This window comes from Scomber japonicus, chromosome 13 (genome assembly GCF_027409825.1).
Source record: "Scomber japonicus isolate fScoJap1 chromosome 13, fScoJap1.pri, whole genome shotgun sequence".
NCBI classification, from domain to species: Eukaryota; Metazoa; Chordata; class Actinopteri; order Scombriformes; family Scombridae; genus Scomber; species Scomber japonicus.
Genome location: NC_070590.1, coordinates 18749069 through 18821157, shown reverse-complemented (window position 1 = coordinate 18821157; position 72089 = coordinate 18749069). Strand labels below are relative to the sequence as shown.

General features: G+C 37.9%; 3 protein-coding genes across 4 annotated transcripts; 1 reads left to right on the top strand and 2 right to left on the bottom strand.

Moving 5' to 3' along the window:
* The first annotated feature begins 6585 nt into the window (after positions 1-6585).
* Positions 6586-9209, top strand: ugt5d1 (UDP glucuronosyltransferase 5 family, polypeptide D1). Its single transcript, XM_053331635.1, has 4 exons — positions 6586-6701; positions 6889-7187; positions 7279-7992; positions 8309-9209. Exons 1-4 carry the CDS (start codon positions 6698-6700, stop codon positions 8891-8893), a joined length of 1602 nt encoding a protein of 533 aa, XP_053187610.1. The 5' UTR covers positions 6586-6697; the 3' UTR covers positions 8894-9209.
* A 7514-nt stretch (positions 9210-16723) lies between these two features.
* Positions 16724-36007, bottom strand: LOC128371300 (periostin-like). 2 transcript variants are annotated; one of them, XM_053331581.1, is made up of 23 exons: positions 35798-36007; positions 34908-35006; positions 29844-29908; positions 29523-29680; positions 29286-29450; positions 29024-29170; positions 28612-28753; positions 27433-27645; positions 27207-27341; positions 26804-26952; positions 26219-26355; positions 25269-25399; positions 24976-25106; positions 23399-23501; positions 23228-23295; positions 23066-23111; positions 22944-22979; positions 20491-20805; positions 20372-20395; positions 18036-18080; positions 17728-17814; positions 17589-17624; positions 16724-17310 (listed from the first exon to the last, which is right to left on the bottom strand). In XM_053331581.1, the coding sequence occupies exons 1-23, from the start codon at positions 35914-35916 to the stop codon at positions 17252-17254; spliced, it is 2610 nt and encodes an 869-aa protein (XP_053187556.1). In that variant the 5' UTR covers positions 35917-36007; the 3' UTR covers positions 16724-17251. The 2 variants fall into 2 exon arrangements, with proteins under 2 accessions (XP_053187556.1, XP_053187557.1); XM_053331582.1 differs by lacking the exon at positions 18036-18080.
* An 8797-nt stretch (positions 36008-44804) lies between these two features.
* trpc4a (transient receptor potential cation channel, subfamily C, member 4a) lies at positions 44805-62284 on the bottom strand. The gene is made up of 14 exons (XM_053331104.1): positions 62111-62284; positions 61357-61575; positions 57393-57533; positions 56640-56816; positions 55670-55870; positions 49061-49406; positions 48489-48628; positions 48201-48401; positions 47960-48081; positions 47531-47726; positions 47240-47434; positions 46514-46555; positions 45974-46063; positions 44805-45497 (listed from the first exon to the last, which is right to left on the bottom strand). The coding sequence occupies exons 1-14, from the start codon at positions 62267-62269 to the stop codon at positions 44805-44807; spliced, it is 2922 nt and encodes a 973-aa protein (XP_053187079.1). The 5' UTR covers positions 62270-62284.
* Between the last annotated feature and the right edge of the window lie 9805 nt (positions 62285-72089).

Sequence of the window (72089 nt, the reverse complement as noted above, 5' to 3'; positions counted from 1 at the left end):
GTCCAATGATGAAGATGGTGGAAATAGAATGAACCCTTGAGGACTTCTTTTTTAAATCTCTCCCAGAAGACTGAATTGACCCCACAGTGCAGAGGTTTATGACATTAAAGGTCCTTGTTGGGAATAGAGGGAATATTATGTATTTGTAGTTAATGCTACTATACTGCTTATATTGGTTTAGTTTTAGTTTTATTTTTTTTTGCATTTCCATTGACATGCAATAGAACTACATACATTTTAGACTCATCGGACAAATATGCTGGGAAAATCTATCTATGAGCCAAAAGCAACACAGGATCAATTTAACACTGCTTGTCATCAGTAACTTTACAGACTGTAAATGATGCAACAGGTTCCATTACTATGTGGGGTCTTTATTTGAACAGTCCAAAAGTCCATACTGTTTACATTTGTTTATGTGAGCGTCTTCTTGATGGATTGCAGCATAGACATTTGACTGGATGAGACAAGCTCGCTTTTATGCTTTACCTCAGTCACTGTTCAGTTGATGGACATGAGAGGAAGTCTGAGTTACTGGTAGCAATTTGTGAGACAAAGTGGAGGAGGAGGGCGGGTAAACAGCTGGACTTTGGTTCATTATTTGGCTACATCATTATAACAATGGTCAAGATGAAGATATCATGCTATGTCATGCATTTCCCGTTTCCTTTAATGGATCCATATTTTCTTATCAGGTCATTTGTTCAGGATACATAATAAAAAATAAAGCTTAATGAGAACGTTTTCTGGCAAGGCATTTAGGAAATATAGGAAATAATAAAGATGATTAAAGTTTTTTTAAAGTACATCTTGTGATCAAAAAAGCTAGACACTAGAAAACTGATTAAAGAGTGATGCCGATGGTCATCTAATTCACACAATAATACAATAATCTAGTAATAAGACAATAATTTACTGCAGACCATTTGCCAAAGCATTCAATAGATTTTTATATTTTATTTACTTAGTTGTTTTAAATGTGTTTTTTAAGGTACATCAAAGGTTTTAAATGTTTTCCCTGTCAGTATTACTAAGTTCCTGCAGGAAGTCCAGACATCTGAAATGTGAGAGACAGCTGCCATGAATACATGATGTGACCAATTTTACTTTACTGTTTTTATGATGTCCATGTTTGCTTCATTTATATCTACTGCATTTGATTACTGGCACATCCTATTGGAAGTGTTTTGACATGCTGTTACCATGAAACAAAGGCAGTGAACCAAAGATAAGTATGTGCAATTTACTAAAACTCCCCTTTATATCTAAATAAAAAAACTCTTCCGCATTCAAGCATGAACTGATTCAAGTGATCAATCAAAAACATTCAGTATTTTCTGTATATCTAATTGTTCAACTAATTCATGTCCACTTGACATTCTTGTCAAATATTTTGTTTATGTACACATTGACATATGTCTATACATTTTTTGTGTGACTCCATAATAAAACAGGCAAAAGAAAGGCATATTTGGCATAAGCACCTGAAACAAAAAGAGGACAAATCAAAGGCAGAATACTAAGATGGAGTCTGTAATCATCTTCATATTTACTCTCTGGGAGCTCATCCGTCCTTTAATTCAGGCTGTGTATATAAAGCTAGAAAAATTTAAGATTTGTTTGCTTTTTGTGCTTTTATATATAATCTAAGGCCTCCTGCAACCACACAAAAGTCCATCATTACTTCTACAGAGAGTTTTTGTTCACAAAGGACAACAAATTTGACATTTTTCCTAAAAAGCTATCCATCACTGAAACACTGAGCTTCCATGTGCAGTACATTTCTTCCCAGAACAGGTTGGCACATGAGAGAGAAATGGTATCTTACAGTTATGTTTACTTTTTAAGGTCTTCATCTGTCAGCTACAAGATCCTGCTTCAACACACTGAGATCATCATCAACCCCCCTCCCCGAGGAAACTTGAACAAATCACACACACAAAATGTCGCCATAATGGGAGAGTCATTTGGCAAGTGTATACTTGCTCTCTGTCAATCTAAATATGGAAAAAGAAGAAAAGAGGAATGTGTAAGTGCACTATAACAGAGGTAACATTGACCAAGGTTACACTTGTCTGGCCAGATTGATGTGTCCATATTGGGTACTTTAAACGGGCACCAAGTTATTTCCCAACAAAGTTTCTTCATACCTTTTCCTTGCCCAGAAAGGCAACCAATGGAAGAGTACAATGCTGATTAATTCAGTTGTTACAGTTAAAAATGTGTAAGTCAGCTCATGATCTTTCCAAAATGAGTAACATCACTGTGAATCCAAAGACCTTTGTTCATCTTCAGGATGTCCCCTCTTGAAAAGGTCAAACCGGCATTCAGCATCATTTTGTGCTGCCAGTGTTTCTTCAGTTTTGTCATCTTGTATCTTTTTCATTCATTATAGTCAATGTTTCAGACTCTCCAGTTATGTCAGCCAGTAAGGTATAACAAAGATGTCATTTCTTAACCCAATCAAGTAGCACGCAGTGTAGAAAAGGTACATCTTTGACCTGACCTGCAATCTGGTGTCACGCTACCTGCAGCAATTGTAACATCAGCTCACACATTTGACCTTAAACAGAGGAGGTCCTTACATTTTGACTGTTCACCTTTGTTATTTTTTCTTCATTTAAAAAACATTATTCACATGACTGCTTTCAAACTTTGTATAAATACTCATTGATTTGGCTGACGTTTTTGGCGAGGTGTTGCATTGTGCCATGTGTTGATGTTGCCTAGAGCAGTGAGATTTGACAAATGTGCAGTGTTAATTGTTTAGTAAAAATCACAGCTTAATGTTTGTTAAAGTTGCACATATTTTCCACTTCATGTTGCCAATAAGTTTCCTCACTCTTGAGCTTTTGGAATCAGGAACACTTATGTGCACATTTACTGTTCTTAGATTGAGGTTTCAAAAAATTAAAGTCGGTCCCGCTGTTTAAGTTCACAATTCACTGACTATCACACCAACATTTTGTAGATTGGTTGTTTTTTTTTAATGTATTTTACTTCCTTTTCATACTTCACTCACTTCCTAATGCTCACACCTGAAAAGATATGAAACTTATTTGAGCTATAGTTCTGAATATCTTTTTTTCAATCAAAGCCTCTATAGGTTAATATAATATCTATCCCTTGATATCAAGACCCTGCCTCACTTTTTGTAATTACACCAATTGTAATTACAAATACAGTCTGTAGTCTGGTCAGCAAGATTTTACATATTATTAACTTAATGATTAATCAATGAATAAACTCATTCTACACAAGTCACACATCTAGTTTCATAGTTTTGATAAACTAATGAGCAGCATTTGCCAGCATAGCAAATCTGACACCTTTAACTGATCTCACATACAGGGTGAATGATTAGAGGTGAGAGAGTCACTGTATAAACAAACTGCAGGTGAGAAACTTCTCCTCATTGTTTTGACCATCTGCTCTAATAATTGGAGGGCTCCGTGGTTTCAAGCTCTTTTCTCATTTGTCATGTGCAGGGCTGCAGAGACCCCTTACTAATGCATGAGTCAGAGATCCCTGTGTTTCCACAGTCATTATTCCACCCGAGGCCCTGCAGAAAAATGGGAATTGCTTGTACAGACTGTAGCAAAAATAACTCTGGTTATACTGTAATGGCAACTTTTATTTATTCAGACTTAAGCTGTTACATAACATGTATAACATAGCACACGTAAGGGCAAGGCAGGCTAGGTTTGTGCTCAAAGTCTGTTTTAATTGTTTACATTTCTCTATTAATCATTTTAAATATGTTATTTCATGTGAACTATTTGACAGCTGATTATGAACAAAGTCTATCTGGAGTGCTGTACAGCAGTCTTGTTTGTAGCTGCAGAGAGAATCACTTACCAGAAACCAGGGAAACACCTGGAAAAATATGGAACAAAAACTATAAAAGCTGGGGAACAGTTTCCTGTTGTAGTTAATGTCTGGTAAGTGCACTAGGGGGTAAATTAAACATTACTTTACACAAAGTCATTCTGAGCTATCTTTGTGATTTTATAAAGCATATCATTTCTAATGGCAGAGATGTAAAGTTGCCTCATATTTTAGTGTTCAAACATAATGAATCCTTGAATCAGCTCAAGTAAAAGCAATAAATGTTATCATAATATATTGCTGTCTTAGTCACAGCGTCTTAAAAGCCACAGCATCTAACTTTAGCTCTTGCTGCATAGGGGATCTTGGAGTGCTGCCTGAGACAGTGTCTTCTCCATCAACAAACCACCAGATGATGGAATTTGTCATGGAAGAAATTGTCATGGGATTTCATCCTCCTCCAGCTGACGAGCAAGAACTTTCATTTTATCATACACGGGGAAAGCCTTTATTTTTAGTAAGCCGTATGCTGAAATTGATTTTCTGTGGTCGCATGAAAAAGCCTGATGTAACTGGAACGAGAGGGCATGAGAAATTAGAATTTCCATATTTCACTTCTCTCCTCTCGGCAGTGAGTATTAATATAAATGCTGTTTACACAGACAAGTTGTATCAGACTGTTCTCATCCCACCACTTTGGCTGTGAGCTACACTTTCAGTGAGGAAATGTGGATGTTTAGGTTATCAAAAAAAAACTTCCCAGCCAGGGCAAGAAATCATTATAAGATGTGTACAGGTGTGCTGAAACATTGATAGATGTCAGTGAATACTGCATGAGACTGCCATGTGGACATCTTCTCATCTCACTCATGTGAAGATGTGTATAGGAATGTTGTAAAAGAAAAATAATATTTATCCACCAAATTGCCACAGACTAAACAGTCATCTCCTGCTCCAATTGATCCATGTGGTGAGTGATACTTGTCTTGTCTTTTTGTAAAACTGTAGATTGGAAGATTGTAAAATGGCACCACAAGAAAACAAAATAAACAAAAGCAAAATACGTCAAAACTATTTTGATTTGTGGTTACATATTTTTGAATAAAGTCCACAATAACCCCTGAAAGAGGCAGGCAATAGGACCCAGCAGTGACTGCACAATGTGTGCCTGTTGTTCCAGATTTGTGAGGAAAAACAGGGTGATTGTTTTTCTCCTCAGGGTGTTTAGGTGAAACCAGTGAAATCAGAGAAGCCAAGTGGACTCAAGAAGAGAGAAGAATGGTACTATGAAAAGGTTATCTTTAAAATATATCTGTGCAGTGAGACACTTTGTGTTACCTGAACACAGGCATGATCTGCACTACTAGTTGTGAAAATGTGGTGTTGAAGTGATTCCTCATTTTGCCTTGTTAGACACCAGAAAAGGACATGAGTGAGTCTCCTGAGTCTCCACTCAGGACCAGCAGCTAATTTCCCCCAATTGGTGAAGATTTGAGAGTTTTCTTCATCTTAATTCCATTATCGTCAAATCCCTTTAGAGAGAAACATTTCCCAAAAATTTCCAAAGAGGAAGCTATGCACAGTCAGGTAAGAAACATTCGCCGCATTAATCAATTACTTAGTGATCATCCCTTTTCACTCAAAATTTGGGATTTTTCATCCACATATTCGATTTTATTTTCCCATGATCTATCAACTAATGAATACACTTTAATCATTATGATCTTTTTCATATTTGATTGATAATTTAGCCTTTGCTTCATCATTGCTTAAGCACATTACGTTTCACCAGACATGCTATATTTCACAGACTGTAAATAGAGACTTCTTTGTCTACATGAAGCAGCATATCACAAACACAACTGCAGGAGCTGCAGTCCTCCGCTTACACTGGATCCATTCGGCTGGATTACTGCTGTGCAGAAGCATTTTACAGCCCACTTATACAAACATGAATTTACAGGTGTGGGGCACAGGCCTGTAGACAGAGAGAGGAATTGTTTCTGCACCCTTTGTTATTCATTGGTTACTCATTTTAGTTTTACAGGTGATGCTGCTGCTGTATGTCTCCATAAAAGTTTAACTTTTTTACATCTTAAATCCTATAAAATCCTAAAAGGGGAACATAAATCATGAGCACATTGTCCTGAACAAAATATTGGACCATGTTTAATTGAACTCAAACCATTTGAGACAGTAAACTACATGCTTACAATTTAATAAAAGTCATTCCCTTGGTGGTCTTCTTTGGTTAAAATAAGACTTTAACTAGATTGTTGTGCAAGGACATGCCTTAGATCAGCTGAGTTCAGTTGGTTCTGAGACCTGCAACCTACTGTTTATTCCAAAGGCAGATATATTTGGCACACAGGGAGTTGTAGTAAAAAAAAAAAAAAAATCTTAAAATAAATGTGAGACATCCTAAAAGCATGCCATATATACTGGAGCAACACTTGTAACATGATAAATGTGGAACTTGTGTGGGACATCATTATATAAATCACTCTAATAACCTTATGAAAGAGGTCACAGGTTCATATGATGCAAGCATTGTCCTTGTGACAGAGAGAAACACATTCATAAAAGCACACACAATATACGGTATATTACCAGTAGTACCAGGATAAATTAATATGAAAATAAAATTATGATCATATAACAAAGAAGAAATATTTAATGTGATTGCGGTTGTGGTTGTCATTCGCAGAACATTTATGGCAGCAACATAAATACATGTGACACGTGTTACATGTAACTCATTTACCTGTGTTACAACTGATCATCTGGAGTTTGAACTCAAATATCTGAGGAATCCATAGATAGGCTGTCATTCTGCAGACAAGTTGAATAACTGCTGCCAGGCCTGAGCATGGGTAAGTTCATTTTTATACATGCTGAATGATATTAATGATATTTTCTTATCAGTGTGTGTACATACAAAATGTAAAATCATTTGTAGACGCATGTTTGGTTAGAAAAAACTTTATTTCTCATGGATGATTAGTTGAAGCTGAAGATCAATATGCAAAATGTTATTAATTTCTCTCCCTGGCATTTTAGGGACCATGCCATTGCATCGCTTGTGTGGAATATTTGTATTCCTTAGCATATGTGTGGTTTCCTTCACACCACCTTGTGATGGAGGAAATGTTCTAGTATTTCCTGTAGACGGCAGCCACTGGATCAACATGAAAATTCTGCTAGAGGAACTTCATGCCAGGGGCCACAACATCACTGTTATAAGGGCCTCCACCAGCTGGTACATCCCAGAGAAGTCCTCTCTCTACACCTCCATCACACTTGAAATGGACACAGGGATAGAGAACTTTTTTGATGAGTACCTACAGGAGCATATGAGGGTATGTTATCATGGGTTGGGCCCCACATGATTCATTCAGTTCATTCAAATATCAAGATACTCATGATGTTTTCTATGGGGTTGTTTTTCAGGCCCAGAGAGAGGGGGCTTCAGCACTTACATTCTTCAAACTCACAAAAGATTTCCTTTCTATGATCGCTGAGGCCCATTCACTATGGACTGACGCCATCGTTCAAATCTTTGATAATAAAAATCTGGTCAAAAGCTTAATGGATTCCAAGTATGATCTTGTTCTCACTGACCCAGCAATAGCACCAGGGGTTGTGCTAGCCAAGTATCTCAAACTGCCCATTGTGCTTAATGTTCGCTGGATCACCAGTGGAGACGGCCAGTTTGCGATAGCCCCCTCACCACTCTCTTATATCCCAGTGCCAGGATCGGGCTTAACGGACAAAATGGATTTCCTTCAGAGGGTCAAGAACATGCTTTTCTACAGTATCATTGTGTTCCAGCAGAAATTTCTGGTGGGGCCGAACTATGATACCATCTGTGACAAATATATTGAGGGCGGATGTAATATCATCTCGCTTCTTCAGGAGGCAGACATCTGGCTGTTCAGGTCAGATTTTGTGTTTGACTTCCCTCGGCCCACAATGCCAAATGTCATCTACATAGGAGGGTTCCAGTGCAAACCGGCTCAACCTCTGCCAGAAGACCTGGAGGAGTTTGTTCAGCGTGCTGGGGAGCATGGAGTGATCATCATGACACTGGGAACTTTGGTTAATGCTTTGCCCAGAGAGGTTGCGGATGAAATTGCCAGCGTCTTTGCCAAGATGCCTCAGAAGGTAACAGATGCTCATTGCTTTACTTGGTCAATGATGTGAAAATGTTGAATAGTTTTACTTGGAGACACTAAGAAGCAATTTTAATTCAGAAGTAGAGAAATATATAGAAGGTTACAAATTAAGATATCAATCCTCCAATAATCAAATTAAAAAGGGATCTCTAGACCAGTTATATGCTGTAAACCTAAAAATCGATTCAATGATTCTTAGACAAATTGTACATAGATTATTACCTAATATTAGGACAGTTTAAATCAATACTTATCACTGCACAGATACATAGTGAATTCATAATGACTCTTTCTTTTCTGATTAGGTGATATGGAGACACAAAGGGGAACATCCCACGACTCTGGGCAACAACACCCTGATAGTGGACTGGATGCCACAGAAGGACCTTCTTGGCCATCCGCAGACTAAAGTGTTTGTGGCTCATGGAGGTACTAATGGAGTCCAGGAAGCCATTTATCACGGTGTCCCTGTGCTCGGCATACCCTTATTCTTTGACCAGTATGACAACCTTCTACGTTTGCAGGAGAGAGGAGCTGGAAAGATCATTGAGCTAGGTAACGTTAACGGTCACAGTTTTGGACAAGGTCTGAAGGAAGTGCTCCATCAAGACAGATATAGACAGAATATGCAGAGACTGTCACGTTTGCACAGAGATCAGCCAATGGCACCCATGGATCAGGCCATCTTCTGGGTAGAATATGTGATGCGCCACAAAGGGGCCGCTCACCTGCGTACAGATGCCTATAACATGCCCTGGTACTCATATTACTGTTTAGATGTATTGCTGCTGTTGCTGACTGCAGTGACTATACTGCTGCTCTCTACTTTGGCAGTTTTTAGGTTCCTGTGCTGTAGAAGTAGAAGAAAAACCAAAAGCAAACAGCATTGACTGAGGTCAAATTTGTTTAAGAATATAACTTAAGTTCTCTAAAGCACTGTATTTAGATTAAAAAACTAACAAAGTATACATCTTAAGGTATCTTGTATGTACCTCATTATTTTTTATGATGCTGGATGACAAGTCAAGGAAATTTAACCCTGATCTTCTGTTTTTTGTGTGTTTTTTGTTGGATTAGTTTTGGCTAAAATCAGTTCAAATCTGATAATATGAATTAAGTCTAGATAATCAACAATTAAAAAAAGTTGTCCAACATATTTGTCCCCATTCCAATTTTGAATAAAGTAAAGAATAATAAATACATACTTAAAAGGAAATGCTTTTGTCTGTTATCCTTTCGGTAGAGACTGTACTGCACAAAAACTTTGACAACTTCAAAGTGAAATCAGATGCGGTAGCAAACTTCTAACATAAACACCCTTCTCTAACTGTGCTGTGTTAATTTTACAGATGCCTTGGTCTCACATGCCCACATACCAGTAGAACTCCCTCGTCCAAATCCCTTACTTGTAAAACCAATGCCCACACTAGATATGCAGAAAGCTACAATCTCACAGTTAACATTTTAAGGTTGTGAGGCCAAATTTCCACTGAATCAGAGAGCAAAACTTAGTTCATTATCTTTGCAGGAAAATTGAATTATGTTAAGAAACGTATGAGCTTGTTGAAGAGATAAAAGCTCAGACAAACCTGAAAAGGCAATACAATGATTTCTTTTAGATGCCCTTGGTATATTACAATGTGAGTAATAACAGAGTTAATCACGATATCAAGAACATATGTAAAGTATTTCTTGCATCCAGTTTTTATGGAAAACATAGAGATCGATTATGTCCTGCTTGTTATTTTTATATTCAATCCATATGAATTATATCATCCTCTAAACTAATTCCATTGAAAAGACAAACCTAAATAAATGACAGTGGAAAATCCTATAATTTCAGAAAATAGATGGAATTAAAACCATTTCCCTTGCTTAAACAGTCCTTGAAACAATCAGAGGCTGGAAAAGAAAGTTCTCTTTGATATAGCATAAGCTCATATGGTTTTGATTTATAAGATGGCTGAGGATGTGTTGGTAAACTATGAGCTAAATTACATTTCACTTATCATTTGGTGTTAACACAGCTTGAGACTCCTGAGTGTACTGATGAAGGAAGCAAATCTTTGAAAATGTTCCAAAGTATGAAGGCAGTGAGGTGATTTAATGGGGTCTGGAACAACACTGAGTACTCAAACATTAAGAAGAAAGAAAAAACAGAGGAGACAAAAATTGTGTGTGTGTGTGTGTGTGTGTGTGTGTGTGTGTGTATGTGTGTGTGTAGTAATGGATGAAACTTGTTGTTGTGTGATGGCATGTGTGTAATGTCCTCATATGCCAAAAAAATGAAATCTGCAAATATAACTTTTGTAAATCAGAACAAATGGGAGAAAGTCAAATATAGTGTAGTTTTGTGATCTTAAGTTACATTTGTATTTAAAGAATGCTGATTCAGTACATTTGATTTAGCCCAGATTGTTCCAGTCTGATCAGATTTGATTCACTGTGACATACACAGCCTGCGAGTAAGAATGCAGTCACTACTCAGAGCTGAAAAAACGACTGCCATCACTTCTGCATATTTTGTGGGTAAAAGAAAACATTTACGTCTGTGTCTACATTTTTATTGAGCGTCAGTCGTCTCCTAAAAACACTTGAATTAACCACCAACAAAATATAAGTCAGTTATAGCCCTGTGGTCTTTGTATTAAAGATGGAAACATATGCAACATTATTAAACATCTAAAGAAAACTAAACTTTATTTTTAAATGTGTAAATGTTTGTGTATTAATAATGCACAACTTTACATAGCATTTTGTTTTTTCATTATACATGAAAACCATACTATTCACTGATATGAATAAATAGGGTTAGACACTCTGACTTTATTGTTAGAGTGGGTGGGGACCACTGCTGTTTTTTATCTGTCTCTCTAATTTCCTTTTTAACAGCCACCTTCCAAGCCTACAGGGGGTGAGTGTTTTATAATTACAGGACCTACAACATGCTTTAAAAAACAGTGAATGGGTTAAAATAAAATAGAGAATGGAAGAAAATATGGAAGCAATGATGGAATTGTTTCTTGAGTGTAAATCACGTTTTAATGACATTGTGAAACAGGCCAAACCGATAATTGTAAATAATTCTGTTTTATGTAAACAGAAAAAAGTCTAATTTGATTGGTGCAACAACATACTCAAATCTACATTACCAGCTCTGCTGAAATGCAATTGCTGGATGCTGTTATTGTGTTGTGGATACATAGTCTTCCTTTTCATCAGATACAGCAGTTCCAAACTCAACCTGATTGTCTCCTTTCTCAGAATATATGTGCTCACAAGGTCAAAGACAAAACTTTAATTCAGCTTTTAACTGTTCAAAAAAATACTGCATGTGTGGAAATAGATGTGATTCTCAGTTGCTGATCACTTCACAACTTTTACGTGGAGTACGCCTCATAATCTTTCGCCCTGAGGGACGTCTCCACTAGTCCAGACACAGGGTCAGAGACCCTAACATCTGCTGTAGAGACCGCCTTCATGTATACATAAAACAGGTGCGCTGCATGTCTCTGTCTCGTCACCGGTATCTGCAACTGTGACAGTGAGCACATCGCCTTCCTCTCTTTGTGTCTTCACATCCCTTCAACTCTGGCTCTTTTCCTGTCCTTCTCCCCCCCCCCCTCTCTGATTTTGAACCCCCCCTTTTCTTGGAAAATCTTTCATTTGCTCATGGCAAGTATTGAATGATGTCACTGTGCATGTTCTATGTTAGAGAATAGTCAAGGCTTGGATAAGAATACAGGGAAAGCAGATGCCTTCATATGATTAACTAAATACAGCTTATGTATGGTACCTTCACCACTGATCACATTCTACACAATCAAGACAAAATAAAAAACTAGACAACTGCTAAATAACTTTGAGTTAGCTATGTCATGATTTTCAATGTAAGAACCCACCTGGGCCACATTCATTTATTGACCTTACTGTAATGAGATGGAATGAAAATGATTTTGACCAGGATATTGAGAAGCCTCTATTATTTGACTAGGAGGCATGTGTTACTACAAAACTATAGATTGCTTGTGCATTATATTCTCTGAAAGAAAAAGGATGGAAAGGTTTTCATAAATAAGCAGATTCTGAAGTCCTAGACTTAAGGGTTATAATATGGCAAAATCAAGTCAGTATTTTTGTCTTTTGTATGCGTGTGTGTATGTGTTTGTGTGCGTATGTAGTAGCTTTGTGAAAGAAGTACCCTTTCTCATCACTCAACACAAACACACACACACACACACACACACACACACACACACACACACACACATGTACACGCACACATTTGATCTCTTTGGCTTGTGCTCCCAAAGGGCATCTGCAAGGCGTGACATCATTCTCTCCACAGGCACACAGTTCACATTCATTGTTCTCTCTATAGAGGAACTACTGGCCAGAAGCACACATGGATCCACTGATCTGAACAGACCTTATTTGGTTGGACATTTGCAGGTGTTGGTGTCTGTTGATTCTTGGAAATCACAGTGAAATTCTCTTGAACAGACCACATAATCCATTCCCCAGAATTTGTTCAACCTTATGCTGATCATTTCACTGCAAACATGGTGGATGTTCAATTTCCTGAAACTACGCTTGCCTTCACTTTTTTCCATCTCAGTGTTTTTGTCATTAAAGAATTACAGATGTATTTTTGTCATTGGCAGCTAATTTGTAACAGTGAAATATTCATGTGGAAAACTTCTTGTAATATAAAGACAACAATAGCAGAAGATGCATTGTTTTCTAACATGAAAGATGAAGGCAAAGATAAGCTCTTACAAGCTTTATATAAGCTTTATATAAGCTCTAGACATTTATGTAAATCAAATAAATAATAGAGTAATAATTTTAAGATAATTATGTACATTTTGACATGACAGTTTGGCACAAATATTTTCAAAGACAGCACACAAAAATATAAATCTTTACTCTGTTACTGTGCTTATATTTCAGTCTATGAAATATATGAACGTTATATCAGCACTTCACCTTTAATTTATATATGCAAATCTATCAGAGCTGACAGTAGATGTGAGACAGTATTATAATGGAAACCTTTTCATTTTACTCTACTACAATTAGTTCCTCCGCTGTCCTGTACCATTCTGACTTTAAAATATATATATATTTTAGCTACTCATCTGATCTGCAGGAATAATGATATATAATGAAAAATATACAAAACTTTAAGAGTATACATTATAGTTTACAACTGCACACCTTTCCCTTTGCCTAATCCATTACAACACAAAACTATTAAACACACTGTTTGAGATCAGTGCACATTTGGAAATGTTTCTTTGTCACAGTACATCTATCGTAATCGTAGTCTCACTACAGAATGAACATTTGGGCTTTTATTGAGTGGTTAATTGTTAAAATAATTTGAAAGGTAATGGCAGCATTGGTTTAATGATCTAACAAATATGGACTTTATATAAAAAACTCATATTCAGCTACAAGGACACATTACTACAGCCAGAGAAGGATGTGATTATTTCTTAGTAGCAATTTATCTACTAACATTCACAGACCTTTTCATGGGCTGATTTCTGTTTAGCTATTATATTCTTTCATTATTGGATGATTCTTTAGAGGGCTGTGAGTTCATACTTGGCCAAAACGTTTTCTGGAAAATGATGATATGATCTAAATCATATCCATGATTCTGGATCGAATGTGTCTTTTTGGTAGTCATTCAACCATTTTCTTTTTTCAATAGTCTGGTAATCATGGCAGAGTGAGACAATAGACCTTTTCTATTATTACTGTACCCACAGAGAGCCATTGATTTCACATGGGCTCCTGGCACAGGACAACTGACAAGTTACTGTTCTTGTGAAGTCAGTACATCACTCACAAATAGTTATGTTATTTCTGTAAACATCCACACATGAAATTTTCCACATATTTCAGATGTGAAAAAATCAAGAGTGAAAGTTAAATACCACCACTTTAGATTCTTCATATCTCAAGACAGCTGGAGTCAAGACACTAAAGGCTTGGCCAGTCTGACACCTGGTCAAACCTTGAGGCCTCAAATGTGCCGGCAACCAGGTGTTTTTCTGACCTTACTGTGTCACTCATTGTGTTGCATCCTTGTTACCAACAGTGGACAAAAATGTAATACATAGAATAATGACAGTTAATGTATACTAAAACAGTAATACAGAAATAAAACATATACAGTATGTCTGCAGGTAATTGATAAAAAATCTATTATGACAACTACATTCAGGATGTCTATACCTTTTGGGTAGCAGACACTAGGAAAAAAATGCTTTTCTTTGCAAAACATGTTGTGTTCATTCTTTTGAGAGAAATGGTGATAGTTAACACATCACATTCACTTACATATGGACTCAGAAATCCCCCTTTCTCTGTCAGAGTACATTGAGTTTTTCTTACTATGACTAAACTATGACTATTACATCAAAATGGTTTCCAATAATAGAGTTCTAAGCATGAGCATGTTGAACTCAATGAGCAAATTGAATGCCTATAATAGCTAAGATAACACTGTTGGAATGTAGGTGTTTAAACTTTTATTTTTTGAATAAATGGTGATTGAGCACTGCAGATGAATTGTGTTACAGAGCTTTTTCTGTGTCGGTTTGTGTTTATTTTTTGATTAACTTTTTGAAGTGAAATACAGAAACCGTGAATATATGGTGATTTGTTATGCTGAATGTCAGATTTACTGCCACATTGTTGGTGTGTGGTGGAGGATTGTTATTGTAACATAATATGTTTTAGGTTGATCTCCACTCTACAGCAGATTAAGAGACATTTATCAAACAGTTTGAAGTAGTAGATGATTAACTTCTTTTTTGTTATTTATTTTGCGATACATGTCTTTAATCATACTCATACTATGTTCATTCTGCAATTTTTCAAGAACTAATTTATCAACTGTCAAAGAAATCCTGTCTCACATTGTCATTTGTGGTTCATGCCAAGAGGTCTGGAGAAGTGAAAAGTTTATTGATTGATTCACAGTCTTGAGTTTTATTTCACTTGGTGCTCGTTTAATGTCACATCTTTCAGTTTACTGGCTAACGAACAGCAAGTACAAACATTTGCTGATGAAAAATGACATGGTGAAATCAGCATCATCATTAAAAACCAAACTAAAACCATTTAAACTGTGGTTGTCAAAACCTCAACAAGGAAACCTGTGAAGGCTTCATTTCATCATGTTCCCCTTATCAAACCTGAGTGCAGGCAAGGAGAAGCAAACCTTTTGCCTCTTTTTCATACATACAGCACATGCTTCTATCAGTGGTGAAGTCTAAAAGCTAACATGCATTGACTAAAATGACAAATGAGTATTGCTTTCATTGTATTTATATATAAAAAAATACTCATGCTTCAATACTGCATGGTGGTTTAAATCATGGATTGCAGACCACATTCTGTATAAACAGACAGACAATCACAATAGTATACTATTGGATATGTGATTCTGATGTACAACATGTCTCTTTGCCAAAACTAATGATCCACATACTGTAATTGTGAGCCAGTAGCCCAGGGAAGCAGCCTCTGCTTCGTCATGCATGTATCTGTGTGTGCATTTGAAATAATACTTCTGTACCCCTGTGATGCATGAATACTAGTAAGCTAACATTGCTATCAAGACCTGTTTTTGTCACCTTGTTATCAGCATTCGGTGATGTTAAGCCTGTGGTCTCTGTGTAAACTTTAACTCCCTTCTGCTGCTGCTGCCCTGGACGGGTTGCCATGTTTCATGTTGCAACAGAGCAACACTTACGCATCTCATAATTGGAAGCCCATTGACCCATGTTAGCTTACTTCTCAGGGGATACGTATATTCCAGGAAAACGATGAGTAAAACACATTCACACTTGTGTAATATCACTTGTGCATGTGATAGAGAGAAAACAGTGCATTGCACAATCGTCAGTTTTTTGTTTTTTGATGACATATTGTCATCATGTAGATAGCTTTTAGTCAGTCAATGCAAAAAACAAATCAGTACAAAATTAAATCACTTTAAAATTTTGTCAGATGACATTCATAAGATCCAAATTGCAGCTCAGCTACAATTCATTCATCAGGTCCCTTCTGTTGGCTGTCCAAAGCCAATGACAGATTTGCGAGGCTAAATAGACAATTTGTGTTGTTTATCACATTTTAGGGAATGATTAAGAAAGAGATGCAAACACAAATGTAGGTGTGTGCATGTTCTCCTGCCCCTCTCCACTAATGGTAAACTGTGCCTAGTACCCGTGACTTAACATTATGCCAACACCTTAGATAATGTGAGAGAATAATGTATTTTAAAAGATGAAGAATGTTATAAAACGGGAAATTAAACTATTCATCTCTCACTTGGGACTCTTTTTAAAGGCACAAAAACAAATCAGAGAAAAATACTGTATATCGTCAAACACCTAAAGCATCTAAATAAATTGCAGACTCTCAAAGTATTGTATTCAGTATTCTCTGTAAACCGGATTGTGTTCTGAATTGAGCTTTGATTTACAGTAGGATTCATATGAATTAAAACTTTGAGGTTTCAGAAACATACTGGTAAATTACATAGACTTGAGATAAACTAAAAGAGTCTCTCATGTTTATCTTTACTGTTAGCACTTTAAGTGATAACTTGAGTAACTAACTGAGTTGTTGATTTCATGTAAATACAGCAAAGAATTCATGGAAGTTATAAAGAATGACTGAAAACTGAATAAAAATTCATTGTATTTTTAATTACCATGTGATAATTTACAGAGGTACAGTACAGCATCTAATGGTAGCAAAACACTGTTTCTTCTATCTTTCATATTCATTAATATGCATCTGTTGTACAGAATGCGAGCACCATAAAAAGCATACAAAAATCTTCCCAAGCCATCTGTTTACAAAGTCACATAATTAAAAAAAAGCAAACCATTAAAAAAATGTCAGTGGTAGAATATAACCTCACCTTTTACCCCATCTATCCCGCATCAAATATTCATATTTCCCTTGCTTACTTACATTACTTACATGAAGGGTAGTCTAATTTCATGGTCACATCATGCTATTACACATCATGCCTATCACATACATTTCCAGATGGAATAGTAAACAATCTTTTTTCTTGCTGGTTTGGACAAAAAAAAGTTACATTTGAACCCTATTGGTGCACAGTTTGTTCAATCGTCCAGCACTCGACCAGGAGCACTGGAGAAGCATTCAGTCTCTGCGGTGAGCCCAAAGGAGGTTTCTCTCTGTTGGATTCACTGCTTCGGCTTGACGAAGTGACGCCTGACATGCCTTGGCCTCTTCCTTATTCCAGCTGTAAAAAGGGGAGACAGATTCAATGAGGAGAATCAGAGGCGTGAGTGTGTGCAAAAACAAAAGAAAAATGTCAGGGAGGAAAGATTGGAGGCATGTGAATAATTGGTGGATGCACTCACATGTAGATAATGGAAATAAAAAAAATGCAAAAGGGAAATCAAACAATGGATTTGTGGTTAGACTGTGATTCCAGCAGCGATTGTGTTGTTTTTGGGAAATGCTTAGTCTAGTTCAACATTGGTGTTGATATGTGTCATGCAGTATCTGTGCTCTTACCTGGACCTTTCCTGGCAGCAGCAAATTTACCTCCCTCTGTGAAATAAAGAGAGGACACAGTAAATCACTGCACTTGAGCACACACCCCTATGCAAGTACAACACAACATCCATGCAAATCTGCAGTTAAGTGTATTCACCTTGAATGATTTTGGTAATTCTCTGTGATTCCTCATCGATCAAGTTTGGGTTGCCGTGGATGGTGGTGATCTTTGAGAAGTCTGGGCCTGAATATTCAAGACAAAACCATTTAGATCCACAACCCAAAACAATTTGTCCCTCACATACAATATTATGTATGGAGTTAATAATTCTCTTTTACACCTTGAACTGAACACTTATCTTGCATGATGATTATATATTGGCAAATGTGATCATTTAAAGGAGGAAAAGACACTAACATTTGAAAGACACCTGTTTTGTGGAAAAAAAAGTTCATGCACCCTACCCTCAATGATATGAGGCTCGTTCGCCGTGGTGAATCTGGCTCCACCTTCAGACGGGCAGCGGAGAAGGGTGTTGAAAGTCATGTTATGACTTAGCAACTGTACTGACTGACAGATGGACAGACTGACAGGTACAAACACCTCCTCCTCCGCCACCGCCACCGCCAACACCAAGTTAAGCACAGATTTGTGGTATTTATGAATACACACTCACACACAAAGGCACAGGGTGTGAAGTATAGGTGTGCATGGGGGCACTCAGCTCAGAAAGAGAGAGCATATTCTTTTTCTCAGCCCGCAGACTAAGCTGCAAGACACCAGTGAAGCACACTGTTTGCACACTGCTGACACATACACACTAGAGCCCGACCGATATATTGCTCGGCTGATATTACTGGCCGATATTGGCCTATCACAGATATGGTGTTATCGGCATATATTTTGTCCCATACGTGCTGATATTTATGTTATTTTTTAAAGTTATACAGTTATATGGCACTTCATGTATATTTTATCCTTGATAAAGTTTAATATATGCATACATGTGTTTTTTGGCATTTTTTTGTTCTGTGTTTTTTTTGGTTACTTAAATTACTAAATCATTGAAGTTTACTGTTTTAGTGCACTGATACGATACAATTAAGTTTATTGTTACACTGTAAAATATCATGCCATTATATATCTTTTTCAAAAGTGTTTTGCAACCACATTTGAAAGGTTGTTGCAATGGGCATTTATATTATGTATATATAAGATTATCAGCTGATACATTGATATTGGATTTTTTTAAATTCCAAAACTCCAGTATCGGTCGGGCCCCAATACACAACACAACTAAATTAGACACAGTAATGAGTAGTGATGGGATTCTTGACTAAGAGAAAAGAGCAAGATGGATAAGTAGAGAGATGGACAGCCATTCAAATCATGGTGCACCATGGGCTGTTGAAGAACCTGTGCGAGCTTCTGTTAAGTAGTTGTGTGTGCCTAACCATAAGAAAGACTGGAAAAATCAAACTCCCTCCTCTGTAGTGCAATTTCAAAGCCTATACAAACACCATAAACCAGAATGAGCTTGGGATATTTTGAATGGAGACAATCCAAAGCATTGCATATTATACTGACTTCCAAAGCAACAGTGTTCGACAGTGTTGTCTGTGTAAAACATATCTTGCTCTCCATTATTGCTGCATGTTATTAAAGATGATTTGCCATTCCTCCACAAACATATTGTAACTGCTCCAACTGTTTTTATGGGCTCTGTTTTTCTGTTCTTGGCCCTCTCCATCAGCCTGACTATGATGAGAATATAGATAATATAGGAAAGTAGATAATAATAATAATAATAATAATAATAATAATAATAATAATAATAATAATAATAATAATAATAATAATAATAATAAGCCTTGCTAATAGTGAAACTTCTCAGAGAACGACTCCATAAAAACAAACCAGTTTGATGTAACTAATTTTCTGTGTTGATTTTGCCAAATCAGATAAAGATGCTTCATTTTACGAGTCAAAACTGATGAAGAAGAAAGCAAACTGAAAAGCTCAGGCAGCTACAGACTTACAACTTGCTATATGACTGCATGATACAGCACAGGTAATATACCCCACCTGGGTTTTTGTTTTCTCTTTGAACGCTCAATATCAAGCAAATCTTAAAGATAAAGAAATAGCTGAAAACCATCAGTGGAAGCCAAAGAGACCAATCACCAACCACTATGCGAGTGACTTTAACATTGTTTAACATGAGTGCTTATATCCTTATGTAGCAACAAAAGCTTCTGACACTTCTGTCAACACAAACAAGGAACTGACTAGTTGTGTTTTGTAATGGTTACCAAAATACGGTACTGTGAAAATGCAAAAATGAAAACCCTTTTCAAAATAGCTAATACAAAATTTAGCAGGTTCCTGTAAAATAACATGATAATAATGCAAAATATAATTATTGACGATGGACATGATAACTTGATTTCACTTTCAGCAGATTTTGCAGTTGCAAAATTGCATTGTTATAACTGCTGATTAATATATTGTGTGGATAGTTACTGAAATGTCTAATGTTATCAAATCTGAAATTTTGATGTACAATTTAAGATTTCAAATCCACAAACAATTATAGATGACATGAAAATGGTGCACACCATGAAAATGATGCGTATGAAAAATATCACCAAGAAAGAAATTCTCATTAGATAGCAATGCTCAGTTAACTGTGGTCAACAAGAGCATGGATGCATTTGTTAAAAGGGCTGTTAGAGGATGCACCAAAGCTCTAGTAACTATCATGCCCTTCAAGGGAGCAAATGTGGGAAGAGAAACTGACCTGAAATCTTCTGTTCATCTCCACCTGCATTAAATAGAAGATGTCATGTTAAATTTCATTATCTAACTGATCATTTACACTAAATGATATAAATGTTCTAGGAGTGTTCAGGCACTTACCCTCAATAAGTCTTGTAACTTTGGTTATGGAAGGCTGGCCTTCAATAACTCCCTCGATGACCCTGGTTACCTTGGGGACTGAAGCATCTCCCTCGATGACCCTGGTTACTTTGGTGACTGAAGCATCTCCCTCGATGACCCTGGTTACTTTGGTGACTGAAGCATCTCCCTTGATGACTCTGGTTACCTCGGTGATCACCGGCTCCCCCTCGACAACCACCTCAGTGATTATTGGTTCTGTTTTGATGACCCTGGTAACCTTGGTGACGGATGGTTCTTCTTCAATGACTTTGATCACCTTTGTTAGATCAGGGACTTTGGAGAGGGAGAGGTAACATGAGCATTCCCTTAGGAAACATATTAGGAAAGTTTCTTTTAAGCCACATATTCTCTGAAAAGGAGGCTTGAGGTACAGTGTGTGAAATTATCAAAGCATACAGGACAAACAGGTCTGATGCATTTAGGATATTATATTGCATAACTGAAACTAGGGAGGCTTTAATAACTGTTGCTGTGGTCCAGTAAGCTGCTCTCTATGGACATATTACATTTTCTCCTTCTGATTTTGAAGCATCACATTACTCCCTGACATGTTTATAAAACATTTGATAATGATATCAAAGGAGGAAATGCTACATTTTACCTTTACATGATCCATCTCTCTAGACTAGAGGATTGGAACAATCAATAAATTCCCATCTGGGGTGGAGAACTCAAAGATACAGTATCTCCATGAAACCTTACAAATTCTCTTTTGAATCAGCTTCAACAGAAACTTTAGCCAGGGACATTCTTCAATCTTTTATATTTCATGCTTCTGAGCGATTCCTTTTTTTGTGTGTGACAGTATTAATATGAGCTTTAAAAAGATCAAAGCTGACAGATGTGTATTTGTATCAGAGTGCTTCTAATATTTGGCCTGAGGTCCCTTGGTACGTGGCCTGGTCCTTTAATCAGAGCCAGACTCACATCTGTCTTTCAAAGCCTGTAAAGTAAATGAGAGATTTTCAATGTGTAATTTATGCTTAGTACCCTCACTTCTTTGCTTTTTAAGAATATGCTACAACAAGGAAATTAATGATCTTTATGATAAATCATTACAACATGATATAAATGATTAAGATAATGTATTTTATATTTATGCATTTGTGTGTGTGTGTGTGTGCGCGTATATGTAAAAAGTGAAAATGTGTTTTCTGTCATGGTTTTATGACTGCATGTGTAATTTATAATTCATTTCCAGGTTTTTTTGTTCTACAAATCAACTTTTGCAATTTAGTGCTATTTTCATTTAAGACATTTTTATTTTTATTTTTACTATATTCGGGAAAGTTAAACTCATCAATCATGTCCTGGGAGCTGCACGGTGCAGGTTGCCATATCATTCATCAAAACACAGTTTGAACTTTGAACTTCTAGTTACTCAACTCAACTCAACTCAACTCAACTTTATTTATATAGCACTTTAAAACAACCACAGCTGAAACTAAGTGCTGTACATAAATAGATAAAACAACACAGGAACGTTAAAACAATTAACAGGAAATAAATACTAAAATAATTGTTTATTGTTTTTAAAACAAATTAAAAACAATAAAACAATAATTAAAAACAAACAAACCAACCATAAAACACTAAAACAGGAGCAGAGTCTCATGCTGGGTTGAAAGCCAAGGAATAAAAATGGGTTTTAAGACGAGTTTTAAATCACATGAAAAATTGTGTTATAAATGGTGCACTAAACATGTACTACTACCTTTTTCTCCCTTTTTTGTCTTTAAAAAAAGACAGATTCTCCTGAGCAGTAGTAAATGTTTTGGCTTGTGAGCCCATAAAACAAAGTGATGCTTATGAGTGGCATCATAAATGACTATAACAAATATTCTCACCCTCTTTTTACGCATACATTCTTTCATCTGAGGAAATGAAGAAGGCAGGGAAACTATAAACTATTTACAAAATGCCAAAAATTGTATGAAATAGAAATCTTAATAGCTTTATCAGGTATGACAGTTGTATTTTCATCAAATTTTAGCATAAGGTTGCAACGCCTAGAGGTCCTCCTATGTTACCCAATACATCTAGGCATGCTGTGAAAGTACATTGGACAGAACCTAGATGAATGATCAACATCCAAGAGCCCTCTATGGTTTGACAGACTAATTACCTCATCCCTCAAGGTCATGATTAAATATGCCAAGAGCTCCAAGTGGACTTAATTAACAGTAAGAGTGGATAATCAGAGGAACAAAGGAGAAGAACCATGGGAGAAGCCTGACAGGAGTGATGATATGTGAGTGGCTGCTGGTTGGATTTCACTGAAAGAGCACTGCCTTAATTATGTTTAGTTAGTTTTAGAGCCAGTCATGCCATCACTGTAAATAATAACTCCATTCTATGACCAAAACAAATTTAAAAACTTTTTATCAAGTTGTTAGCGATAGTGGTCTTACCTGTTTCAAAATAATGTGTAGTTGTGATGGTCCTCTCTGTGAAGCAACATAATTAGTTTTAAGTTGTTGTAGATGTAGATTAATACAACTCATACAGCAATAGTGACATTATGGAAACTTACTGATGAAGGTGAGTGGGATCTCGGTGTAAGTAAATCCAGAAACAAACTACAGAATAAAAACACATACCAGAATAGGAGGTTTATATGATTCAAAAGACACACAAGACATATTGTCTTTGATCTGCACGTATTCATACATATGAGTGTTTTCTCTCTCCATACCTTTATCTGAATGTACTTAATCAGCTTCTGCAGGATGAACAGGAGGTCCTGACTACCCACAGGAAGGTCTGTAAGTAATATGCATATCAAAGGAAATGGAATGGGAATAGGAATGTATCCCAACATAGAGTGTGCATTGCATGAATGTATAATAATGTATGCAGCTCTTACCCCCAGGATAGAGAACATTCTTCACCACATGGATCACGCCATTTTTTGCCATCAGGTCACTGTCTGGCACATCCACAGAGTTGACATGAATAGAGTTGTTTACCTGGGAAAAACAGAAAGAAACACTGAATGTATATTGACTTTACAAGTCTACCAGTACAATGTTATTTTGTGAGTAACAGTATGTCAAAACAACAACAGTGAGCTAAGAAAATTATTGCAATTATTACTCTACCTCAGACATTTGAATTTACACTTTTTTAAAATGGTTCGCCATGACTGGGTTTTAGGAAAGGTGAGCTTTTTTGAGTAATCTCAGGCAGAGTGCTCCATTGTTGGAAGTGAGATTTGGAAATTCCATTCATGATTAGTTTCCTGCAATTAAATTGTCTCAGTGGAGGTGACTGGAGGCAGACTTACTGGGTAAGAATATGGGATTGGTTTCCCTTCTGTCTCAACCTTTCACCCACCAAACTGAACCACATCACAGTCCAGATTTTAAAAATCTAACCACACCTTTCAATGAATCACCATCCCTTCATTTTTGTAACATATTGAAGCCTGAATAGCCTGCTCTTCTGTGGGTGGATTATTTCAAACAAGCTTGTCTGTTAAGGAAATCCTGTAGGCCTGATGCGAGACATTGACTGATAACCTGATAGTACAATAGTAGAGAGCAGGTAGGCAAATTAAAGTAATGGGAAAAGGGTAAAATTGATGATAAATCCAATATGAAGACTGATGAGCAAGTAAGACAGAAAAAAATGTCTTGGAAGTTAATGACAGAGGGGCATCGGGATAGGGGGTGGCAGACTGGGCGTTGATGGAAATGACAGAGAGCCAGATCTTATTACTTATGGCATTTCTCCAGAGATAGCCAGCTTTGAAGTAATAGATTAGCAGTGGCTCTTTGATTCTATTGTTTAAAGGAGAATGTGAGGAAAGACTGGGGTTAACGTCTTACAATGGAGGCTCTTAGAAAAGGATACTGAGTTCATTTTAAGTCCAGATAAAACAGCATTTTGAGAGAATTGAACTTCCATATCGGGATGTATTTCTGAGTGAAACAGGATAGACAGGTTAGACACAACACTGAGAGAAACTTGATTTGAATGTTGAAAAGTGGACATGTCATAATGAATCTCAGCTCAATGAGTTGGAGATTGACTGATGGGTCATGATATTGTTGGCTGGAAATGGTTGGCTCAAGCCTACAAAAGCATGTCATATTTTGTTTTACAGGAAGAAAACATAGTTGGAGTTTGATGTAAGGATTCAAAGAAATTGATTTTTTTGTATTTTTTGGCAGATATTGTTGAATAGATGCACCATATAGCCAGGGATGTAATTTAAAAGGATTAAAAAGTACACGCCCGAACATTTTCTCTAAATAGTTCCTCTTATTGTAACTGCAAAATGTGATAGAATCCTTGAATCATGATCAGTTATGTCTTTTTGCTTTTTAAGACACACTAGTACACACACACACACACACACACACACACACACACACACACACACACACACACACACACACACACACACACACACACACACACACAGCCTGTTGTACATACAGACAAAACTTGCAGGTTGTTGCCCTGGAGTGTCTTTAATAAATTGGTAACTCCTCCTTCTAGTCCTCCGTTGATGAAGACACCGTTACTGATGTGGTACAGTAGAATGGTCCTCAAAGCATTCAGATCACCTGTCCATGAAAATACAAAAATATGATTCACATAGTATACATGAGATGATGTTTGTCTCTCCTCACCTTGGCATTATATCACTTTAACAAATGAACTTGGAAATGATCACAAATCAAAAAGGAGACACATGAAAGAATGAGGATATGTTCTTTTTTACTAACTTTTGAGCAGAATCAAATCCTCTTTACTAAGGCCACTGAAGGCATCATCTGTTGGGGCAAAGATTGTGTAGGAGCCCTCCTGCTTCAGCAGATCAGTCAGACCTGCAGTCTCCATCAAAGACAGGAAAATCCTGCATTCATCAGAGAGTAGTGTGTCAGTAGGTCATTTTGTATTATTATTATTATCATTATTATTGTTATTGTTATTAGTATTATTGTTATTGTTATTGTTATTGTTATTATTATTTACCAGTTTCATTGTTTTAAGTATTTATTGTTTAGTCTTCAAACAGCAGTCTGTACAGACATCAAGCCAACACGAAACAGGAAAATACCAGTGTGTGGTGAGGAGACCAGACTATGTCTCACATTTGAACCAAAAACCAGTCGTATGTGTTGCTCATTTTAGATGGGATTATGGTTTTGCCATATGATATGATATGAATTCAGGTTGGGATTAGTGTAGGACTCATGCACTTGTGTGGTCACACTGATTTGCACATCTGCTTCCTCAGTTATTCATCAGTAGCCTCTAGAAGCCTGCAGCAAAATAACCAGAATATATGAAATGGATATGACAAGGCAATACCACTTGACATTTGCATGTCACCTCTGGTTCTTCTTACACCACAACTCTGCAATTCTTTGGTCTCTTAAATGTGTGAGAACATATTTTTGACTTTGTTGGTGTCGACTCTAGCTGAGTGTCTTCATCATTGCCGTACTTAAACCTTGCACGGACCCTTTCCCTAATTTTCCACACATCAGATATGTATACAATATGATCATATAATGTAGATAATCACGTAATAATATGCAGAAAGGCTAATGCTACAAAGTGTTTCTGGAATGCAAATATAAATATTAAAAACAATAAACAATAAGTAAAATCACTTGTAATTAATAAGGGCTACAGCAGAAAAACATAAGAGGGTGTCAGTATGTCTTACTTGAAGCGTTTCTCAGCAATCAGGAGCTCGTAGATTGTTTTCTCGGGTGGTTTGATGAAGGATCTCATAACATGGAAGGCCCCGTTACGTCCCTCCTTACTGCCGCGCACCATACATGCATTTTCTATGCATGCAGCCTAAAACATTCAGGGAGTAGGGTTACCGATCTAAAAATCACAAATCTGGTAACTATTTGGCTGTTGGAGGGGGGGGGGGTTGGGGGGGGGGGGGGGGGCTACCACACTGTCCTGTTTGATTGCAATCTATCAGACAGAACAAAACAAAGTTTTTGTGAGGAAATTAAACCCAGCTCATTGTAATATCGCAACCACCAGAGCAGATATACACTTCTGCCAAAAGCTGGACTAATTAGCTGTTTTATTGCATTTGTATACAGTTGAAAGAGAGTAAAATCATGTAAACACTTGGTAAGGGGTCCAGTAATGACTTTCAGATTTCCAAAATGGGAGCCAAAGTTCCCCATTGTCTTTCCATTATTTCTTCCTTAGCTTTTATTTCTATTCCTTCTTGACTGTTTCATTGTCTAATATACAACACACACAAACACACACATATTGTTCTCACATTGCGGTAAATGAAGACTCTGAGCAGTTTGCCAGCCAGTGTTTCCAGCTGCTGTCCATTGTAGAGCTCACTCAGCGTTATTTTCAGCTTCAAGATGTGGTTCTCTAAAATGAGTCTCAGCAGGCTCTGGTCTTTTGACATCACCTCATCTGACAAGCACAGAGGAAAGATAAAATATATATAGAAAAATATTAGATCATTCTGATAAAATGACCTATTTTCTTTTTCAGTGCCTTAGAAAAAAGCCTTGTGTCCTTAGAATGGTATGAAATGAGTTACAATAGCACATTTTTGAAGTTTCTTTCACATCCTGCAAAGCATTTCAGTGTCTTAATCAAGGTCACTTAACTAAATCCCTGCACTATTCTGCTGTCTATCAACACCTGTTTGGAGATCAACTTACTATTGAAGGCAGCGTTGACAGGAGCAAGTAGTGTGTACTCTGTCTTTGGACCCAGGGCAGCCGCTAAGCCCAATTCAGATATCATGTCGTTGAAAGTGCTCTGGCCATTTCCCACCAGCTCCATAACTTCCTTGGCTGATATGAATCACATAAACATGACATGGTAGTGAGCACAGAAAAATTATGTGGCCTAATGATTTTAGCTGTGCTACTGGACAACTTTTACCTGAGTCAGGGATGAGAACCTGGTCGATGAGGTGGATGACACCATTGGTGGTAACAATATCCTTCTTCAGCACCATCTTGATGCCTTTGACTGTCAGAGTGTCTCCATCACAGCCTATCTCTATGGTGCTGCCCTCTGCGGTCTCATACACTGACCCTGCCATGATTGCTTCTGAACACTGGACACTGTTCAACAAGTGGTACTTCACAAGGGCTGAGTAGTATGCGCAAGAGAGAGAGAGAGAGAGAGAGAGAGAGAGAGAGAGAGAGAGAGAGAGAGAGAGAGAGAGAGAGAGAGAGAGAGAGAGAGAGGGAGTGAGACATAGAAATAAAGAATTTACTTTGTGGGTTGCTTGTGGTTATTTTTGTAATATGCTAACACTATCTGAGGTTTACAGTTCTGATCATTACTCAGCACATACACACACACGCACAAACACACATGCGCGCACACACCTATACACACACACAGACACACACACACACACACAAACACACAAACACATTCTTTCAGCTCTGCCAACATTTAGATGTGGGATTACACCTCTGTATGAGTCCAACTGTCAAACTAAGCAAAACTAGCAGAAGCAAAGCCAAACAGATTTAATTACTGTACAACATGAAACATCCTTCCAAAGCCACAAATATTCAAATGTAATCAGTGCTGCAATGCAAGCCAAATTACTCTGTGGCCCAAATCTTCCCTGTTAGAAACAGGGCACAGGACTCCATACCATCTTTACTTTGGAGGCTGTACTAACATATTTGGTCAGCAAAGCCTGTATGCCAAGTGTCTGAGAATTTATCTGCGGTTATATTGTGTTCCCAGAGGAGGCCACTCACTGAATACACCGCAAACTGGCTTCATTTTAATAGACCTTCCTGGCCGGCCCATGACTCAGTGAATAAGCAGATAAAGTGCCATTGCGGAGACATAAATTTCTCACATTCATTGTGTGGTTTGTGGGCATGTGTGTGTGTGTGTGTGTGTCACTGTTGAATTTGCAGAACAGGGCTGGAAGATGGTTTCAGTAATTTAGTTTTCATTTGACCTAAATCTATCAACCGGATTTCACTTCAGGTCAGGTTATATAAACAAAACATCAAACATATCTGAGTGAATCAACCAGATGCTGGTAATGCTTGTAATGTATATCATTACATGTGTATCACACTGTACCTCCAATAACATCCTTGTCTTCCAAGATTTGCTCCAGGTAGCCTTGGCCCAGTCTGTCAAAGGCTTCATTAGTGGGAGCAAACAGAGTATACTGGCCAGGCTCGTCCAGCTTGTCCATCAAACCAGATGCCAATACTGCAGTCTGGTAAACGAGACAGGATAGTGTGTCTCACATGCAACATACAGTCATAAATACCCACAATATTTGCTAGAGGTCGAGGTTAACATTAAGGTTTCGATACTTTATGAGAGTTCAAAGCAACCTATAGTAACCATATAGTAACTATAATGCCACAGTATACTAATTCATTTTAAAACTTTCTACTGCAACACTAGTCAGCCATAATGTTGGATATGTAGGCCTAACTGATGTTTTCAGATATCTGCTCAGAGCTCTGTCCATGTTACATACATTGAATTGGGAGAGCTCATCTCTGGCATCTAGAACATTCTTGATGGTGGTGGCAACAGCACTGATGACCCGGTCAATGACATGCACCACCCCATTTGTGGCCACCTGGTTACCGTGGATGATCCTGGCACAATTCACTGTCACAATCTTCACAGGGAGGACATTTGTCATTAAATCAAGATAATCAAAAATCATTTACATTTTTCAATCAGTTTTCATATTTGTGCAATCCTGTGTATTTTTACACTGTGCATTAACTGACCCCATTTGAGTAGTGGTTAATGTAGAGCCCCAGGTCATTGTACATGGAAGTGGCTGTCATGCCATTCTTCATGTCTTTGGTCAGAAGACGGTGGTTCACCATGTGGAAGTGAAGAGCATTGTAAAGCTCGATGTTCACATTGCTCTCCAGCGCATTCCTTACAGCCTGGAGAAATCACAGCATTAGTTAAAGAGCAGTAACTCTCTGTGAGTAATTGTCTACCTTTTGTCTACTCACAGGGTCCAGCTGATTCCAGGCATCATTGCTAGGTGCAAACATGGTGTAGGAGCCTTTGCCTTCAATTTCCTCTCTCAGCTTTGACATATCAGAGTAGTGCTGTGTGGTCGTAGCCTTTACAAGCCCCAGTGTGCCATATACATGGTCAATAGGAGCCACTAGGAGATAAAAACAGAGGAATTGTTCATGCTCAGAAACAGACTAGTTTATAGTACCAATGAATTTAAATTTTGAATTGATTTTGTATTAATCTTGCACGTAGTAGTTACTACAAATATTATATATTATTAGTCCAGATGGGGACTGTGGTGTGCGCCATACCTGCAGGACATCCTTTCATGCCCTCCAGCTTCATGTACCCAGGACAGCACTCATATACAACCATGCTGCCATAAAAAACAAACAAACAAAAACATAGATTATTTATATCCAGGTTTAAAAAAGAATATGTATGTGTGTTTGTGGAGGACATACAGGCAGAGAGATGTACGTTAATGATTTTCTGTTTTTGCAACAGCAAAGGAAAAAACAGTGCAAGATGCAATGTGTAATGTAAGATGAGAAAAAAAGACTAAACTAAACACAAATGACAGCTGAGAGGACAAAAAATGACCTCTTACAGCAGGCTGCCATGGGAGAGAATGACGAGCTTGGATCAAGAACGGTGAAGACTTTTGAGACAGAAGAGCAAGACTGGCCAAAGACTGGATCCTACTCACCAAATAAGATATCCATAATTGGTCAAAGCGTATTTGAAAGCCTGAGCAGAAGGAGCGACAGTGTCAGAAAACATCCAAAAAGCAAGCAAGTCAAGGAGAACAAAAAAAGAGCAAGAACCAAGAACTCCCAGCAGACTAATCACAGAGAAAAGCTGGAGTGAACTACATAGACCAAGACACATGCTTTTTAGTGAGTCAGCCAGCATCATTTCCAATATTTCATGCAACAGCAATAAACCCAGAAGACAAAGCCAACTGATCAACTACATTTTGGTTATGAATATGAGGAACATTTGAAGAAAATATCCAGAGACTAATAAAATAATTGAAAGAGAATATATTTGTTTACAGGCCACATCTTAAATTATCTGTTTCTAATACATATCTTCATACAGTCATGCTTTCAAAAATGTCTTACTGAGTCCCAGCTTGGTGTCTTACTACCTCAGAACTCATTGAACCAATAGGCTCTACAATGGAGCTCATGAAATTCATCTTAAATTCATGTTCAACACATCACTGTGTAGTACTTTGCAATCTAAATTGTTAAAGTTTTATAATTATACAGTACCTACTGGTATTCATTTCAACTGTGAACTATGCTATCTCCTCCTCCCTTCTATACTATGTTCTATTTAGCTATGACATAACTCCATAAAACTTGGAAGAATAACCAGAGCTATTACAAATGAACTGCTTATGAACCTGCTTTTAATAATAATTACTGTTTAAAATCATTTTTTTGCACATGCACAACTATTTGGAACAAAAACACACATCACATTTGAAATTTTACCTCCTTCTTACAATTTAAACATTTACATGAATACTTCCTTCTTTACAGTATAAACTGTACTGTAACTGTATATTCATCTAGATACTATACTGTAAGTATTTTCACATGAAAGCCAGACAGGGGTGTCTGCTGCCCAGCTGCACTTTCTCTTTGCCATTAATCTAATTTATAGTTCTTTTTTTGTCCATTTAGAAGTTTGGGATTTCATGTGGAAGGAACTGCTTATGACAATCTGTGAAAACAGAACTCAAAGGAATAGAAACATCCTGGCAGGAAACTGAGAGGACCTGCAAACATTAAGCATGCCAAAGGAGCTATGCAGTGGACCCACAATCCTCAGTAATCTGCAGGGCAGACATTTGATTGGCCCACATCAACACACATCATCCAAAATGCTAAAAACTTGTGATGAGTCAACATGTCCAATGAGAAGCAGCCAGGTAGTTACTGAATGTAGGAATATGCTTAATTGGGGTGTAACTCAAAGCGCTTCATGTGTTCCAGTTAGTTAGTTAGTTCCAGCTTTAGTGTGTTTGCTAAAGAGGTTTGCTTAAAGTGGTTTGTTCAGGGGAGTTTTAAGGTTTCTTTCTTTCAGTTTAGCCATAGAAATACTGTGTTTCTGTGTTTACTCAGCAGGATTCAAGTCCAAAACAAATAACGGTTTGCTTTCCTTTGACAAGTGAACAGTAGCGATGAGTTGTGCATGAGCAAAACAAGCGGTTCATGGACCACTTCACATAAACAAAACGAACATCACTCACTTTCTCCTTTCTACTCCCTAAAATGACTCACATGTTTCTTATTTTGGCAGACCTTTCTAATCCACTTCAACACTATATGTGTGTTTATGTAAATGTGTATGATGGACATGAATGTTGTGGATTTGCAATTCTGATGTACAGCTATGTTGCTTATAGACCAATCATATTCCATGCTTTGGCACTAATTGCTATAATGTGAAATATATAAATATCAGTGCACAGCTGGCTGTCAGGAAGGTATGAAGTTATTGCTTGCTGGCTCTGACAGGATAATGGATGCATTGTAGACCAGAGACAGAACCAGCCAGCCACTGAACTCAGGCCTCTGGCAGTGACACTACATAAACCAGCTCAATGTGGCTACCAGATGATGTGCAAACACAGGGCATGAATACCAACATGATGTACACACGCACCGACACACACTAAGTGGGGCTGTCTAAAGTCAGATAAAAACATGAAATATTTTCCCTGTTATGTAATCAACAGCTTCTCTTGTGTCCTTATCAAATGTTTATTTTTCCCCTCTGTGCCAGCTATTTCCTGAATACTGGGCTCATGTTTTTTCCACTTGGGAATGGATTCTCAGTAAATAAAGTCTCCACAGCTTCACTACTTTTCTGATATTATCATTGTTTAACCACAAACCCATTTATGGCATTTGATTTGAAGCACTTGTGCTCTGTGCTGTGCATGTTGTGTCTGCCACCCATAGCACATTGACTGGAAGAAAATTACTTTCACCTGAAGCTCCAGTAGCACATTTAAGTACTCTAGACTTTGTGTAATTAAGGCAATAAGAAATCCCCATGGTATCATTCAACTCCAGAGTAGATTATAGGCAGAACAACACAGTGTGGGTTGAATAGACATGAACATTTCTTCTGTGTAATACTGAAAAAGAGATTCAGTGCAGGTATTACGTCAACTGCTGCACCCTTTGAAGCTTATTTCAATTTAAGCTTGTTCCTACAACAGCCTGGAGTGAATAGTCAAAAGGTCCAAATAGTCATACTGTAGGCTAAAACACACATTTCCTAATCTCTCATCAACACCAAATTCAACTCAGACATAACCACAGCTGGGTGGATTTCCTCCACTGCTGCTGAACAATGTGCCCACTGTGACCAGAGGCAGAAGGCGAGAGAGGACCTCGACTTTTTTTACTTTTCTCAGTTTTGAAGTTTTGACCTTCTTTGGTTGTATTTTCTTCCAAATATTATTTTAATAATTTGTATTTGGTTCAAATTTAGTTGCTGTCCCCATTCAAAACTCGTGCTGACAAAAACTTTGAAGGCCTTCTTTGAATGCACATACGGTATATTTGATGAATTTGTGTAGGTCTACGTGATTGCCAAAAGTTATTGCCAGTCGTCAGTTTATTTTAAACTTAATACACTTGCCTAAACATGCTTGTGAAGTCAACAGTTTAAAGGGATTTGTTAAAGATGACTCTTCTCTTTTTATCATGCCTCAATCCAAGAGACAAAAACTATTCAATGTGTTTAGTACTGTGGCAACCCTACCCTGATCTCCCTCCTGCTGCCAACCCTTATGGTACCATTATGTTGTCTTGTCTTTTTCTGTAATTACTGGGTGGTTCCTCATAATATCAGTATAGTAAATGATTCACGCCTGAACTTGAGACAACGGTCACTCTTTAATCCATTTTTGTTCTCATCTCCTCATTATCAGGCATATCCTAACACAGCAGCAGGTGTTACAGCTGATTGCATGATTATGAGAAGGTGTTCATGTGTGCATCATGTACTTTCTAGTATGTGGCTGTAGGATAGAGAGTAGGAGGGTGTGCATTACTTTTTAGTCTCTCTCTATACTTGATTCACCTACAAGCTAGAACAGCTCCAGCTGAGCCTTACACTCCATCAACACATCAGCAACTATATTGCATATACTCCAACCTCATATTTACTCATTTTACACACCATCCCAGTAGAACATATCACACTTTAATACATGAACAACGTGTCCTTTAATATTATAACATATGTCCTGCAGAAATCCAAAAATCTAAACCCATACATACATTCCTCTCTTTTTTGCCTTCTTAATATCTTAGAATTTGGCAATTTTCAACTATCAGAAACACATTTTTAAGGATTATCACTAAATTGTGAAACAGTAGTCACTCCCGCTGACAGACACAAAACACACCACTTAATCCAGAACTACTGAAAATGACCTCAGCAGCAGTTCATTATAGCTCACTCAAAGGATAATTTGCTTCAGGCTAAAGAATAACTTAATTTCAAAACTTAGTATGGCACACACTCCCGCATGCACACACATACAGCAAAAATCAAGTACCCATACCAAGAAACTATCTGGTGAAGACCTGTAATGTATACCCCGGTTTCGCTCAAACGCTCCCAAAGACTAAAAGCATATAGACAGATTTCTTTCCTGAACACCTGAAGTTGGGCATCAATCACTGTTGAGCAGAGTTTACAACATCAACAGGCCTACAAAAAACAAATCCCTGGCCTGCAGGCTACACAGCATGCCCAGACTTGTGAGGAAGGGAGGAGGTGGATGAGAACAAAGAAAGGCAGAGTTATACCGTATATACAGATATCATGTAGTGTGAAATCCTCTTGTAAAGGAACAATATGTTTGTATGTTGAGCTAAAGAAAACAAGACATGCTTTAGCTCCTCTCTTTCTATGTTGATGAAATCAAACAAAGTCCTTAAATGGACACCTTTAAAATTTTTGAAGAAATTTAATAAAAAAAGTAATAATTTGTGTCATCATCATCTTTATAAACTCTGTCTTTGCGAGGGTTTAGAGAAGAAAGTGAGACAGCTAAATAGTCAGGTGACTTGAACTGAAAGAGCCTGAAGGTCCAGACAGCTGGGTAAATTATACAGAGCTGAGCTCCACTGTTTGAGTTACCATCAGAGCCACAGTCCGTATTTCTACTGAAAATCATCTGTATTTTGACATTTTGACTGTTGTCTAAGCGAAGGATGTGTGGAAGCTGGGAGTGGTTGGCAAGTTGGGAAAGGCCAGTTGGATTTTGTGCAAATAAAAATAAATAAAAATAGAGCAGTTTAATCCATTCATTCAGACTTTTGGTAAAGACTTACGTTTTCTTGCCACAGATGGAGCCTTTGTACCAGTTCCTACATGTGCTGAAGTATTTCTTGTTACTCCCTAGGACCTGCTGCAGAGCACACACATTGGGCCTGTGAAAGGAGAAGGGGGGGGGGGGGGGTAACAATGAAAGCGAGAAGCAGGGTGAGGAGGAAGGGCAGGAGGGGCAGGATGCGGGAGTGTATGAGGGTGGAGGAGGGGAGGTGGAGAAAGACAGGTAGGAGGGGAGGTGGAGAAAGACAGGTAATTTGAAGAAAGAAGGATGATGAGATGAGGAGGGAGAAAGTGAAGGTTGTTGGGTGAAGGTATGGAAAATGGAGGGGTGCATGCAGGTTAAAGGAAAAAAAAAACGTCAATGATATATGCCAAATAAAGTAAAGAACAGTGTTTGTAATGAGTTATTTCACTAGTTTTATAGAACCACTGTTATGAAGAGTAAGCCCCTTCTTTTGTCTAATATTTTTAATTACAAGTCATTTTTTCCAAGAAATTAAATTAATTCAATTCGATTTCAATATCGAACCCCAAATTAGACACATCATTTACAGAGGAGATGAGACCATATTGAATTTTCCATAATGTTTTGAATCAATATTTTCATCAATGTGGATGACTTGTTTCTCAAATAATGCTCTACTGTATGTGATATTAAAACCATAAAACAAACATGTAATGTGACACAATTGTTACATAACTAATCTACAATTTGTAATGATCCAATTAATGTTTGTACATCTCCACAGAAATACAATGAACAACCTGCACTACCTGCTTAATTATAATCTAAATAAAGCAAGCATTTGTAACCCGTCTCTCCCTTCAATAGCCTCCCATCTCTCTTTTTCCTCCCCATGCTCCATATACAGTATACCAGACTCCTTACCCTTCTTTCCTGGCCCGTATGCGGCTATGGGTCACTATCTTGTCATAAGCTGAAGAATCAACATGCCCTAGACAGCAGAGTGCCACCAGCACTAAGGTCACCACTAGCAGCTGATGCATCCTGAAGAGTTATCGGTCCTCTGCTCTGCAAGAGCACAAACACACTCCTCTTGTCTTTAAAAACACAAGCACACACACAAACCCACACCCCCCCACCCAAAAAATACACAGGGGATATAGGAGTGTGCGTGAGTGAGGGAGCTTTTATAGCAACAAGTCTCTCTCTCTCCAACACACACCCACCCACCTCTATTTTACTCCCATGTTGTCTCGTCCATACCATTACGTCCTGCTCACACCCCTCACTTCAGTGGAAATCCTCCCTCCAGCTCTGGCTTGAGCATGAGCTTATTGTCTCCCCCTCCCTCACGTTGTTTCAATGAAATTTCCAATTTTCTTTACCACCATTCCTTCCCAGAACACCAAGGACACCCTTTAACTCAAACTTGTACACTGCTCAACACTCTGCAGTGACAGCTTGTCTTTCAACCATGGACTGTCCTTTAAAATAATGTGTTAAAAGTGTTCATATAATACAGAGATTTTGACCCATTTTGAGCAGGAAAAATGCCTGTAAAAGATAAACAATAAGAAACAAGTTAATGAAAAAGTAAAAGTATATAGAATAGGGATATGACTAATTAAATGTCATAATATTTCATATTAAAGCTGTGAGTACTCCCCTAAAATGTCTCCTTGGGACATTTGGCAACAAAATGTGTGTATTAAATTGACTGAAAGGCTTTTAATAGATCTTTAAATCAAACTCAAAGACAAGCAGTAATGAATCTGTGTGGATGAAAGGTTTACACTTTGTTTGACAGAAGCCTGACTGTTTCATCATCCATCCCCTGGGATACCTTTCTCCTACTCATTACTTTTGAATTTGATTCATCATATTCACCATCCTTTCTTCCCCCGAACTCCCGTTTGTGCTCGGGCTCCTCCTTTCCATTCATGCTTCCTGCTGTCATGTTCATCATTCATCAGCTTAGCACTTTCCCAACCCCAGCTTTTCCCTACAGCTGTCTCTGGCTCCCAGTGTTGAAACCAGATATAATACTACTTCAAAGGCAAAATTCATCATGAAACAGGCTCTATCATGCATGCAGTCTTGGCTTGTCAAGTCACAGGTATTCTTCCAAACTGGAGACATGTTGGTCAATACTCCACAAATTAGACCGCAGAGTGTGTAGCCATGCAAGTATAGATATATGTTTTGAATCTTTTAAAATATATACTATGGATATACAAGTCCTAGTACATTTTCAAAAATGAACATTAGCAGAATAAAGCAGATTTTGTTCTTTGAATGATAAACTGAAATCACATCTATTAATCCATTTTATATAACAGATTTCTTTGCTCTTAATTACCTCATATGACCTCTTTGATTCCAGAGAGTACAGCAGTGCACAGAAGACAGAGCTGCTCCATTCCTTTAGGACCAACTTCCTGTCTATGATGCTATCTTGGCATTTCAGAGGAAAAAAGGCCCAGCCTGCAATTTACAGTAAATTAAACCTCAACTGCTGATTTCCTTTTAGTTCACTCTCCCACTTGAAGCCCCCAAAAGATCTCCAAAGTCACGAAACTGTACATGCACTCTTCACTTCTTTTGTATTAGTACTGTCAGCATCCCATCTTCTAAAACAAGCCTTAAAAAGGAAATTAAAACCTATTGAGCCCTGAGAGTTTCTGCCCACTGGACTACACCACCACCTTACCTAGGTGGCAGGTGGTTATTCTGGATGTCAGATCACGCAGAGATAGCATGGATGTATTAAAAAATCTTATAATATATCAATGAGAAACAGTGGCAAAGAGTAAGCACAGAGCAAGAACTCCATCCTATAATGACATCTCCCCCTAGTGGTACAGACTTGTCAGTACAGTCGAAACCTTCAGCTGGGCACTGGCACATCCTCCCACTTACAACTAGCTGATTAAAATTGAGCTAAAATGTTCACTTTCACATACAGAGGTGCTGTTATGGGAGATACAAAGCACAATAGTTGTCTGACTGTCAGACTGATTTTAGTCTTCTTCCTCAACGTATTTCAAGTTTATCACAGTGAATTGCTTGCTGCAAAATAAAGCGTATCTATTATATTACATCAAACCCTCATTGTTTTATTTGGTTCAATGAATGGACATTATTCTAGTCTTTTCTGATAGATTTCACATTCAATGTAATATTAAATGACAGAGTCTGGAAGCAAGTGACATACTGCATACTTTTGTTTTTATTTCAGTCAAAGTAGGAGCAGTAGCAACACTGTCAGGGCAAATGCATGCATATTCAAGTATGTGTAAAAATGAGCCTCCCAACAGAGTACAGGTAATGAGTAAACTTAGTGATAAGTTCAGTTAAGCTAGCAATATGAGGAGGTTCCTGTTTTGGTCAAATGGGCAAACTTGCAGTTGTTTCATCATCCAGATCAGAGGACAAGTGACAAGCATCGTCAGGTGATACCTAAGCAGTCAAATAAATGACATCACTGCATCCAAATCAATTCTTGTATTTATTAATACCAGGAACCAAACCTGCAAACTTCGCAGGTCATTTGACAATATATTTTCTCCTCATTGTGTTCTCTTATTTTACTTTTGATGTTCATTTTCAAGTCAAATAAACTGAATCACATCACGTATCAGCGATTACTAAATGTGTTTTGTGTTTATTCAATGTATTACATATTTTGAATAAATGTATATGGTTTCTTGAAATTTCATATCTTGTTCAGCTGCTCATAGAGTTTACTTCAGAGCATAATAGCAACAATTCCCCTCCACTGAATTTGACAAAACAACAAAAAAAAGGATAAATCCATGAAACAATCTCTGATGTTCCGTGAATACACCAGTGATAGATATTATCATGGTTGACAGAAAAGTGTTAAAATTGACCATCATACTATCAATCAATCAACCAATCAATCAATCAATCAATCAATCAATCAATCAATCTTTATTTGTACAGCGCCAAATCACAACAAAGTCATCTCAAGGCATTTTAAACATAGAGCAGGTTCTAAACCTAACTCTTCAGGTTTTCATTTTAAAGAGACCCAACATTCCCACATGAGCAACAGTGGCAAGAAAAAACTCCCTTTTAACAGGAAGAAACCTCAGGCAGAACCAGACTCAGATCTGGGTGGCCATCTGCCTCGACCGGTTGGAGTAGAGAGGAGAGAGAGGAAGGATGGGAGAGAGAAGCACTACTGCTGGACCCTTCCCTCAGAGATACTCAACAGTTCTACTAAGTACTCTTATGTGGAAAAGCCTGCTGTTTGTATTCCCATGACAATGTTGGGATATTTACAATATTTCATATAACGTTAATGATTACCTTAACCCTTTTGCATGATCTAATGATATATTTAAGGTTAGGACACTGTTTTTAATAATTTATGTCCCTGTTTTTTTTCAGGTTGAATGATTAAGTCCAACTGAGAGAATTAAAAAAGACAGCTTTACCTGCAAAGCTAGTCTCTGATACTGCTCACAAGTTTTTGGCCTCTTTCACAATCTTGACCATTACAGCAAATTAGGATGTAAGTCAGTCCTCAGAACAAAAAGTCAAACATCATTACCTAATACTTGTCCCCTGAATTGGGTGTCTTGCCTCTGCACTACCTGAACAGAAGTCCATCCATACAAGAAATGAAAAGAGGAGCTGGACTCAGCGGCAGCAACATTTTATTCAGAAGTCACAGGTCATCAGGTTTTCCCCTGAGGGTTTGTGCTGAATACAAATGCCCCCCAACTACGGTGCACACACAAGAGAGTCACAGACCTAAATGCAGACCCATACCATGACCTTTGGGAAATCAAATGCCAGGTACAGGAGTTGCCCTTACTTATTTAGAAGGGAGGATGGCTCCTATTCCCTTAGGCATGGCCTGGAATTCACCATCAGATCATGGGGAAAATGGGGCTGAAAGGGCAGAATGGTGTGATTTTACTTTTTTTATTTTATTTGTCATGTGCAAGGATGATTTCCATCTTGAAAGAGTCCAATGTGATGCTATGTGGGAGGGCATGAAAACTATATCTAATAAGCTAGAAAGAAGGGCCATAGCAATTACTGTCAGTGCAAACTTCAAGTGACTGGAATTGCCACATTATATCATTGTATCCCAATTAAATCATGAAGTTGAGTTGTCTGTTCTTGATTAGAATAATTCGTAGACAATAAAAAACAATATAGAAAATCACCAGCTACAGTATGTCCTTTAAGGGTCCACCCATCAGTAAATGATTTTATAAAGCCACCATTATTTTTATCTGCAGATGTTGGGGGTGTGGGGTGTAGTCTTAGACTGATTTTAGCTGAAGAACTGCTGATTAACAAAACACTTTAAAGCATATCACTCAAGGTGCCGTGGGTGATATGTTGTCTTGATGTTGCTGTTGCAGTAACCCACCTGAACTACATCAATCATCGCTGTGCCCACAAACTCTGGGAGGTTTGACAGTCCAGAAGTTGCAGTTAGGATGTATTTCAGGGAATCACAATCGAAATAAATTTTTGTTTAACACAAAATGATGTAAATGGTCAGTATACAATATATTTTTGAATAGTTAAGCAATGACAACACACAAGCAAAGCATGAACTGCATGCACAAACACACACACAAAAATGTGATTTGTCTGTGCTCCTAAATATTTGACAGTGCTCTTAAAAATTTGAACTTGGAAACACATGTTTTGAATAAAAGTCAGTGTGGAGCCCTGCATGGTATCACATGTACACACAAACTTACGAAGACAGTTTACTGCATTAAATTCAGGTAACCGACTTCTGGTGAAAGGTTAACATTATGGGATAAAGCTCAAACAGATTAAATTTAATGTATTTAACTGGCTCATTGCTAATGGCTGTACTGGGTACTGTATAGTTTCATGTGAACTCTGTAGCTTTTATAAACATAGATAATGATGATGACAATCATAGTACTTGAAAACCAGTTTGGGTTTTGACCAAGAGGGTCCCAGTCTTTACAAATATTATAGATGTTTGAAGTTGAGCAGATGTTCATGTTACTATTCTACCATGCAAAATATTGGAGAGTATTATTATTATATGGTATTACAGCCTGGTATGGTAACTTGGCAGTGCTATTGAAATCACAGATCACTCATCTGGTGCAGACTGCTATTAAAACTATGGGGGTCAAAAAGCACCTGTTCATCCAGACAAGTTATGAGCAGTCTATTATCAGACTGGCACAGAAAATTGTGTCTGACCCAACTCACATTCTTCACTCATAGTACCAGCTTTTACCTTCTTGTGGAAGATTAAGGGTTCCCAAGAGCAGGCTGAACCTTTATAAACATTCATTCCTGCCTACGTCCTTTAAGCTTCTCAACACCAATATGTAATGTAGATGCTGAACATGAGCGTTGTATATTATGTTGGCCAGGAGGGCTGAAGAAACTATCTTATGTTTATGAAATCATGTGTTGCAGAAATGTAACATCCTAACATTTCTGTGGAACTGCAGGGCGGACAAATATCCCTTTGGGGAAAAAGAAGGCATATCTTATTTTATTTTTTTATTTTAGGCACAGACACCTTTATTGATAGCGGATAGACAGGAAATCATGGGAGAGAGAGGGGGGTTTGACATGCAGTAAAGGTCCTCCGGCTGGGATTTGAACCGGGGTCCGCTGCTTACGTGGCATGTGCTCTAAACACTCGACCACTTGTGGGCCTTATCTTATCTTTTTTCCAATCTTATCTTGTCTGCAAACATAAAAATAGAATTAGACTTCCAATCTAATTTGTGTCTGATTTATGTTTTTTTCTCACAAATAGTTAAATTACCTAGTTTAAAATCCTTAAAATGACATTTCCTTTTCCCTCTATGACTATGCAAATATTTTTCATTTCAAAAGTTTAATTGCTGATTACAATTGGCTTCCAAACTACTTGCGATGTTAGAAATCATGCTCATCACACTCAGATTAAAGATGAGCACAGGGAAACTTGAATGTGAAAAAATGCTGCACATACACTGTCGCCCATACAGTTGGAATAATTTTGTTTTCAGACACAATCCTCTGTTTATTCATATTTCAATTATCCTTGTGATATGTTTGGAAGAGATTGATGAATAAAGTTTTGAAAAGATATACACTTTATCTGTCAAGAAGGAATCACATTGTCACAATCATTTCATGGAAAAAGGTAAAATATATTTTATTTTAACTTTATGGGCGACAGTGTACATCATTCTGCCCAATTATCACAATGATAAGCAAACCTATGTTTTGAGTGGAGGGCAACTGAATATATATGCAACTGTGTGCACTTGGTATACATATATTTCTACTGTAACAGCCTTGTTAGTATGTATTTTCTCTTAACATACCCCACTCAGCATGGCACCACAAAGTCTGAAGAAACATGTCAAAGAATGATTGATATAGTCCAGAATAATTTAAGGTGCCTCACAAAGGATATCACATTCTGCTCAAACTGCATACTGAAGATATTTGACCCTCTCTGTGACTGTATAAGACCCCTGTGTTCTGGAGTGAATCTTTGTCAGTGTCTCAGGCATGCAGACTTGAACCGAGCTCGTATTAAAACATGTATTAAGACAGAACTTCTGGTTTGATCCATCTTTGCCGTCTATCTACACAGTTTCCGAATAACAAGCCTGGTTCAGTGAAGTTGGAAGATCCATTACAACCCTAAATGCATTTCAGTGCAGTCTTTTGATCACACATGGAGCACAGTTTCATCATCTGTTGAATATTTCATCACTTTTTCACTCACTTGGTCACTTGTTCAGTCATTGAACTTAGAAGACACTGAGAGGCACAAGAATGAAAGTAGAAACAATCAGCTAAAAAAAAAAAACAGAACAGTGAACAAAGAAATATCCTGTCTATATGGGGTAGAACACATGTTGACACAACTCTGCTTTCACACATTTGCTTTTGAAACAGTGTGATGGACTTCTGTTCTAAAATAGGACTGTGTTATCAAGTTGTTTGAAGCCAAGATTTCTGTTGGGCTTTTCTCCTGTACCATAATTGCATCGTTTGTTTCTTCAGCCACTGAAAGTCATTAAGAAGTGTTTGACTACCTGGTTTGAACATCACATTCTCACACACAAGCATTCATCTTCAAAGGACAAAACAAAAGCCAGAGAAAATAGTGTAAGTCAATTTTGCACCGAAAGGAAACACTTTAAAGTTGGCAACAGGCTTTTGGGACCTCCATTTACAGAAACTGAGAGCAAAGTGGAAACAGGGCAGAAACATCCAGACTACACAAAAGGCAGTGTCACATGTGAAGACTCAAAACCACAAAAGCCATTAAATAAACAACATAAACTGAGGCTCAAATTGTAGAATAGGTTTTACATTCATTGCAGGGTTCCTTGAGCAAAAGTCTCCCTGCTCCCAAAAACGTTTAAGTCTAAAGAAACAATGATTGCAGGACACATTATATCTGATTCTGGCTTGTACCTCAATTCAAATATAAATGAAAAGTAAAACATCAATATAAAGTTTATATATCTGTCTTTTAAATCTTCAGAAGTGTTACACTAAGCAGTGTACATTAAGCATTTTGTAAAGTGGAAAGAATCCAGATGTATAATTATACTTTACGCACTCATAAATATTCATAATACAAAGCAATACTCATAACACAAAGCATTTTAATAATGACTTATAACATCAAGTATCATCATACTTTATGATTGCTGATTGCTCACAGACTTTGCATGGATCATAGTCTATTATAATTCTTATAATTATAAAACATCATATTGATTTATAATGAGCATTTATGATTTTATAATCACAAGACATGGACGTCATAGAAAATGTTGAAGCTGAATATACAGGTATAACACAACAGGTTAACTCCAGACACAAACACAGCCATGTATTTCCTGTTTAATAAAAAGGTTTCCACAATGAGTCTTTACTAGTGAATGTTTGTGTCTGTATCCATCCCCAATCTGCACTGAACAAAAGAAACAAAGCCATTAATGAGTGTATTTTTGAGTTTATTTTTAATCTATGTTTTATTCTCTATAACACCATTCGTTCAAACTAACATGACATCTAAAGGTACTATTTAAAAACAGCAAATTCAATCAAAATAACAAGTTTATTTTCTGCAGTAGTGATAAAACGTGAATAATATTTTGCTTTAAATAGTTCATAGGCTGTGTTCATATTGTATATCTCCCATTATCCTTTGAATGCCAGTCGGCCACGCTCTCCAGTAGCTTACATACAAGAATACTTGTCATGAACTGTCAGTGTTAAATGCACAATGAACAAGAATCACAATCCCAGGTTTTTGCATAGAAAAACATTGACAGAATTGTTGTTGCATGATCCGAGCTTTGCACATTTTTAAATACAGTATGCAAGTGTAAAGTGTGTAAAGTGCAGAGAGAGACAGTGTAAGGCAGAGATTCACAGAATACATCTATTGCTCTAGTGAGATTAGGATGAGGAGAGTTAAGCAGTGTACAGGAAAGGAAAAGAGGTAGAGAAAGATTGGTGAAGGAGAGAGTATGGTGAACGATGGATACGTCGATAATAAAAGAGGAAATTATGAGTTTCAGGAAATAATTATTTTCCAATCATCTGTAGGGAAGAGATAAGATGAAATGACTTTATCATAAGATCTAAATCCTTGCAATGCTCACATAGTTCTATTCACCTTTACTGTGTCTGCACTGCTAATATAACAGCATTAAACACACCGAAGGCCTCCCTGAGTCTCCAAAGATCAAAACTGATCATTAGTTTCGTAATAACTGGAAAAGTTAGACTCTTTGCAAAACAAACAATAACACTTACATTTCTGACACAGCTATCCTCGCTTGAAGCTCACATTGATTGTCAGTCTCTCTGTCCTCAGCCCAGCATTTATTCGTCCTGTATGTTCATGTATCATCACAGCTTATGCATCTTCACTGGATGACCCAGAAAAACATCCATCAGCTACGGAGTCACTGTGGGATGTGCTCTCTTTGTCTTTATCCTCGGTTTCTTTTTCTCCACCATCCTGCTCTCTTTTTTCATTTGGGGCCTCAATCGCTGTAGCCACTTCCTTCTTTTCCATCTCCAGGAGTCCTTTCTCATCCTTACTCATTGTTGTGTGCTCTCTGTCCTGCTCCTCTCTGTCTGAGCCCACAGATTCCCCTTCTTCCTCAGACAAAGAGTACATCTTTCTAGAATTCTCTCCAGCGCCTGACGTGGCTTCGTTGCTACCCCAGTGGCGTTTCTGGAACAAGCCAAAGTCAGTGATATCTTTGGGGAAGTTTCTTCTCTGGCTTGACTTTTCACTGGAGCTCTCATCAGAGACCAGTGCCAAGAGTCCGTTAGGTAGACCGTTGAAGGCTTCTGGTGGCCTCGGTGAGGTTGTCGAACTGCACTGTTTGAGGATGGATGTGGTGATCTTGAATCGGTTGAGTTTGCTTTTTGCCTGGCTACTCGGTGGACAGGGAGAAACCTTGAGTGAGGCATTGGGGTAAGCAAGACTGGACTCCACTGAGCTGGCACTGGCCTTTCTTTCCCCCTGTAGAGCAGGTTTCCCTGTCTTCACCATGCCCATCACCTCATAACGAAAACTGGAGATATCTTGTTTCAGCTCCTGAAAGAGCAAAGCAGAAAGTGAGCTCCCCTGTTAAAGTAATTTACGCTTTTTATTAAACTATCAGTGCAAATTGGTTACAAAGCGAACAGAAACATTTTAATATTGCAGCTTTGGGGATGATTCATTTCTTTCCAAGATTCAAATCACAGCTGGCAAACAAACAAAGTCTGCATTCCGGTGTTATACTTACAAAAATAAAATAAAATGTTATGTTACTAACAAACCAAAATACCAGATCCTCAAACCTAACTTGTTTTTTTGGTCACCCGTGCACAGAAACAATCACATTATAAGTTGATACTACTATTTTGCTAGAAATGGACATGTGGATTTTATGGGTTTTTCACTGAAAACACTTGCCTGCTGTGACCATAGAGAGTGAACTAAACAGTATAAACAATCCATTGTTGATATGAAAATGTTGATTATAACAGCTTTAAGTCTTATTATTTCTCTGTAAGAATCAAGCCTACCTTAAAGTTCTCTTCAGTCAGGCCTTCCTCTGTCTTGGCATCTCTGATCATGGCAGCAACATAACGTTTCACCAAGTTTCTCAGTACCTCCTACGTCAGTGAAAAATATGCCATAAACAGGGCAAGCTTTGAACACGAGAAACTCTTCTAATATTAAATAAAAATGTCACCTCAACACAAAACTCACAGTCAATCAGTCAGGAAGAAGATGGCACTATATGAACAAAAGAAAACAAATAAATTGAAAGCTAGATCTCCTATAATAACACTACTAGCCCCCCACTGAGGTGGACAAATAGGAAATTCATTACAAAGACCAACAAAACATTCCACTGAGTGTAACTGTCTGGACTATTGAATGAGACATCGCAAAAGCGATCTAGTGAAAGACTGAAATTGAACATTTTAAAAAGGCAGTCGAAATGCAGATTGTGTGAGCTGTCACTCACATGCACACACACGCGCACACACACACACACACACACACACACACACACACACACACACACACACACACACACACACACACACTACATTTACCTGATACTGATGGTTTATCCTCAGGTTCTCCGCTGCTCGCCTCTGCACAGACATCAGATATCAGAAAGGTTGAGTTGTTGAGTTAGTGTCAGAGTGGAAAATAAGAGAAAAAACTAAACACAATTCTTCACAGTAAAATACATTTGTATTTGTAAACTTGTTGGTGTGTCACTACATGTGGCCCCTTAGTGTTGAATCACACAAAAAGTAAAAAACAAAAACAAAAGATCTCTAAAATAAGATTTCTCTCATTTGAAAAATGTATTCTACTCTGCAACTAACAATTCATTTCATTATTGATTTAAATGTCTATGGTAGTGTCGTCAAATTCCTCATTAGTCCAAAACCCAAAATATATACAGTTTGTTTTAAATGATAAAGAAAAGTAGCAAGTCCTCATATTTGAGAAACAGAGAACTTCTGGAATGCTATTCTTTTAATTAACAGTAACTGAATTTAATAATCAATTACCAAATAGCTCCTGATTAATTCGGCTCCACAGCTCTTACAAAATGACTGGCGGCACAAATTAGAGGACATCATGCTGGGGTATTGTGTCTAGGTTGACAAAATAATAGCACCTCACTAGACCTTGATCAGGAAAATCCTGTTTAACATTTTAGTACAAACCTCTACCCACACTCCTGTTTCATAAGTTTGCTCTTCAATCTCCTTTCTATCTGTGAGAAACACATAAAGCATTAATACATTTGACGCCTGACTTACCCCAAGTGTTCCAAAGGTTTCAGGGCGCTTAGAGTGCGTCCTCTGGCACACCCGCTTCTTAATCCAGCACATGAGGTACCAGAATGATTTGGGGCTGGGAATGATGTTGAATGGGGGCGGCAGAGTGGCCCCTTCTTCAAAGTAACTCATCCACAACTTTGTCCTGGCAAACTTCCACTCAATGTCTGCATGATCCTGAAATCAAGGTTAGGACATATTAGAAAAGTAGAGCTTGTGTTTAATAGATTATTTATTGGCTTTTTGTTCACAGTATGTTTGATCTGTGCTCACAGCAATGTGCTGGTAGGAGTTGTTCATCATGGCTATGAGCATGTTGAGGAGCACCACCAGTGAGATGATGTTATAGGTGCCGAACATGGTGGCGCCGACAAACTCAGTGAACTGATGGTCCGCGTCGACATTGGTCACATACAGGCTGATCAGACCAAAAATAGACCAGAAGAGAGACTGCAGGGTCTCAAATAACCTGCAAAGGGAAGATACACGTTTTAAAATTGTCTGTAAGTTACTCACATAAATATGATGCGTTGTCATTTTTGGGTGAAAAAACATAATTTCTAATCATAACTGAAACTGTTTCAAAGGTTTTCACACAGTAACAGCAATAAATACACAGACGTAGCTTTCTTTTTGTGCTGTTGACTTTCACACCATCACACTGATACACATGTGAACGAGTTAAGATTCATGTGAACTCACGTGGAGAAAGCGTTATTCTGTTCTACACATCGGATACCCTTGCATTTGCCCCTCTCATCTGAAGCCTTGGTCTCATAGTAAAAGTACAGCTGGTTGAGTCCATTAGCGAAGGCCAGTAGGACCTGAAGAAAGACAGTGTGTGCATAGCAGATGCAATTATTTAAGCCAGTCTGTGTCTTTGTCATATTTACTGTGCACATGTTTGCATTCCTGGCCTGTGTGCAGTTATTTGTGTGGTTACCAGACAGTAGATGAAGAGGAACTTCAAAATGTCTAGAAGCATTCTCCCCAGAGAGATCTGCAGAGGCCCCAGATGAGAGTTGGCTGTGAACAGTGAGATGAGACGCAGGGAGCTGAAAATGTTGGCTATGGCAAACACTGCCTCAGCTACTAGTGTTGGGTGCCACATCTCCCACTGGTTCCTGGGTTTACTGCCACTGTACTGAACAGGACAAAGGATGAGGAACAGATAAAGTGAGAACACACTACACCTTGTCTATTCTAGTGCCATTCATAGATTATTGGTTACCTTAGTGTAGGCTACAATCTTGAGGGAGATGGTGGCCAGGTATAAAGAGTTCATGACAAAGTCCATCAGGTTCCACCAGTCGTGTACATAGTCTTGGAAACCACCATCCCACATTTGCTTGATCTCTGCCCAGATGAATCCTAGAAATATAGAGACTGTCTGATCATGTGCACAAACAATAACCTTAAACCATGGACATGGAAATGAAAAAGGTATATGGAGTTTGGGGGCATCCAGTAAATAAATCCATAAATTAAACAACTAGCCCTTTTTGTTTCCAATTGGTCTTAATTTGCTATATCTCTGATTTATGTCCCTCATTTTTCTTCTCAGTAGTAACATTGGCTGCTGGGTATCATAGTAATTGGAGAAATCTACCATCACAAACTGATGGAGAAAACACGGTTTGTATAATATGACTACGAACAAACTTTTTAAAAATGGGTGATGCCTTTTTTTCTTGTTATTTTCATATATTATTATGATTAATAATGCTAACCAATCACTGATCATATTTCCACTTAATCAACCAGTCTCATCTATCTCAGTGCCCTCAGTTAACTTGTACTTACCCAGCACCCAGGGCAGGATCATCCACTCCACAGTGGTTGGTGCGGGGCCCTGCCTGTCCTGCCTGTCCTGCTCTGTGGTGACAATGTGTTGCGAGGCGAGGAGCAACAGGAACAGAAAGGTCAGGTAGGACGCTGTGTGGCATATGAACTTGATGAAAGGCTTGCGGATGAAGAGGCCGTAACGACTCTTGGGAACAATGAGGTAGCAGATAGCAAACAAAGGGTAGAGGAGGCCGATGAAAACACAGGTGAAGAACTTCCCTGCCCAGTGGCGCCGTCTCCAGCCAGGGAACTCATCATACCAGCGTGATGCCAAGAGCTGCTGGCAGTTTGGCTGCGCTACAAACTTCAATAAGAAAAGAGAGGAGAGAGATGTATTTTCTGTTTCATCCTCTTATGCACTCATCTAAGGTACAATTCTAGCATGTTAGCGTGCTGGGAGACAGAACCCTATTCAGTGACACTAAGCAGAACTACAGCTGTATTGTAGGATTGCCTCAGCCAAATGGATTGAAGCAACAACATCCATCTGGTGACAATCTGGATCTATCTGTGATACATCCCTGTTACAAAAGAAAAAAAGTAACTCATATGTTATAAATAAATAAATAAATAAATAAATGAATATTTAAAAAATAAATAAATAAATAAATCTACCAACATGGGCACACAAGCAAGCACACCAAATGTTGTGAAATATCACACTGAGCCACCACATCAAAGTCAAAGTGTCGAACCGCATCGGTAAGTGCCAATTCACCAACTCTGCAGTCGTGTTACCATGGGAACCAGAAATCCCTACTTGCGTGTGAGTTGGAGTAGAATGGCTCATATTGCCATACATCAACTACAGTATAAACACATAACTTGAGAGGAAATGCATACAGGGAATACACATGGATTCTTTTTCCAAATGAGAGAGACTTCTAAACATAAACCTTATTAGAGAAAAATAGTCTAACCTCATTAGGTTGTACCGAAAATCTAAAGCAGACCCCTGGGTGCAGGCTTGGCCTTGTTATGAAGTACTGTATCTCAGAAAATAATAAAAATCCAGCAGCAGCTTTAAATCGATTTGTTCTGTGTATTTAAAGAAAGCGTCAGTCACTTTTATCACAATTGTTTTGTAGCAGGTGTTTGGACTTTTGGGGCACAATGACATGACATGGAATTAATGAAATAATTAATCATATTTGGCTTACAGGCAAAAACAACATTACTAGTTCACATCTTTCACTGCTTGTCAGAGTATTATTCCTAATTAATCACAGTAAACAAGAGGTACTTGAGCTGTCTGATGTCTTGCCTTAATCACCATGATATATTAAACACAGACAGTGATGCTGATGAGGTCAATTAAGCTAATTCATGTTATAATTAGAAAATGTATCCATGCTAATTTATTTGTCATAGCACATGGGCTGTAATACTATCATTTAAACGCAAATTAGTTACCATATGATGGAAATCTGTGATCAAAATAAAAAGGTTTTATTTACTTATTTTATTCACACTATTTAATTTTACACAGAGAAAGAAGAACATATTTGAATCAGTTTACTGAGCAAATGTAGCAAGCTCTATTCCAAATAAATCAAATATTTCTGTCAAGCAGCTGGTGAAATACATGTTTCAGATGCTTTAGCAGGTTAGAAAGATCAAGAAACAGCTAAGCAATTTACATAAAACAGAATACAATATAAATATATATGCTTCAATGATTTTGAGAAAATAATGGAGGCTAAAATACTTAATTTCCTTTATTTAACACCAACCTTCATAAAACAAATCTGCTAACTACCCAGTTTTGAAACACCACTTACAACCTCCTTTACTGTAACATCTATTTGCTCTACATAAATATTTTTCTACAGTTTTTATCTCTGTTTCCTGGGTGAGAAGATCCAAACCTCTCTTATGGCACCCTCCCATACACTGTCACTATCACTGACAAAACTCATGAGTGGTGGCTAAGTGGTAGCTTATTCACACAAGCACAACTCAAACACCATCTCTCCATGGTCTCAAGTCCATTAAGTCAAGTGTCCACTCCATAGTCAACTGTCCAAAAGTGGCAGGTTGGTGCTTATCACTGAGTGACAATTGAGGATGCTTTCTCGCTCTGTGAAGACACGTTTAACAGCAGCTCTGCTAGAATGTTTCTGCACTTTCACAGACAGAATCACTTTCAGATTTACAAGTTCAAATACAATGTGAAAACATAGTTTTTTAATGAGTATAAAATGATTATTTCAAATGTTTTTCAAAAGAAGAATAAAGTTTTCTCAATATAGCACTCTCCATATCACTATTTCATTTTTGAAAAGCCATGAATTTACACATTTTCTGGTTTGTGTGTGTAAGATTGTTAGAGTATGCACAGTGTAAGTTTATGATTTGATTTTTATTCTTGCATTGCATGTATACAGAAAGATTTGTTGTGTTTACTTGTATAGTCATCATCCATTTATACATGTTACAAATGAATCAGTCAGCCTTCGAATCTAAAGGCTACAAACCTCTCCATCTGTACATAAGCTTCAAGGCCAAATTTAGCATTAGAGTAGAGTCAACACACATAGCTGATCATACAGTGTGTCACCTTTAATGCTACTGAACTGGAGTGTTGGTGGACTGTGCTGCTAAAACAGCACAAATGTGAAAGCTGGCACTGAAAATATCCATTTTCAAAATGTAGCAATATGTACAATATGAACTGAATACTACTAAAAAAGCGCATAAGAATAACTGTCCAACTTTCTCATAGCAACTTACTTACTTACTCCTGAAACTTATTAGAACAAGTGAAAACATGTGGGCAATAGTGTAAGATTGTTTTTGTATGAGAACTGCAACTCAAAGGCTGAATATTGCTGAGCACTGAACACTGACTTGTGAAGGTACCAGTGAAAAGATACCAGTATTTGTCAAAGTGGATTGAGTGCTAATGGTCATTTACTACATACAAAACACTTAGTATTATTGTTTAATGGAGACTTAAAAAAACATTTAAAATACTGAATTGCAGTTTTTATGAGATATCACAAGGGGGCAACGTCAAACTACAGCATATAAAATTGAAAGGTTTCCCATGGCGCCTTTGAGAACATTGTGAGTTTTCACTCACACTTTTGATTATTCAGTGTACTTACATTTCTGCAAGCACATTGTAAAAGAGAGTAATCCACTGTTGATACCCTCAGGATGGTAAAGGGGATGATCAGCAGTTGGATGTGTATGTGTTGCTTATCATATTTAGCTTATTTGGCCTCCCGCTGCATGAGCAGACTTCTCTGTTAGCTCAGCTCTTTAGATGGGAGGCCTGTGGAGATTTCTCTTTAGACTATTATCAATTGCCTTTCTACAGTAAACCCTGGGAGCACAGAGGCTGCAAATCCAGAAAACACACACAGATGAAAAGACAAATAGGTTACAACAAAAATGAACAAGTGTGCACACAGACACTCACAGGCATAAGAGGGTTAAGAAGAGTCTGTCTTTCAGTATTCAGTTGAAACACTACAACCTCATCAACAGTCAGCTTTATTTAACAAAAACATCACACATTCAGACTGAGTGTCGCTCCAATTATAGGAGCGTGAGTGTTTGTCTCAAAATCTCTGAAAGAAATGAGTGGTGATCACGCCGCAGACAAAATACTGTGAACATGAGTCGAATTAACCTTTCCAGTCCAACTAAGTGTCCACTTCACGCCCAATGCCTTGCAGGGAGCAAAACCCTGTCTGGCTTAAAGATTATCTGTCACAAGCACAAGGCCATTTCTATAAATACCTCTGTATGTGTGTGTGTGTGTGTGCGTGTGTATGTGAACATTTACATTCTACAGATGTCATCATGCTTTCTCAAGAGACTGCAGCTAAACGTCAGATTCTCATTTGAGAAGCATTTCAGTCATTTCCCTTCTTTAAATCAAGTAATAGTTTACAAAACCACGCAAAATGCCACCCAAACACCTTCTGGCAAAGTGCTGACAAAGTAACTGTTCATTTCACATAGCTCCCTTCACAAGACTTCACATGCTGCAAAGCTACAGTACAAGCAGCAGCTACATCATTACTCTGCATACAATCAATACTATAAATAATCGCTGCTTTGTCTAAAGTGAGTCTGTGATGATTTATGAGTCCCATTATTTTCTTAAACCGAGTAAAAAAATCTCCCAATGTAGTAAGGTTGTGTTTCTAATAGAAATACATGAATTTCAAGGTTTTTTTCTAGAAAGCAAGTCCTAAAAGAAGAAAGAATAGGGCAGTGATCTTCAATGGCAGATTTTGATTTTATTTTAGGGAATCAGTTACAGACAAAAATGACTTGATAAAAAGAGGGTTTTTATGTTCAAATCCATCAATCACTCTCTAATACCTTCTTGCAGCACACACACCCGTCTACTGCCAGTGCAATGGAATGAACCTTTCCAGGAGAATAACTTTGCCTTGAAATGACTGCTAACAAGTCTAGGTAGCTAGGATATTTATCATTTTAAAAGGGCATCTGGGTGGATTGTTACATATATCACAGTCCTCCATCAAAGTCAAGTGTGATCGAAGGGTATTATAGATGGGATGCAGGTGAAGGGCATATTGAGACAGCTCCTGGATAATTAAAGCACTCCTGTGGAGAGGAGATGAGTGGTGGGACAGTTGTGGGAAAGGTTGTTTACCATGTGTGCGATGAAAGATTGGCTGCTAGCAGCAGAGAGGTTGGGTAACATGAGGGAGACTGTCCATCATTATGTCCACCTGTGGACTTCCATTACTCTAAATTGTCCTTTTGTGACTCAACATGCTCATCTGCCAATCTGTGTCTCATGATGTGCAACAATTGGATGGATGAAGAAGGAGACAGCGATGTCATAAATCGAGACTCTTACAAAAGCGTGTCTGCACTGACAGCCAGGCAGAGCTTCCAGCAAAAGACAGTTGAATGAATTACAGGTCGCTCCTGGGAGTAATGTGTCTGCTTCTTCATCATTTCTGCTTCACTTTTATATTCAGTGGAACAATTTTGCAGTGTAATATGTATTTAACTTTTTTGCCTGAGGAAGCTTTCTGCCTCCATATTTTAGCAACTTTATCAAAAACCAGCCTTCCTGCAACTTCCAGGCAACACAGAAAAACATGACTCTTACATCAGTTATTTGATTTTCTGATCATTTTTATTGACCAGCTAAATATATAGTAAAAGTAGATAATTGAGATTGAGATTCCAGCCATAACTAAGTAATTAGTCATCAGTTAAAATGAGTTTGAATGCTACAAAGACACATCTCACTAAACCATAGACAATCAAGGTTTATATATACTGTGTACATAGGAATTAATATGCACCTTTAAATGAGCTTTTTTCCTTTCTAATTGTTCATTGCTCTACCCACTGTAAGAAGGTTTCTCACACAATAGAAACAAAACTATGAAATCAGTGGAACATAAAAGGAAGTGTTGCTGTGGAGTTATCAGGTTTGAACCATTTCCCCTAAAAATTATTTATGTGTTTAAAATGCAGTTCATGTCCTAAAGAGCTGCGAGATGAAACAGCCCAATTTACTCTCTAGGAAACCGAAACTGGAATGTAATAGCAATTAATGCTTAATAACCATCTACTTAAGAACAGATATACAGGACATGTTCTGCATTAAACGTTGGAGACTATATAGTTTGGAGGCAATGAAATACAGCAGCAGCTTTCAAAACATAATGACCATATATCATATCTTTTGCATTTATCATTTAGTTTTTACCTTAATTCCTCGAAGTGTACATGTTGGTTCAAATCTAATCAAATCTGTCACCTCTGTGGCCTGCCAGAAAACAGATAAGGTCCTGTCCAAACCAGTGTCTGGTTTCATTAAAGAGAACCTGATGCTAATCTAACATCATTACACCAGTTCATCTTGGCTGGCAGTGGCACCTGTGAGAGAACATTTAGTAATGGCTCAGTACAGCAAAAACTTGAGGCTTGGCAGTCCTTCACCTGATGTACAGTGCAGTGGAGGTTGCTAGGGGCAAGCTTCACAACAAACTGTAGATAATGTAGTAAACAATACCAGACAGTATATGATAAAAGAGCAAAAGAGAAATGTGTAAAAAAAGATGTGATTTCTTATTTATTTTGAGTGTGTGTTGACTACAGCCGCAACAATTAGTCAATAATTGAATAGCTGATCAACATTAAATTAATCACTGACTATTTTGATCATTGATTGACATTTTTAAAGAAAACATGTCAAAATTCTCTGGTTCCAGCTCATCAACTGTGAATATTTTCTGTTTTCTTATTTGATTGTAAACTGAGTATCTTTGTGGACATTTGAGAATGTCACCTTTGGGAAACAGTGATGACACTTTATACACCAAACAACGAACCGATTAATTGAGAAAATAATCAGCAAATAATTCAAAACTAAAAAATCACGAGTTAACTTGTTTTAACGGTGATATAATGGCAACATGAAAATCATATTAAGTATAGATGTCTTGCTGTAGCAGTCACTCATTCACACAACTCAGAAAGCTATGGATTAGTCTGTAATCATATACCGATGATTGATATTAACATTATGCTCCAATAGTACACATCATGCCTCTTTACCTCTTTTTGGTGGTACTTTATAGCTAGTTTGAGTCTTGCCAGGTCACTGTTGCCCTCTTCCTCCAATAAGTTGATGTCATCTCTGTAGTTGAGGATCATCTCCAGCTCTCTGGAACTCCTTGTCTGGTCCAAGAGGTCCTTGGCAAACTGTTTGCACTGCTGAGACAGCTCCTCATACTCTGATTTGAACTCATTCTCTACCTGAAACACAGGGTGGGAGTGTATACAGTATACAGATAGCACTACACATTAAATGTTCTAGAAAGTGAGCGTGGGAGCTGGGATATAAATCAAAGATAATCTCAAAGTATGTCTAGAAAGTTGAATCAACTCTTTTGTGTCATGATGCTGTTTCAAATTCTTTTCATCATATATTACCTACGAATATGTTTTCATCTCTCAAATAAAATAGGATGAGTGTAGTGCACAAAATGTTGAACTAAACTGAATTAAAATGCATTTAATTAGTCTCTGGAAATACGCAGACCCCAGAGACTGATATAACAGCGACAATGTGATCAACCATTAGGAAATGCTTCTATTTTGATTTAATTAAAGCAACTGAGATATTCTCACTTTTATTACTTGGTGCATTAAGTTGTACTAAAAAAGTTCAGAGAAATAAGGAGTGATAAAATTCAATAATAGATTTAGATCAATCTAAACTGGAAACATCATAAACCAGAGCAGACCAGGATCCAGTTTTGTGATTATATGAATACATTTTCATAGCTGACCCCTGTGTATTTTTCATTATGAAATGAAACCAACAGCAATTTATATTCATACTGATATGCCTGCCTAATAAATTGACATGCCATTGAATGTCACATAATGGTATAATGAAAGCTGCTCAGCGTGCAGAGGTTAATTAATCCAACATCCATCCAGCTAATATTTCAGCTCTTTCAAATCCAATCGTTCCAAATGATGTGTTGGCTTCACTATTAGCCTGCTCTCTTTTCCTCACCTTGCTGAGCTCCTGCAGCTCCCAGCTGAGCCTGAACGCAGTGAGGAAGGGATCCTCACTGGAGAGTGCAATTAGTGATGGACTCGACAGAGCTTTGTAGATGTTGAGGCGTGAGCGCGAGTGCCGCAGGCTGTCCACGTCTGAGCTAGAAACACACTCCACACAGTTACAGCGCACCTGCAACACATCAAACAAACCAAGGACACATTTTAATGAGGCTCACCAGTGTTTAGTAATAGATCATGTTCCAGTCTAGTGATGCAGGCACTGTGTCTATTATGTCAAGTAAATACTCTGTCATGCCTGGGTATATTATATAGTATTACCTATTCAGCATTCAGATCCAGTCAGACCCATACAAAAATTGTCAGCATATTTAAACTTTTTATTGACTTTTTTGACTTACAGTTTTTTTTGTTGTTGAAAAGAAGCATTTTTTGAGCATCAGAAATTATATTTGATTGTGCATTTAATAAATAAAATCTTATGTCAAACACTTTATGGTATGTATGCATACCATACTTTATACCCAGTATGTAAATAACTTATTGATTGATTCTATTACCTTTTTTACACTTTAAAACCCCACTGGATAATGTCAAACATGTGCTGTAATTAAGCTGCAAACAACGCTTGTACTTATTCCCTTAGAGGTTGCTGACCTTCCAGAACAATAAGATTTGAGGCTGATGCGAAACAGCGAAACACAAATACAAATACATACAATTGACACCACAAATCAGCTTGGCCCACCTCATGTGGCTGCGGCATAGACACTCCTTTCTGCACCAGCAGCTTGATAATTTCATAGTTGTTGGTGTGTGCAGCGAGGATGATGGGAGTGATGTCGGGGGTGAAGTCAGAGAACTGCTTGTCCAATAAGATTGGAGGAACCTTTCAGGGAAGACAAGAGAACAAAAGCTTCGATCACACATGTATTGAATGAAGCTTTAGAAGCAGGATATTTGGCCTTGGCCTCGTGATAGATTCTCGCCTTTTCCTCCCTGTCTGTCAGGTTTAACTGACACGCTCAGAGCACTGTAGACGTAATTGGTTTGTTTAAGCACAGAGCAGAGTGCAGTTCAAAGGTCTCCAGCAGTGGAGTAAAATGGCATAACCAGGATCAGGAAAACAGTCTTTGGGGTTTTTGGCAGCTGCAGTGAAAACTGTTCAAATACCAGTGAGAAATACTACCCTTGGTCAAAGTCACACACAACATGCCATTTGTATTGAGATGCAACAGTAGAGGCCACAGTGTAGGAAAAGCATCAGTATTCCACACATTTCAGAGGGAATCATTATTCTCAGAAAGAAACTCATTCCACCTATCCTCCTTATCATCCACTCCAGCAAAGCCGTTTTGCTATTCCCATGTCAGTCAGTAGGAATACACGGCTGCAGGCTGCAGAGGAATAAGATGGCCCTTTTCACTTCTTTTAATTGAAGGCCTATTATCTGATTCAGTGGTGAGGGAGAGAAGGGGAGGAGAGAGAGGGAAGAGAGTCAGAGAATAGCTGGAGGATAAACATGCGATAAGTAAGGACCCATTTAGGACCCATTTAGCTTGAGCATAGCTGGGAATAATGGGCTGTAGTTGTAGTATAGTTGTGGAGCTTAACCAAGACTAATGTTGAAGACTTGAGAGACTAGTAGTTTGAAGGAAAATATTCTCTCTACTGTATATGCTCATAATCTAAACTGACTCACACACACAGAAAATTGTCATTCTGACCTGAATGCTTGATACCAAAATTGACTTTTCTTTCTCAGTACCTTAAAATACTGAAAAAAATAAAAATGTTGATATTGATCTCTCAGAGGTAAATAAGTATTCTCATCTAATAGCACAATATAATCTGCAAGCAGCATGAGGCTTTCCAATGGCACTTTTCCACATGACAAGACATAAGTGACAGTACAACAGAATGACAGGCCGACAAGTGAGGCGACAAGGGACAAATGAGAAAAACTCTACTTGAGTGCTTTAAACCTGCAGTGCGGAACTTTTACATATAAATTAAAGTCTGCTAGGTTCAACCATTTCCAAATGAGTTCACACATTGGATTGGAATATCACCACCAGATAAATCTCTCTGTATTCCACATTATACTGGAGAATTGAATCTGGTGTCGGACTTTACATTCCCACACTGGTGGCATGAATGCATACTGCATATGCTCCGGGGGCTGAGCATGCACACTAGAGAATAACTTGCGGTTAGCTCTCTCCAACTTGAATGAGAATAAATAATTTAATCATGTGACTCTTCCAAAGGTTATTGGACTGAATGGATCAAGTGAAACAAGTCTTTTCGTGGGGGTTGTGTGACAACACAACAATGTATCCATGTTTTACAGCCATTTGTAGTTTTCATTTCATTCTAAAAATGCCTAAAAGTGACCAACAATAGATGTAAATGCAGTGCACAAGTCACATTTAAGACAAGGGCTGATATTTACTCTTTTATATATTCATCCCAAAAGTCATTTTTAACACACTAAGGATACTACTTACCTGTGTAGATTACTCTCAGTTTCAAAGGGTGGCAAAAAGCCATGTCTGAGAGTCATCATTTCACAGAGGAGCATGATCTAATAAGTTATAAACTCTGTTCTCCATGTGGGAGGAGGTGGGACATCAAATAATCTACATCAAACATCCTTGGCCTGTGCCCAGGCACAGAGCAGGAGGAGTGCAGGCTTGTAGATGTGAAGTTATGATAAAAGTGGAGAAAAGAAATGGAATTATAGCCCACTCGTCCGTGTAATGCATATTTGTTGCTCACATTAGAGGCACTCGCCATCCGCATATTGATTAAAAATGCAACATTAGCATCTGCTGGCTGTGAGGCTTCACAGTGTGCTGCACTTCTGTTTTCACTGTGGTCTTTTTTAAGCCTCCACATTGCTTTTCACCTGTCATCCTACACAATCACATATGCTGTTTAGAGAAATGTTGGCGAAAATGGGACACTGAGCAGTTTTATATCTGGATGACAATGCAGAAATGAACTTCAAGTCTTTACTTATGTTTACTTTACATCATGCTGTGATATGAACATATTGTCTGAAGGAGAGGGATTCCCTTACATAACTGTCTTGGTATGTATGCACATATGCAACACTACAACACACCCAAAGGCCTTTCCAATTTAGAAATACAGTGAGCTACAGTATTTGTGTCTCTGACACATGCATATCTACACTCAGGGAATAATACATGAGGCTGTTTAAAAAGCTGATATCCGATGCCCTCCTCTATGGAAAACAAATAAGCCACCGCTATTTGCGAGATTATTTCCAAAACATCATTCCAGCAGCCGGCAAAATAAAAAGACAAATACAAACAATTCCAGAAGAGCATGAAATGAATCTTCTTATTAATAAGTCTTCGAGAAAACACAGGCAACAAATCTGATGCGCTTTTCCCAGACAGCCTTTTAATATAATAAGTGAGTTTCTCTTGGAGAGATATGATAGCGCCAGAATTATCTATTCTCTAAACCTACTTATACGATGGGAAGGAGCTCTATCTTGCGAAGGCATTAAGGTAAAGAGGAAATGTGGCAGCTGATAGATTTCACAGCTGAGGGGTTTGGACAGGAAATTCTGGCCTCTGTATCTCCATTTAAACCAAATCCATTTAACACATAAGCCTAAACTATCGCTTCATCTTATGCTTCATATCTGCAACACTTGTGCTATCTTTTTCTTTTGCCCAATACATTCTTCTCTTTTCCTCTATTTATTCATTTTTTCTCTATTTCTCTATTTTTTTCTCTATTTTACTTGAGTGGTTTAGTGTGCATCACTATTAGAGATAGAGAAAGCATATGAAGCATGTATGCAGTATAACAACATGCCCTCCTGTACTTAAGTGGAGGGCAAAGGGTCACCATTCTGAAATGTATTAGATGGTATCTGTTTTTTGATACTGTAATAAAACATTTTACAGGAAATTCTCAACAACTAGAGGGAGGGATTTGTGCTGTGTTCTCAAACCGTTCAGCATCCTTACAGCATTTAACAAAAAAAAAAGATCAAATAAAATCATGAATACACTATAACTTTGGACAAAATACACGTGTTATTCTCTGCCAGTGAACATACTTGTTCCCTTATCCAAATGACAAAAGCTTCTAAAGACAGCTTTTGCCTTTGTTGTTGCCAACAACACTAGGTCATTATTTTGGATGGCACAAAAAGCTTGAGGCAAATGCGAGAAGCTTACAAGTTATACAATGAGTACATGCATTTTATTGACTGATGATGCACACTATCATTCAGCTAGATCTGAAATTTCTCTTGGGATCTGGCATGTGAGCCACTGTGCCTGTGGCTGCTGTAGATCCTGTTGTTTGGTTTTAAGATGGCATTACTTTAGCCTCATGATCAGTTTTGTAGGGTCTGAAAAACAGCAAGAATGGAGTTTTTGTTATGGGAGCATAACTGACAAAGGTCCCCTCAAAATTCAAGAAAATAATTGCTACTAAATCTACAAAAAATTAAGAAAAAATGTATGCTGAGGTCATTCTAAAAGTTCCAATTAAAAAAAAGGAATATATTTCTTTTGGAGTAAGATGCATATCAGTAAACCAATGTTTCTCTTAGCACCCCCAAGCCTTGTTAGCTGCTTCCTATCTGCACCCTGAACACCGGCATGAATAAAGTGCTCTTTATTTTAAACTCATTCCATTCCCCTCAGTCCCCTTCTTACCTGCATGCCGCCACTAGGCTTCTTGTGATTTAGCAGCAGCTCCACAGCCCCCACCACTTCCTTACGAATAGCATGTAGGAGGGCATCGCCGATGTAGACGTTGAAGCTCAGTACGAGCTCAATGATTTCTAGGTTCTCGTTCTCAATGGCAATCAGCAGAGCTGTGCGGCCAAGAGGGTCGATGCAGTTGATGTTGATCTTGAAGTAGATCTCTGCCTCCTGACAAAATTAATAAGGAACAGTCATTTTTACAGTCAAAGTCTTTAGAAGACTGAAGACAGAAAAACTGTTTGCAGCAGTGACCCCTTTTGTCCTCCAACTCAGTATGGCAACTTAGGTGTGCAAATTCAAATGGCTATTGCATTATGTCATCAGTGATTTGCAGAGGACACTGTGATACAGTGCAGCTAAAGTTTGATTTTTCTGAACTTTCTTTTCTGCAACTCATTGTACAACAATTGTATTATTAACTGCATTAATCTAATATATATCCCCCTTTTTAACAATGTTTCGGCCATCCTAGGTTTTTCGGACTCTAGCAACAAGTGTCAAATTAAAAGGTAAATAAAGACATGAGATGTTCCTGGAAATTATCATCATGGTCGCACATTGCCTATATTTTTTTCTAAATCAGTCCAATTTGATCACACCTTTAGTATCAATCCATCCATTCATCATTTAGAGTTTCAATAGCTGTATTAATTCATCCACCTACCAAACTAACCATCCATTCATGCAAGAGACACATACACACCTCAAGAGCCTGTTTGACACTAGCATAGTCCCCCTTCTCCACAGCTCCAAGGTAGGCCTTCTCCAGCGGTGACAGCTCTGACTCAGCCCGTACTATTCTCAGCGGGATGCGGTCCCGGTACGAGGAGCTGTCAGTCCGCCGGTAGTACAGCTGTGACATCTCCCTGGGCTTCAGCTTAACAGCTCCCTGCTAACACTGCTACTGATGCTTCCAGGCTGGGGGAGTTTACACTAGAGGGGACAGGGACAAAGGTGTTACAGGATGAATGCACATGTTGTTGTTATTATCAGCTTCCAGAGGACAGCAAAGATGAAAAAGACAGAACAAGTGGAAGGAGAAAGCGGTGGTAGGATTATATGAAAGGAGACATGAAGCGGATGCCTTATCCCTGGTCATTCATATGATCTGTGTAATACCTGCAACTGGAGCGAAAAAAGTCTGTAGTATAAAGGAAAATTACAGATTTTAAAATCTGAATTGAATTTGAGTACATTAACTGTGGTAACTTTGGAGCAGTTTTTCCTTTTGCCTTCCGAGGGCCTCGCATTTCTCCAAATTTTGTTGTTACACAGATGTACTAAAAGAGAAGATACAAAAGATATTAAAGTTAGTAAGAGATACTTTAAAAAATAGAAAATTAGAAGGGTAGAAAAGCACCTCTCATCCCTACATTGTTTTCTTGGTTAAGGTCAGGTAATTCTATACTAAATTGAGCTACGGCACAATTTGCTTCACCAAGAGACACCATGATAGTGAGAGTCCTGAAGTGTTGCAGCTGAAACGGATGCTAATATATTTATTCTTGAGTTACCAGCAGCTTTAGTTAATGTCATTAACGATACTTCCTAATTCATTGACTGCAGATGACTTAGTGGTTGCCTGGTGACAGCAAAGGGAGACTTGTGGCACTTTTGCCTGTGCTTCCTCTCAAAAACAAGCCCTCACAGTGACACAGTGACATTCACACTGTGCAGTGCGATCATCAGTAGTGAGATCTCACCACATGATCCCCAAAGTATGCTGTCATAATCAAATACCATTCATGAATAAGATGAGTGATGTTTAAACTGACATTAAAAGTAGTGAACTGTGTCATGTTCATATTTAAAATGAGGTAAGCCTCTATTTGGATATGGATCCCCTCACACTATGCAACCATGAATCAGTGTTTACAATAAGTCGACCATCACTGCTGAGCAGATGCACAAAAAGTTAATTTAAGAACAAAGGATGAGCTATTCTCACACCTCTTTAATTTTAGGATTTACAGTCATAGGGGACTAAGAGGATAAGTGAACAGGGGATAAAGTAAATGGAACAGGTGAGAAATAAGAAGTGGTGAGTCAAAACATTTAATGTGATGAAATGGGAAAAGTTATGTGTTACTAAATGCAAAAAATAAATTAGTCCAAGTAGCAAGTGCTTAAACATCCCCTCTCTCTTTAACCACAGTCTCAGGACAACTTACTGCTACATGTCTTATATTAAATAATGAGTGGATTAAGCAGGCTTGCAGCAGTCCCTTTGGTTTATGTGAAACTTGTTTTTTTTAAAGCAGGCAGTAATTAATAATGGGACTGTTTAGCATTTGCACTAACAACCTTAATGCCTGATGCGCTGCAGGCAGAGATGTAAGACGGCTGAAATTCAGAACACAAAAAGTGAAGGAACAACATGCAATTCACTGCCAGCTGGTGTTTCTCATCAATGTTTTCTTCAAATCATGTCACCTGTCATCTCCTCTTACAGTCAAAGGTGCCACTTTAGTGTAGAAATGTTCACCATACCCTCTAATTTCCCTCCATGAAAAGATCATTTCATAAAAAGGAAGATTTTCTACACTCATAACTTTATCCTCCTTGCGTGCCCTTTTGGTAGCAGATTTGATTTTCACACCTCATATGAGATCCCAGGCTTTAGTTTTGACACTGCTGTGGCCCTTGGTGGAACAATAAGTATCTTTAAATCTTCTGAACTGGCCACATGGGGACCCTGCAATCACCCCCACTGAATTACTTTAATCTTGAGAAGGCAAAATGAAAATCAGGCACTGTGCAGAGGAAGTGTATGCACTACAGTAAGGCAGACTCAGTAGAATCATTAGGGGTTCAATACAGGAGTTGATTTTATTGATAAACGGTTATTTCCCCAACAATTAATTAGTTTATTTCACTTGTATGTGTGTCTTTGTTGTGATTGTAGGAGTCATTGTTCCAGTGAGGAATATTAATGTTAATGTCAAAGGTAGTCCTTATTTGAGACATGTCATTATCAGGTGACGTCACAAGCTATATTGGTGATATCACCTCAGCAAAGTATATGATTGTTCTTGTGTGTCATTCTAATTTGGCTTTTTCCATTAACACACACACACACACACACACACACACACACACACACACACACATACACATACATCCACTACACTGTAAAGTAACAGGTATCAGCAAGAGGATCTGGTCTGTTGATATCTTGTGTGTGTGGTGGTTATTGAAACATAGACATACACCCAGCCTTCTGTACAGAGGGCTCCCTCCTTTCTTCTACTGTAGTAATCAGTTTTCTGGAATCAATACATGTTTTAGAAATAGAAAATCTGAGATGTTTTGTTACACAAAGAGCGCACCACCACGAAAGTGTGTTGGCAGGTAGCTATACTATGTGGAGTAAAAAAATATTTATATTCTGAAAGTTGTATTGATTGTACACAGAACGCAGAGCATAGATGAGCTTTCCAGCAGACCATGCAGCATACTTACAGAAGCTTGTCCTGTGTTAAGAATGAGAGTAAAACAATCATAAAATTGTCAGCCTTCACTAATTAATGACATCAATTATGTGACTGTGCCATTTGTATTAACTGGTGCCTGCATATGCTCACAGGTGAGATTTATTTATATGTTTGTGTATGACAATAGTTCCAGAGAATCACAGGGGTAAAGATTAAAATGGCTGTGAAATGGTCCTTCAATGGTAAACTAGGGAACCATAAATGCGCCAGCTACTTCCCTCCAGCATAAAAAGCCTATTTAGCCTTTTAGGTTAAACAAATGATGTACATTTTCAAGTACAATAGAGCAAATAACTAACCTTTGGGATGTTGGGCATTGGAACTTCGTTGAGGGAGACTGTTGTTCTTTTGGAAAATATCCACACAAGGGCAAACAAACCAGATGTTTAAAGCCTAAAAACAAAACAAAAAAAACATTCCCTTCAACTCATTTAATAAAGCGACTCCAAAATGTGAAAACTGCTGTGTGGGTCCGCAAAGAGACCCTGCTTGTTAATGTGTTGGTGTCTTATGCCAGTCCGTCTTTCTCTTGTTTTTTTTGGTCTAGCATGCGTTCTCCCCTCTCATGTTTGGGAGTACTTCACAGTACTCCAACTGTACATCCAGATTCGGTCAGTTTTGATCACGACTTCCACTCGACTGGGGAAAAAACGCAGACCGTCGCACACACTGTTCAGCTCACCGCGCAAGAAATCCTGGAGACAAAAACAAGCAACAACCAAGTTTGAATAAAACCTGGCAGGATCCTGAACGCATCCAGTTTTCCCCGGTGTATTTTTTTTAACGATGTTCTTTCTCACTCGACTTGTCCACCTGTTGGGGGATGATTGAGGGAAAAGCAGCGCCTCCAGAAATAAACATAGAGCAGCCAGATGCCTGGCAGGAGGTCTGCGGAGCGCTGCTGCAGACTGATCGTGCGCACTTGGAGACGCAATGAACACAGTGGCACAGCAAGAGAAGATCAAGCAACTCCGCCAGACATTTAGCCGCAGAATCACATTTCTCCTCACACAAATGAAATCACTTACCGTGCTTACATAACACCAGCCTCACAATCAGTTTTACCCTTTTCAGCATAGAGATTATTCTATTGTAGGATCATGCAGAACAGTTGGGACATTTGAATTGCATTGGAAATTAGTGAAAAAATATTATACAACGATCACCTGTGAGAAGATGTAACCATAATATTGAATTAATATCCAGTGTTTACTCACCAGCTTAATCAAGCAGTCTTTAATAAACATAAATGCTCTCCAGTTTTCTTAGGTAGTTATTGCTCATTTGAATATTCCCTGTGTTTTCTGTTTGAAATCCAGTTTTTCTGCAAGAGTTCTCTCTGAGCTTTTATCTCTTTTCATGCCACTGCATGACTGCATTCTGCTTTTAGATTATTTTAATAACCATGTTTATTGCCCCTCAAACACATTAGCAAAAGAGAATTCCTGAACATATTTGAATCATTTGGTTTTCTGCTGTCCGTCAGTGATTCTACCCATTTCACACTTAAGACTTCTGTCATCTGGCTTTGTTCCCATAGAGCCGGCTGTAGAAAACACTGGTATGTCAGATAATAATAACATTAGCCTTGAGGCTGTCTGCCTCTGTTTCCAAGTTATGCACCCCATTCATACTTGGCTTCTTTGACAGTGAGTCTGCAGTCTAATTTGTGAAGCCCTTACCACCACCACTGATTCTAGCACCTTTATTACATCTCTTCACAGCACTAAAGAGCTAGTCGGTAATTTTAACAGTACTTGTATAGCTATTTTATACTCTATCGCTCCTGTGAGAGACAAGGAATTAAAATCTAGAACCCTATCCTAGTTTAATGAACACACTTGGGCTCTGAAGGAACTGAAGGAAGGTTGAACAATCATGGAAGACTAATAAACTACAATTATCCCAGAAATGTTGAAAGTATATGTATATCAGACAGCAGATAAGAAACAAGGGAATCCTATTTCTCAGATCTCATCTCTGCCACCACCTTATTCAATGTAATTCAACATGTCACCAGCTCCCATGCCAGATCAAATCCTTTTCTGAAAAATGTGATGAATTTTCAAAGTTGTTCATCAATAAAATCTCTTTTTAGGCTACAGATTACACCACAGGTTGGTGAACCTTCATCTGTCCCACCACTGGTTCACGAGAACTTTATTCATCAGTCCTTAAACAAGGTTACACAATTGAAAGTCGCATCATGTCCCTGAGATTGTATACCCACTATGTTCCTATTGCAGATATTTGACTTACTTGGCCCATGTAATAAATTGCTCACTGGCTTCTGGTTGCGCTCTTTCTTATTTCAAACATGCCATTATCTAATATCTTTAAAAGAAGGTCAACCTTGATCCCCTGGACCGCAATAGACATAGACCAATCTTCAAATTATCATTCCTCTAGCCAAATCTTAGTAAAGTATTATTAAAGTATATTCAGTTAGTGAACCGCGATGACATAAAAAAAAAGTTGAGTCTGATTTGACCATTTCCAGGTGGCGTCTGATGCTAGTGACTGCTCAGTTCTGATACTCCTGGACCTTAGTGCTGCATTTGACACAATTGACTATACGATCTGTGACTCCACATTTGTTTTTTAAAATGTATTGGTGGAAAAACATGGAAAACAATTTTAATTGAGGACTGGTGGTTAAAATGAATAGAATGAAGTGACACACTTTTTGCCTGGAATGATGTTAAGAAATATCAGCAACTCATAAAAAAATAATGTAATTTCATTTGTTATTTGATGGTATCCAGTGGAGAAAAAACTAAATAAGACAAGATTTGGGGCAATAATTGCGGTATCCAATAACTATTACTTGGATATCTATGAATCTGTTGAAGTTTTACACTGAATATATTGGTTTTACTTACAGTACTACTTCAATTATCCAATATCTGGCAAGATAAATGGATACATGTGGCTATTGTAACATCTCATTAATCCTGAATAAAATGTAGTCACTATATGTCTTTCTTTTATCGCTTGCATTATCACATGCATTATTTATGAGGGGCATCAATGTGAGGCATCCTGAACTGAGGAAGAGGATTGACAAGGACAGGCCCCCATCTATTCTGACTTCTGACTTTAAATGATGTACTGAACATGTTTGGAGTGAAGTTATATGCAGTATATATCACATTTCACCCACTAATGTCTTCCAATAGCTTATCAACTTGATGATCATTCTTCAAACACAAATGCTCACTTAACTCTCTATGTCTCTTTATTCTACTGTGGCTGATTTATAGGCCTGGTGGTATTGTAAATTCTTTCTAATCATGTGTAATGCTGTTGAATGTCTTCTGACATGTTTATAGAGTCTCCAGACTGCCAGACTCACAAAGGGATGTCAGAGCAGTATGATCTCAGTCTCTGTGCATGAGGCTGTATGTGTGTGTGTGTGTGTGTGTGGGTATGTATGTCAGTGTGTGAGTTAATGTTGGAAGAACTTGCTTTTAGAGTGCAAGTTCAGTTACAGTGAAATGTCCCCAAAGGCAAATGTTTTGAGTATAGAGACGTTTGATTAGTCAGTTTGCCTTTGTCAAAATTCAGATACTACAAAATGTCTTTGTGTGTTTGGACAGAAGGTGGATTCATGGTTTTGCATTACTTTTCTGTGCTTGTTATGCAAAAGCACATAATCAAGAGAATCAGTTCAAGCATCGCTCACTTTAGCAAAGAGTGTGACTGACTGTGTTGCCATCTAATATAGAAACTCATTTATGTATATTGTGTTTTTTATTGAAAATATGGCAGAGCCTCTCCTTCTATCTTTGCACTTCTGGCTGTCACTTGAGGCATTTCTTAATGAACAATAATTCAAGGCTTCATGTCTTTTGTGCTCTTAATTTCATTGATGCACTGCATAGAGTCAAATTAAATGACTTTACCCGTGGGATGACAAGGTTCCCTTGGAGACTCGGTCTGAATCCCACATGGTCACCTCTCAACTCTTCATGTCTCTCAGGTATGTCTTTTTAAAAATCTGGTTCATTCAGAATTATTACCATATATAATAATAATAAAGGGCACTTACCATTTAGACTTAACATGGCAAGCTCACCCACCATTTAAAATATCAATGACTGTATCAAGTAATAAAATCAAAGTGATTTAGGAACACACAAAGAAATACAAAGCACCAATAAATTGATTATGTCAAGAAGGCATAGAACATTTACTTACAGATTGAAAAAGACACATAGTAGTGATGCCTCTAACCATTACCAGTAAATCAATGAGATAATAATCAATATTCCTGATACAACCACAGTATCAGTAACTTTCTGTGTCTGCTTACAAGCAAGTTTTATAAACAAAGACTAAAGTCAATTCAATAGTCCAGTAACAAGAATAAAATTAGCTCCCTGACACCACAGACCAGAGTCTGTTTGGCTGATGGGTCCAATCAGAAAATATTATTGATTCTAAAAATAGACCTGAAGCTAATTCTTCTCCCATAAAAGGGCATTTAAAAGGGGACATATTGAAACAAACATTTAAACAGCATCTCCAATGCAGAGTAGAGGATACCACTTGTCTCACTTAGTCATTTATTCACTTTTTAAAGCTGTCTCATGACAGCATAGCCCCTTCGTTGTAATGACAGTATTTCTTTCACTGGTTGAAAGATTGTGCCTCGAGGGGAAGCACGGTACAACTTCTGCAGTGGTGGCATTTAGAAGCAAGGATCTCATTTTCCATTTCTGGGTTGTGCCAGCGAATTCCCCTTATCATAAATGCAGTGTTGTTTCATTTGTTCATAAAAATATTACAGCATGGGCATAAAGACAGCATTATTGTGTGCACTGCTGTGCTTGTTGATGAGACTTCATTTTACAAACTATACTGCCTGCTGCAGCACATTTGAGTTTTTAGTGCTACATTGTAACACAGTAACTTTTCACAATTCTTTTTGTCCTTTATCACAGATGCCCATTTATGAACAACTGGCGAGCAGCCTGCTACTTAAGAGTTGCATGAGTTTTAACAGATGGTGCTGTTCTCCTCAAGGTAAGAGAAGACTGAAGAGACTATGCAGCTGATTCTGCAGCTACAAAGCAAACAGACACCCTCTCTGTGTGAAATGTTACATGCCCACTATTCCAACATGAATATCCAGTTGGCAGTGATATCTCCCTTTGCAGCATCCCTGCTGTCCATCTGTGTTACCCCTTTTTACTCATTCCTATCTCTACCTCGCACACTCGATTTCTCTCCTCTTGCACACAGCTGCAGGTTAAACCCACTTTTGTTGCAAGCTTGACAAAGAGTTGGACTGTTCTCTGTTGTGTGTGTGTGTGTGTGTGCATTCGTCTGTTCTCTGAAATCTAAACTTGTGTTCTAACCCAGAGTTTCTCCTTTATCTCCATGGAAACCAGCAGTGTGTTCCTCAACCTCAAGCTTTTGAGAATAATCCCCCCCACATGAAGTTATACAACTCTATGTATAGAATCACTTTTTGAAGAGGCAGTGCCCCTGTCAACATTATGATTATGTAACACATGTTTTCATAACCCCTCTCTTCCACGAGGTGCATATGTGGGAGTTGTGCTATAGTTTTGAGTCATGGGGTACCCTGTGGTTAGTGTGGCCACCTCAGCTGCTTAAATCCACATTACTTTCATGCTCTCTAAGAGGCTACTGGATAATTATCACTGGTCTGTCTCTATCTACCCTAGAGACACACCAAGGCTGTGACTGACATCCAGTTCAGATTTGTTACACTAAGCAAAAATTAACAAAAAGAAAAGAGGAGAAGAATTATCTAAGCAACGTACAGGGAAGGTCACATATTTGTAGTTATTGGTACATTAGTACTTTTGTCATATAGTAAAATCATTGCTGGATACCACCACTGTATTATATTCCCTTCCCCTTCCTGTTTTCAAAATATGGAATCAACAAAAGTAAGTGTTGGTGTATTATTTAAAAAAAACAATAACTCCATTCTAAAAAAGTTAATTAAAAAAAGCTGTAATTTGTTTTGCCAAATACATTTGGTATAGAAAAAGCAGTTCCTGCAACAATTATGTTCACTGGCAATGTTCTTCCTAATCCAGTAAGTGTGTTAACCTTATAATGCACAGAAGCTGCAGGGAGTGAGTGAGTGTATAGTCAGGCTCGTAACCACACACTCAGGTGTCCTTCACTTAATAGGCTACAAAAAAAAGCTGCTTGAGGTTAAAGATTGTAGCTTCAGTTAACCATCAAAAAACATTCATGTGCTTTGAGTGACTTTTTTCAATATTCAACAAAGGCCATCATTTTCCCCCAAAATTTATCAAGAGTCACCTGAATATTAACCATTGTTTAGTGGCCAGAGGTGAATAATGACAGAGGCTGACACTGAACATCTTGAGAATATGAGAAATATAAACCCTTTTGTCATTCTGTGTCTGTTGGGAAAAGGGAGGTTCTGTTATGCCTATGGCTTCAGAGACGTATAAGCACATTTACAGATTGTGTACTCATGGTGAAATACTTCTCAGTTTAACCTTATTCATTTTCAAACTGCCAACATTGAAGTAGACATTCTATGATTGTGTTTTCATTAGATTTTATTGTATGTTTAGGAATATTATCACATTTTTTCCATCTTAAATTCATGTTTTTTTGTTAATTTTGTCTCTTATTGATGTGAAGCACTTAGTGCATGTAATTTCTTATGTAGTTAAGTACTTTGAATTATTATTATTATTATTATTATTATTATTATTATTATTATTATTATTATTATATATTGTGTTGTATTATTAATGCAAATTAGAGCTGTTTTAAAATTGTCCTCACTGTTTATGAACTATCTAAACACCTGCTTGTATGATACTATATAATATGTAAACAAAACAAAACAAAAATCCCAAGCACGCCACGTTTAAAATATAAGGCACAATTTGACTGCGAGTTTACAGTGATACTTCTTGGGTGTTTTGGATATATTTTAAGATGTTTAAAGTTTAGCTAGAGGTGAGTGTGCATTTTCAGATAAGATTAATTCATTTAGGTTCAAGCTAGGATAAAGTCATACTTTTGTTTAGTGTAATATGAAAACACTTGAGAACACTTTGGTTAAATCCAGAGTCTGCAGATACTCATCATGTGACTAATGGATATTTATATAAATATAGTTGAGTAAATTTACAGGTACCTTTGAAAACCATTTTCTGCATA

Coding starts and splice junctions, on each gene's coding strand:
- ugt5d1 (XM_053331635.1), top strand. Junction 7,188..7,278: donor ACCTACAGGAGCATATGAGG/GTATGTTATCAT, acceptor GTTGTTTTTCAG/GCCCAGAGAGAGGGGGCTTC. Junction 7,993..8,308: donor TTGCCAAGATGCCTCAGAAG/GTAACAGATGCT, acceptor TTTTCTGATTAG/GTGATATGGAGACACAAAGG.
- LOC128371300 (XM_053331581.1), bottom strand. CDS start 35,916: ATGCATCAGCTGCTAGTGGTGACCTTAGTGCTGGTGGCACTCTGCTGT. Junction 27,646..28,611: donor AGACAAGGATGTTATTGGAG/GTACAGTGTGAT, acceptor CATACTACTCAG/CCCTTGTGAAGTACCACTTG. Junction 20,806..22,943: donor TACACATTATTTTGAAACAG/GTAAGACCACTA, acceptor CCCTCTCCAAAG/TCCCTGATCTAACAAAGGTG.
- trpc4a (XM_053331104.1), bottom strand. CDS start 62,269: ATGTCACAGCTGTACTACCGGCGGACTGACAGCTCCTCGTACCGGGAC. Junction 48,082..48,200: donor TCCTCTTCATCTACTGTCTG/GTAACCACACAA, acceptor GTCTTTCTTCAG/GTCCTACTGGCCTTCGCTAA. Junction 47,727..47,959: donor CAGAATAACGCTTTCTCCAC/GTGAGTTCACAT, acceptor TTCCCTTTGCAG/GTTATTTGAGACCCTGCAGT.